The following is a 66,987-nucleotide window of genomic DNA, read 5'->3' as shown; positions in this document are numbered from 1 at the left end:
TGAGTCTTGAATAATTATTAGAATTGGTCTTATCTTTTCTCGTTATTTTTAGTTGTTAGTTATTGAGTTGGGTTTGTGTGTATGCCTATAATATGAAAGTTTGCTTCTTGAATAATATTATCACATTCATAGTGAAATTATTTTTGTTATCACTTGATTACAACAAGTGGTATCACAGAGCGTGTTGTGTGATCCATTCAAGAAGAACACAACAAGATGACTGAAGGAAGTTAATCGCAAAGTTTTGGTATTCCCAAATTTGATGGGGGGTTATGACCATTGGATTACGTTATGGAGAACCTGCTCTGATCCAAAGAATATTGGCCGGCAATTGAGAATGGCTATGTTGAGCTTAATGTTTGGGATAAGATTTCATATGTAAAAAAAAAAAAAAAAAAAAAAAAAAAAAAAAAAAGTTGAATGCTATGATGCTTATCGATTTGAAGGCCCTGAACCATATTTTTTACTCAATCATAAGAATATTCTCACGACGATCTCACAGAAGGATACAACGAAACAATTGTGGGAAGCGATGAAGGTGAAGTATAAGGAGAATATACAAGTAAAGAAGGCACAATTGCAGCAGTTAAGAAGAGATTTTGAGACATTAGAGATGAAGACTGATGAAACCATTATGGAGTGCTTTGGCAAAGTAATAACTGTGTCAAATGAAATGAGCAACTTTGGTGAAAAGATGACTAAGGTCAAGGTAGTAGAAAAGATCTTGAGGACACTTACACCAAACTTCAATATTGTAGTATGTTCAATTGAATAACCTAAGGATATCGACACATTCACCATTGATGAGTTACAGTGCTCATTACTAGTGCATGAGCAGAAGCTTGTCAAGAAAGAAGTAGAAGATCATGTACTAAAGGTTGAATAGTAGAATTATGGTCGTGGCTTCGGTCGAGGAGGATCGGTGAGAGGCAGAGTATGTGGATGAGGTAGAGGACGTGACAATTTTGAAAAGTCAACAATAGAATTTTGCACGTATCATCAGATGAGACACTTTCAATTTGAATGTCAACAAGAGAACAAAGGGGTAAATTATGTAAAATTTGATGAAAATGAGGAATTGGTTCTTATGGCCCACATGTAGAATGAAGATGTTGCAAACAAGGGCTATTGGTTCTTAGACTCTGCATGTTCAAATAATATGACAAGTATGATACATTGGTTTACAAGGTTGGATGAGATCATAAAACACACTATGAAATTAGGCAATGGGTTGCGGCTACAGGTAAAAGGCTCAGGAGATGATCGTTTTCAAATAAATGGCATCACTCAAGTTTTTACAAATGTTTACTATGTTCCTCAGTTAACTTCAAACTTACTTAGTATTGGTCAGATCCAAGAAAAGAAAGTAAATGTATTGTTTATTTTAATATGTAGTATACTACATACATCAACAAACGGCCTGATAATGAAGTCGACAATGACCATAAATCAAATGTTTATTGTATACGGGTATCAAAAGAATGCTACTGGTCATTGCTTGCAAGTAACAGATGATAATACTACTCATTTCTAGCACAAAAGATTTCGACACGTGAATAACAAAGCCATTAGAACTATGCAATATCAAAACATGGTAAAAGAAATACCTCAAGTTTGTGGAAATAAATTGATATGTGAGACTTGCAATGTTAAAAAACAAAGCAAAATAACAATTCCAAAGAAAGCAGCTTGGAGGTCTACTCAGAGGTTAGAGCTTGTGCACACTGATCTCTATGGGCTAATTACACCAATCTCTTTAAGTGGAAAAAGGTATGTGCTTGTCTTTATTGATAATTTCACACACAAGACATGGGTTTACCTTCTCGGAAATAAAAAAAGTTTTGAACACTTTAAAAAATTTAAACCCATGATTGAAACTGAAGTGGGTTCTAAAATTAAAATGTTCGAGAAGTGATAGAGGGGGAAAATTTACTTCACATCAATTTATTGAATTCTGTGAAGTAAATGGAATCAAAAGGCAATTAATAGCTGCTTACACCCCACAAAAAATGGGGTAGTTGAAAGACGAAACCGAACGCTGATGAATATGGCGAGGTGTTTGTTAGTGGAGAAATGGGTGCCCAAGTGCTTATGGCTATAAGCAACTATATGGGCTTGTCACATTATGAATAGGTGTGTGTCACGAGCTCTGAAGGTTCTCGAAGAATTATGGACAAGAGAAAAGCCAAATGTTGATTATTTCCGTGTGTTTGGATGTATTGGATATGTTCGCATTCATTCTCAAGTTAGTTGCAAGAAGTCAGAAGTGTGTGTTGTTTGGTATTAGAATTGGATCTAAGGCTTATAGGCTCTATGATCCAATTCAAAGGGAGATTATCATTAGCAGAGATGTTATTTATGAAAGGGATAAAAAATGGAATTGGGATAAAGAAATCGCAAGGGAGGAAAAACTGATAACAGAACAAGAACCTGATCAATAAGTTGCAGTTGAAAATAATGAAGAAGAAGAAGGTGAGAGTATCGAACTACAAGTTCAAAAGCAGGTTCAAGAAGGTGAGACACTCATTCTTGATGAAAATCTACAAGCCAACATCACAGATCAAAGAAATGTAGCAACTAGATCCTCCACTAGAATTAAAAAACAGCCGGTTTGGATGCAAGATTATGAAACCGATGAGTTACTAGAAAATGAAGATGAGTTTGCTATGTATATACATCACAAAGTGATTCTACTACCTTTGAAGAAACAAGACAATAAACCAAGTGGCTAAAAGCTATGAAAGATGAAATTGAGACAATAGAAAATAATGGAACGTGGGAACTAAGTAGACATGCCTGTTGAAACTGTACCCATTGGTTTGAAATGGGTTTACAAGACAAAGATGAAAGAAGAAGGGAATATAAACAAGTATAAGGCGAGACTTCTAGTTAAAGGTTATTCACAACAAAAAGGGGTGGACTATGAAGAAGTGTTTGCACCAGTAGCTAGATAAGACACCATTCAAACAATTCTAGCTATCTCTGCTCAAAGAAATTGGAGAGTGTTCTAACTTGACGTTAAAAGTGCATTCTTAAATGGTAAACTCAAGTAGACTATGCATGTTGAACAACCTCTCGGGTTTATTAAACAAGGGGAAGAAGCTAAGGTGTACACGTTACAAAAAAGCTCTATATGGATTTAAACAGGCTCCAAGAGCTTGGTTCCAGCGAATAGCGAAGTATTTCAAGAAGGAATGAGTTAAACAAAGTAGATTTGATCACACTTTGTTTATAAAAAGAGTAAAAGAATAATACTTAGGTGGTAAGTCTCTGTGTTGATGATCTCATATATAAAGAAACAAATGTTATGATCTGTGAAGGTTTTAAAAATTCTATGAAAATGGAATTTGAAAGGATCGATCTTGGCATGCAGCTTCATCAATATTACCTACAAAATAAAAGGCCTGTTCAGGAAGACCATCTAATTCTCCGGAAAGGATCAATTGAAACCCTCTAATGGTTTCTGCTAGACCATGAAGTATTTCCTATGTGTGGAGGTAAAACAGTTTGAAGATGGAATTCATATTAGTAAGAAGAAGTACACCAAGGAAATTGTTGAAAGGTTTCAAATGCAAAAAAAGCCACTCAGTTGATAATCCAATTGTGCCAGGTGTTGTTCTTACCAAGGAAAGAGAATACGAGGAAATTGATCCAAAAAGATACAAGAATTTGATAGGAAGTCTTATGTATGTTACTGTTACATGACCAGATTTAATTTATGTAGTGCGCTTGTTAGCAAGATTCATGTCAAAGCCAAAGTTGGAGCATCTGAATGCAACGAAAAGGGTGCTGAAATACTTGAAGGGAACAACTACTTATGGGATACTTTATGGATGGAACTCGAGTGAAAAACTAAAGGTTTTCACTGACAACGATTATGCAAGAGATGTGGAAGATAGAAAGTGTACCTCTGGCTACATATGTTTGTACGGTGGGACTGCTATAAATTGGAGTTCAAGGAAACAAGACATTGTCACTCTCTCATCTACCGAAATAGAGTATGTAGCAGCAACTAACTGTGCTTGGCGATGTCAATGGCTTAAAGTTTTACTTGAAGATTTGGATGAAAAACAAGAAGGTGCAATCGAAGTTATGTGTGATTACACATTAACCATAAAGTTATCAATTAATCCAGTTATGCAGAGGAGGACAAAGCATATCGATGTTAGATACCATTACTTAAGAGATTTGGTTAATCGAGAGGAATTGAAGTTGGTATTTTTGTTGCATTGAGGATTAGTTAGATGATATAATGACGAAGGCAATCAATTTGGAAGATTTTTGCGGGCTGCGGGCATTATTGGATATGAACAAAGTAAATTGAACTAGTCTTAGTTCAGTTTAGAAAGAGGATATTGAAGCTGGTGTACGTGTTTTTTCTTTTTTAAATAATGGTCATATGACTGAATCTTTAGTCTGTTTTGAGTCTTGAATAATTATTAGAGTTGTCCTATCTTTTCTCCTTATTTCTAGATGTTACTTATTGAGTTGGGTTCGTGTGTATACCTATATATGACAACTTGCTTCTTGAATAATATTATCACATTTACAATGAGATTAATGTTGTTATCACTTGGTTACAACAATTATCACTTGTGCGTTATTCATTGCCTCATAATTGATAAGTAGTGTATATTTTATTTTATTATTTAATTACGAGTAATTACTTTTAAAACATTCACTAGGGTTCAATTTGTTAGAAAATTTTTATAATTCGAGAATATCAAATAATTATCGAAAAAATAAAATTCGATATATTTATCTAAATAAATTCGATAATCATAAGAATTTATCAAAATAAATTAAATAGCCAGAAATAATTTATCGAAATAAATTTGAAAATTACAATAATTTTATCGAAATAAATAAGATAATCAATTTATCAAAATAATTTTAATAATCACAATAATTTTATCGAAATAAATTCGATAATCAATTTATCAAAATAATTTTGATAATAACAATAATTTTATCAAACTAAATCCGATAATCACGAATATTTTATCGAAATAAATTCGATAATCAATTTATCGAAATAAATTCAATAATCACATCGATTTGAGGTAGAACCTCTCTCCGTAAAAAGGAATACGCCCCAATAGTGCCTCCGGTTCATGGCGTAACATCCCCAAAGATAAAAAGCGACGTTCATCTCCAGACTAGGTGGCACCCTAATATTTCGGAACTCCGGCGAACTTAAATGAGGTAAACACACACTGTGTTGAAAAGCTAAAGACCAGAAAGTCTCCGAAAAACTTAACCGGAGAACTCGCCGAAAACTTTACCCGATTAGAGAGGATTAGAGAGGGAGAGATGAGAGAAAAATCTCAACATTTTGGTGTATCAAATGGCGTGGTGGAGAGGGCCTTTTACAGGCACCTCCACCATTGGGATTAAATGCCGAGCCGAAACCGTCAGCTCTTAATTCCGATAACGTCCAGTCATAAACACCAAATTCAATTCCAATCATAAACACAATTTAATTCCGGTCATAATTATTTTTGAATTTTTAAAGTTCAAATAATAATTTATTATACATGCATGTAACTATAATTTTTTGGACCCGGGTAGGTGGTACGCGCGCCTATGGCTTACCGGCATTTATATATCTAACCACGCTATTAATAACCACCGTACTACCCGCATGCATTTCAACTCACCGAATAATCGGTTCCGGAAATTATGAATTTAATTTAAATTAAGTTCTATTTGATTAAGTAATTAACCGATTTTTCAACAATTTCCCACATGAGTGGAAATGCCCATTAATTAGGACAACACATACTACAAGAAAATATCAATTTTGTAACGAAGTTTTTTTGTTCATAATCCATTTTTTCCGTTACTAATGATATTAGAAACAAAATTATGGATGAAATACGTTAGCCATGTGAACTTTTAGGAATGAAATTCCGTTACAAATATACTATTTTTTTGTAGTGACACAACTCAGTTCCTTAGATTTCGACATGTCGGGTAGCTTGTGGCTTTTAACCTTAGTCAATATTATTGTATGTACCGGTGGCTAGTTGACACAATGCATTGAACTATTCCACCTTTGTCTACATTTTAATCAATAATATTGACATGCCGCTATCTCAATCTCATTTTGTTCTCACGTTTTGATCTGTTTCGGCCATGGATCACGTTTTTAAATTTGTAAGTGTTTTATTTGAAGCGTCCCTCACTTCACAATTATATAGATAATCATATCTTAAAGTATTCAGCTCTACTTTTAGGATTATTAAGAGTCAGTGACTCAACCTCACCACTTTGCACATTGTAACACTCATAACTTTTCAGGGAATGGTAGTCGAGTGTTCGTGCCGAACTATTACAACTTATTTTTCCCATTGAACCAAAGCTTGGGATCTCCAAATGATTCGGTTGGGCTACCACTGTAATTGTCTCTTAATTAGTAAATTTCATATTCATTCCTTTTTGCAGATTCACAAGGTTTTACATTGACCTATAGTCAATATTCATAACCCCACTAGTGATCAATTGTCATTTTTAACCTTTGCTATTACAGCTTGGCTATCACAATATATTATTAATGGAGGTAAAAAAATTTCCAAAATAGATTGAGCTATACAAGTTTGTTTCGTGGACTTCCATGAAATTGCTCCACCTCCGGTCATCAAGACATATCCGCTTGTAAACAATGAATATTTCACGTCAAATATTTCATGTAATGTATACCAAAAGTTGAGAGTATATTTTTAAATAGCTCAAGACTCTTACTAGCTTTACATGACCTACCGTTTTCTCCACGATTTGCTTGGGAAATGGTAGTTACATTTTAACCAGGCACACCCCCACACATCAAATATTTGTATGAAGGTTTGTTCTCTTTCTATAATTTCTAAGGAATTTTTATCCTTATATTCGAGTGGAATTTTATTCAGAAAATTTGCAGTTAGAATAGCCACCCCCACAATTTTTGGGTAATTCTGAAAAAATCAACAAAGTATTCATGCGTTCCATAACGCCATTCCATTAAGGTGAATATGATTTCGTAGTCTGATGAATTATGCAATATAATTCTTCATACAGAGCTACAAATTTGTCTTCCCAATCACTTCAAATTGTCTTGAAATTACAGCTCATCTGATTCGTTGTCTTATTATTATTTTTCTAAGGCATTATTGCTTATCTCTTTCCCCTTAATGGGTAAAGGGAGCAATATCTCGTGTAATCTTTTATTAAGGCGATTAATTAATTTTTATTTAACAGTATTAGTCATTTTTTTCTCCACCGAAACTTTCCATTTAGTTTGAGTGTCAATACTTAGTAATTAAAATTTCCAGCAACATCCATTATGTTGGCAATTTGATCGAACGACGATAGTCTCGCAATATATCAAAATATATTCACTTTTACGATTGTTGGAAATTTGTTTGCTACGACGGATTAGGGTTTGATGATCGAATAACAAACAGAAAACGTAAAGAAGACACAGATCAACGTGGTTCACCAAAAACAAGTTGGCTACCTCCACGGACAGAAACGGAGAACATATTTTATTGTAGGATTTGAGCCGCATGGCCTGACCGTATGGCTTGGCCTAATGGCTTAACCGTATGGAAACCTGTTAGAATGGGAATACATGCCTATTTATAGCATAAGTCCATGCTAATAATATTGAAATCATATATCTAAATCTATGATATAATATCTAGGGTAAACTTTTTTTTAGTTCCGTAACTGGACCCCCTTATCATTTTAGTCCCGTAAGTAGAGCCTGTCGCAAACTAGTCCCATAAGTGAAAATTTTTTGATATTTTAGTCCTCCGGCGCCTGAGATGCCCACGTGGCTCGCTGGAGGTGACGTGTCCGCCAGGTCAGCGACACGTGGTGGACATATAGATTTTTTTTTTTCATTTTTTAAATTTTTTTTAAAACTTATTTTTAATTTTATTTGCATTTTTTTATTTTTTAAATTTGGTCCAATTTAAAAAAATTAAAAAATAAATAAATCCACGTGTTCGCCAGGTGTCACTGACCTGCCGGGACACCTGGCGGACACGTCACCTCCAGCGAGCCATGCGGGTGTCTCCGGCGCCGGAGAACTAAAACAGCGAAAATTTTTCACTTATGGGACTAGTTTGCGACAGGCTCTACTTACGGGACTAAAATGATAAGGAGGTCCAGTTACGGGATTAAAAAAACAGTTTATCCTTTTTTTTAAATTACTAACTAAATTTTCAAAAATATCTCCAATTACATTTTCACCCTTTTTTTCATTTTTTAAATAAAATATTCATTTTTTTTTTTAATTCTTGTGCTGAGCCAAATAGACTAAACATGGAGGACGGATGGCGTATAAGAATTTTATTAAGTACTCATTTTCATAGTATTAGCATAGAACTTAAAAATTTAATGAAGCACCGGATCTAAATTGAAAATTAAACCCATAATTATGTACTCCTTCTGTCCCGCCACACAGATGACCAATATTTCTTTTTTGTACGTCCTACAAAAAATGACCCATTTTTATTTTTGGTAACTTTATCAATCTTAAACATACTTAACAAATATAAATCAATTTAATTAAACTTATAACATCTTACACATAAAACCCACTCAAAACCCCTTTATTTCTATCTCTCTCCTCAATTTACATAATTTTTTATCTATATTTAAAACTTCTCATTTTTTATACAACTAATTTATGGTAATGATAAATAAATAAAAATATATTTTTATTTATTTATGTTATATAAAATTTTATTATCTACAAAATGATATTCATATTGCATATATTTTTTCGAAATATAATTTTAAAAAATTTTAAAATATCAATAATATTATTCATATTAAAAATAATAAACTAATATCATAACTTATTATTAATAACTTACTAATTTATACAACCTAGAAAACTGTGTCCCTAATAAAAAGATTCATCCCTCATGAAACGGATGAAGTATTTAAGATTTCTGTCTGAATTTCTAGTTGCAGAAATGGCACGATGACAAAGGATATCGCTCAATTGTCATTTCCTTTGGCGGCAAAATCCGCAAAGTCCTTAAAAAGATTCACATAATGTTTATTTTGTAAAATTTTATCCATAATTTTATTGCTCCTTCCGTCCCGGAACAAGAGTGATGTTTACTTTTTGCACATAAATTTATTAATATTAGTATTATAATTGATTGTAGTGAAAATGACGAAAATACCCATATTAGTATTGTGTAATATAAAAGTAATGGCATTTGTGTAATATAGTGTAAATTAGAAGGGTATTTATTATGTTAGGTAAGTAGTACAATTACTAAATTAGGAAATTGTAACCTTGTTTTGGAACGAACGAAAATGAAAAATGGCAACCTTTTAATGGGACGGAGGAAGTATTTTAACTCTTTTTTAAAAAAATATCAAATCAAACATTCAATTTTTATTTATTTTATTACACTAAAATTTAATTAATTTTTAATCTTATTATATATTTAAACCTAAAATTTTTATTTGATAAATCTTATTAGGCCAAGGCACAGCCCACATTTTCAATAGTGCCGGGGCCCCAAAAAAGTTTCAAGTCTAAGTTTGAAGTCCAAATTCATTCTTATTTATCACCGTACTTATTTTTACTAGCTATAACTACTGGCAAGTCATAATTTGGGAATTGGGGGAGAGTTTTTTTAACCATTCAAGTGGTTTCATTAATTTGTCTCAACTAAATAGCGCTGGTAACGAACCGAACCGTTTATAAACTCGGCTATGTCCGGCTCGATTAAAGCTCGTTCGCGAACGTTAACGAGCCGAACCGAACAACATAAAAAAGCTTGTTTGGTTAACAAACAAGCTCGAACTTTGTTCGCGAACATTCGTTTAAATAATATACTTTATTATAAATATTATATATACATATAAAATTATAATTTATAAATAAATAAAATATTAATTTAAAATACATAAATAAAATAATTTTAAATTTTCTTTTTAATTTATATATAAATTAAAAAAAAAAACAAGACAAACGAGCTCGAACGAGTTTAATCAAGCCTAAACAAGCCGAATACGAACACGAGCTCAAACAACAAACATTCTTAATGAGCCGAGTTCGAACACTACGAACGACCTCGAAAGCTTAACGAACGAACACAAGTCTTGTTCACGAACGTTAAAGAACACTTAAAATTTGACTCGGTTCGTTAACAGCTCTATAACTAAATCCCTTAAACATAGTAGTCGTAGAATGATTATGCAAATATCTACACAAGATCTATATATATATATAGGGATGGCAACAGGTTGGGCCCAATTGGACCTAAGACTCAACCTGAATACACATCGTTGAATCCAAATCTGACCCAAACAACATCCAAAAAGACTCGAAAAAAAGCTTATACAATTCTTAAATTTTAATTTAAAATTGGACCAAATCCGGACTCGACATATATTAAAATATATATTATTAAAAAATATTATAGTAAAAAATAATAAATATAATTAAATATAATTCATATCATTAAAAATTATTATATATATAAAATTGATAAGGCCCACCTTTAGACCCAATAAAGATACACAATACCTAACTCATACCTATCTGGATACTCGAATAATTAGACCCAACTCCAAAATAGATGGGTCGGGTCAAGTCCGGATTCAAATCTCAAATCTAGCTGGACCCATTTGCCATCCCTCAACATCCTATTTGTAAAACTTTCAGGTTGCGTTCTTTCGCGAATTTTTCACATTTTTTATATTATACTAAAAAAATCAATTTTTTATATTAAAAAATATAGCATCAATACCTATATCATGTCAAACAATTATTCAAATTAAACTTTTTACTATTCAAAAATTCCAAATCCAAAAATCAAACCCACAAACAAACATACCCTTTATTTAAAGCATCAAAATAGACATAATCCAAACTAAAATTAAAATAGACATAATCCAAACTAAAATTGAATTAGATTTGATTTGATTTGATTGTGTAAAATACAATAGCATAATCCAAAAATCTATTGTACCGACGACCCCTCCAACTCATTTAAATACTTTTAATCCCGAAATCGATACTCCATATTCACTTGTGTTTCCTTTTTTATTACACTAAACAATATTCATCAACCCCAAATATATCTAGAACTTATTTTCAACCCCAAACATTTTACGAATTTCAAAAAAAGAAAATCTAAAATTTCAAATCCAAAAGCTATTCTTTGATTTTTCTTCCTATTCTTTTACTATATTTGAGTAAAAAAATATATTCTCACAAAAACATCACAGTAAAGATCATTTAAATACCAAACTCAAACAAAATCTTACGCAGTTTAACCAAAGAAACACACAAGTCTACTCTCAATACAGCAGCAAACTCAGTGAGCTAACTGCTGATGATTTCCCAGAAAAAAAAAAAAAATATATATATATATATATATATAATAAAATAAAAAAACAAAATGAAGATAAACAAAGCCAAGAACTCGACAAAAACAGGGACCAATATATAAGCAACAAAGCAAATTTGATTCGATTCAATTACGATAAAACATGCGAAAATATGTCCAATCCTATAGCAAGCTAAGCTAGCATTGGTTCAGAATAAAAACTTCCCAGTTCAAAAGTCTGTAAAAATAACACAGATACATCGTACCTCTAGTAGCGGTCCAACGAAGGGGGGCGCCCACCCCTTCTGGGGGGGCGGTCATAGGGACCAGGTCGATCCCTATAGCTTCTTCCCTCATATCGACCCGCGCCTCTACCTCCTCCAAACCTTTCTCCACCACCACCTCGCGGGCCTCCTCCATCTCGGTCATAAGCTCTATCCTTGCCATACCCGTTCTGCGGGTAACGCTCGGGCGGTGCATACCTGTCCACAGGGAAGCGATCTCCGGGCGGGGGGAACCTGACCGAAAGAATTAACGAGAAACAGGAATGTTCATAATCAATACGCTATAATAATCAATATTACTAATTTTTTCATGTTTGAGTGATTTCTAGAAGGCTACCGATCATTAGCATATCGATCTCGCCCTCCATACCGATCATCTCTACCATCATAACGATCTCTTTCACCGTAGCGACCTCGATCATATCGATCATCAATAACACGGTCGCGATCAGCGGCGTAACGATCGACTCGGCCACCGGCTCCACCATACCGCGAGCGTGGAGGTGGAGGCGAGAAGGTACGAGCGCCTCTCCCACCACCGGCTGACGGGCAGTCGCGTGCCCAGTGTCCCGGCCGACCACATTTGAAGCACTCGTCCTGCCCGACGGGCCTATCTCCTCCACCATAGCCGCCTCTTCCACCAGGAGGGTACCCACCCCCGCTGTAGCTATGGGGAAGTTCGTCGGCTCCCTTCGGCTGGGCTTTGTTAACAGAGATGACACGGTCGCCAAACTCCCTGCCGTGCATGTCCCTGATAGCATCCTCCATGGCTCGTCGGTCAGCAAATGTCAGAAATCCGAACCCACGAGGACGACCTGAATCCCTCTCCAACATGATCTACATAACAATCACACTTCAGATTACCGATATAACCAGGAATGCTTTGCAGAGAATGTTCCAAAACACTTGAATTGCAAAGATGAATTGACAAGCTCCGAAATCTTCTGAAATCAGAAAAATTAGTCAACACCGCCAATCTTTGAAGCTGTTTTTTTTCCCCCTGAATATGTGCATAAATATACAAATAGATTTGTACTCAGAGGATGTTATTTATCGCACCTGAAATCACATAATAGTCACGAAGAGTGAATACCGCAACCCCATTAAAGCATTGCTAATAGCATCTAACATGTTTTCAAAAAGCACGGTGCAAGTGGCAGAGAGTTCTTAGTCAGTGGAAGAATCAATGAATTCGAAGATTTCATCATCTGATAGTTTATTTACTCAGATCTCAGATTCCACAGACCTCGGACCAGAGGCAGGACAGGCATAACATCACAAAACAAGAACATTCTACCTCGAGCAAAATCTATTGAGACAGCCACCTGTTCTGGCCTAAACTGATTCTCAAAGAACATGATACGTCCACATCTGGCGCGTCTTTTACTATGAACTTAGTCTTGTATCAGCCCATTCCACTACCTCAAATGCCAGCAAAATCATGAATTGAGCAGCAGCAAATTTCCATAACTTACGGCATGATTTTGTTAATGATTTGATATTTAAAAAGATTCTGCATCTCGTATTTACTTGGGACGTTTAACAAAATAAATCCCATGACACGAGGATGATTCACAAATACTCAACAGCCAATACGCCAAACAATATGTCCTTCTGAGGTAGAAGACCTCAAAAAACTGAAGCACCTAACTCAAATGAAACAGGGAATTGCAGGAGAGAACTATTATCGCAGAAGTTTTCACACCAACTCTTAAAAAACACCACAACATCCACAACCGTGCTTCTTCAGTATCGAACTTCCATCTCAGTGGAATCACATGCTGCCTGATCAAATCGAGTGACAGGGAAAAGACAGAACCTAAATTAAATCTGAAATCTTTTTGTCAAACATCACTGCCTCTGTCAAAACAGAAACAGACAATGATCATAACTGATTTTTTTTTTCAAACAAAGGATGAATCTTCTAATCTGTTAATTCGATTCTGCAGTAAACTATCTCAGAAACGAATGACCTGGATAACTCAGGAACACAACTTTATTAGATTATCGCATGCAGTCTCAGTTTTACTTGGCGAAACGAAAGCAACTGTTTGATGTAGAATATTCAGTCACAAATAACGGCGGGTGAGAGATTCTTCACGATCGGTTAAAGTTGCACGGCAATCAAGATGAAGCAGCATAATGGTTTTGACTTTGTATGTATCATCTTATCCTTGAATGATATAAACTTAGTAAAACAAGTTGAATGGAAAAGGAACGCAATGAAAGGAAAGGTTATCTTGTGCCTTCTACAGTGAACAACCACCGCAAAGAAATCAGCTGCTCGATTATAGCCATTTTGGTTGGTGAATAGACGTAATGATCTGAAAAAAGACTTCAGTGTTGTCGTGACAGTACTGATTTTTCTTGATTAAAACTCTGGAGCCGGGACACTGAGAGTGGAGAGAATGTAACACAAGTGACAAGGGCTCGACATATTAGGGCTAAGGGGTAAGAAAACTTCATGTCCAAGCAGGGCAGATGGTTGCAAAATCCAAAAATATGCGAAGGAAGAAATGTTAGCCTTAGGTTTCACCAAGAAACAAATTCCACAGCACCATTACCACAACAAACCAAAAGGGTCTATAAGATAATCTGTTAGCCTAATCCTTAAGACTCTTCATTGGGCCATCAAAATCTTCTCCCCTACAACAAATGAATCAAGATACCGTCAACTGTCAACGGGTCCCTAACACAAACTTTGTTTTCACAAAACCTAAAACTCATTCCACTTAAGCCTCATGCCCAAATTCTCTTTTAATAGATGTAAATCACGCCTCGTCCGGACTGCACAACCAAAAAGCCCCTTACAAGACTGATTCAAGAACAAAGTAGCTGAATGGAGGTCAGAAACACAAAAGTAAATGTTGATTCAGCAATCCATGACATTCCGTGAGGGAATCAAATGTTCCTCTGAACCAACTTAAGGCACTTCAGAGTCAAAACAACAGAAATATTACAAACAAAACTAAATGATCAATATGAATAATAAGATTAAAGATATAACATAAGTAGGCAAAGGAAAAAAAAAATGAAAAGAATTATCAACTAAAACTCGAAAACTATTCAACTCGCAACTGTTATCTCCTAAACAATTTAACCACAATGTTTCTTCATAGAAATGCACGAAGCAATATATGATCAAAGAACCACTACTTGTTCCTTCTAAATTTTACCTTCCCAGTACCAATTTACACTATATTTTCAATTAGTAAATTTTCTCGACAATTAGCAAATCAAATCCACCAATTTATCTAATGAACACAAAAAAATGTTTCTTCGTAGAAATGCACGAAGCAATATATGATCAAAGAACCACCACTTGTTCCTTCTAAATTTTCCTTCCCAGTGCCAATTTACACTAAATTTTCAATTTAGTAAATGTTCTCGACAATTAGTAAATCAAATCAATCAATTTATCTATTGAACACAAAACAATGTTTCTTCATAGAGATGAACGAAGCAATATATGATCAAAGAACCACCCTTGTTCCTTCTAAATTTACCTTCCCAGTTCCAATGACACTATAAACTTTCAATTTAGTAAATTTTCTCGACAATTAGTAAATCAAATCCACCAATTTATCTAATGAACACAAAATTACTCACCTTGACACAAAAAATTCCAAAAAACAAACCCCCAAAACAGGGATTGATTGAAAAATAAGAGCAAACTATAAGAATCAGCAAAAGCGTTTCAATTGCTCAACATCAAGCTCCAAGTTACCTACCTTCTATCGAACACATAAGCACGAAATAACTATTATTTCCAACAACTAAACAAAAGAGCAAAAAATTCAAACCGCTCAATTCGAACACGAAATTCTTACCTGACAATCCACAACTTTGCCGAAACGGCCAAAAGTACTTTCAAGCTGACGCTCCGTAACGTTCCATGACAAGCCTCCAACAAATATCCTATTATCTTGGTCCTTGTCCGCCATCGGTCACTCTAGAACACACAAGATTGTAAACTGAAAACCAAAAATCAGTGCCCTTAACTCATAAAACAACCAAAATACATAAAACAGAAGAAGTGTGCGATGAAAATTAAGCTCGTTGTTGGTAGAAAGAAGAGGAATAGGATTTACCTGCGGGCTAGGGTTTTGTAAAGTCGCCACAGAGTTTGAGAAACGACGAATGGCCGTAGCTGTTATGGTTTGGGCATTTTGGATGCGATGCCCTAAACCGTCTTTCTTTTTTCTTTTCTTTTTTTAATATTCCCTTTTTTTATAGGAATTAATATTTCTTTTTTTTTTTCTTTTTTTTTTTTTACATTTAACTCACAGGGCATTATATTAAAAATAAATAAATAAAATTACAGCATATCATAGGTTATAAATAAATTATTATATTTTTAAAAAATAGAAATATAACAAATAGATACTCCTCCGTCCATTTTCTAATATCTTATTTGATATTTATACGCATTTTTAAGCAATTAAGATTTTTGTTATAAAATAACAAATTTGTCCTTAATCTTGTGTATAGAAAATGAAAGAATAAATAAAGTAAAGGTAAAAGAGTAAATTTTGTGTATAAAAATAGAAATAGGACAATAATTGTTAGACATTAATAAAAAAGTAGGACGTTAGTTTATGGACGGAGAGAGTATTATTTATGCATTAATTATTTAATTTTTATTATTTTTAAAATTTTAAAAATATATATTTAAATGAAAAATAATACTCCTCCTTCAAAAAATTTAGTCTTATTCCTTTGAAATATATACTTATAATTTGAAGCAACCCAAAAAAGAATTGGGCTTGATCCTTGAATAGTTAAAGATTGTGCTGAACTTGAGGGTGTAAAAATTGGGCCCTAGGCAGGATTTAAAAAAAATAAAAAATATATTTTAAATTTAAATAATTTAAAATATATTAATAAATATATAAATGATTAATAAATCTAATTTTAGAGGTCAATTCAGATCGGTAGCTTCAACTAACTTTAAATTGGGCCTAAAAATTTAAATTGAGTTTCAAATTTTGTTGGGTAGGCTCAATTTAGTTTTATAAGAAATAGTTAATTGTAATTATATGAAAAATAAATTATATGAATTTAAATAAATAAAATTATGATAAAATAATACTTTTATTGATATTAAAATTTTTTGAATTAATTATATAAAAATTAATGATAAATTTTATTATATAGTTAAAAACATATTTAAATTAACTCTTTTTTTTATAGACGGCCCAATTTGAACAAGCCCAGACATGATCTGGTTTTTTAACCATACCGGGCTGGCCCAATCCCAATTTTTTTAGGGCTTAATTTAAAAAAAAAAAAAAAAAAATCAAATATGCATTGTCGTTGTTTTTCTATAAATTTAAAATCTAAAAGAAAAACGTAAAATAAGTATAAATAAAAAAAAAATTAAAAATATATCATATTGAGCCCACTAATTTATAAAAGGAAAAGTTAAGATAAAATTTAAATATATACGAACATTATTTAGATAATATAGATATTCATCAATTGGATCCGATGAAATGAAGATGAAATATAATCCATGTTATCATTACTTTAATATGATAAGTAGATTTTTATAATTTATAACATAAAATAATTATTTTGATAATATATATCTATCTAACGAATGAAATGAAGATAAAATTAAATCCATCGGTTAGGATTGTTTAGATTTTGATAATTTATAATATATAATAATTATTTAGATAATATAGATATCTATCAAAATGATGAAATCAAAACAAACGGTTCGAATTAGTCAAAGTTAGTCGGCTACATTACAAGAATTGTTATGAGTTATTTATTTTAATATGTGTCATTTAATTGTATACGTGGCACAATATTATGATGCCAAGAAATTAAAGGTGATGACTAAGGCTTTGCACATTGTTTATAAATAGTGTATTATATCAAATGAATGATGTGAGTTTGGCATTAGATAAATTTACTCTCTTTTAATCTCTCTATTTCTCTCTAAGCTAAATACATACACGTTTATATATATATTCCTAAGTTTGTAAGCATATATATACATATATATATCTATAATTAGATATAGTATTATTATATATTTTATAACACGTTATCAGCACGAGACATTGCCGAGAAAGTGTACATAAAAGATAGCGTATTTTTTTGTTGTTTTTTTTTTGTTGTATTACTCGAAAGGTTGCGGAATTTCTGATAAGTATTTATTTTCTTTTAACAACGTCTAATATAGCAAAGTTTGAATTTCCCCCACTGGCAATTACTGGAAATAATTATATGCCATGGGTAATGGATGTCGAGATGCACCTCGAATCAATGGGGCTTTCGAAAACAATAATTACTGAAAATGAATGCACAAATCAAGAACGTGCAAAGGCAATGATTTTCTTGCGTCATCGTATTGACAAAGCCCTAAAAATGAAATATTTAATGATGAAATATCTATTTGAACTATGGACAAATTTGAAAGATCGGTTTGGACACTTGAAATTTGTTATATTACCGAAAGCGAAACATGCATGGCAACACTTGCGTTTGCAAGATTTTAAAACAGTTGCTGATTATAATTCCATGATGTTCAAAATCACGTCTCAGTTAAGATTTTGTGAAGAAAATATTTCTGATAAGGATATGTTGGAAAAAACATTTACCACGTTTCATGCCTCTAATATAGTTTTACAGCAACAATATCGAGAAAGGAGTTTTAATAAATATTGTGATCTTATTACTTGTCTACTTGTTGCTGAACAGAATAACGAATTATTGTTAAAAAATCACAAATCGAGGCCAACTGGTGTGAGTCCATTCCCTGAAGTGAATGCGACTCAGTGTTTAAATAATATGCCTAGATTCTACCGCGGACGAGGTCGCGGACAAGGCAGTGGACGTGGATTTAGTCGTGGACGTGGATTTGGTCGTGGACGTGGAATGAGTCGTGGACGTGGAGCCGACCGTGGACGAGGTCGTGGCAGGTTTGTTTATTACCGTCAGGGATATTTTGATGAGCAGGAATCAAATAGGCCTATGAAGCGGTCAGAGTTCAAAGAAAAGCGAGGACAAGTGTTATCGCTGCGGAATGATAGGACATTGGTTCAGAAATTGTCGTTCCAATTCTTATTTCGTTGAGCTGTACCAAAATTCCCTGAAACAGAAAGATAAAGTACCCGAAGAAATTAAAGCACCGAAAAATGTCAATCCCCCAGAAATTAATTTTTCAGAGAATGTTGCCAGTGGAAGTGGGGGTGATAAATGTAATGATAATACGCAGCTAGATGTATCTGATTTTCTAGTACACCCTGAAGGTGGGTACTATGAAAATCCCAGAAATGCGATATAAATGCATGTGTAGATATTTTTGTAACACATGTAGTTTTTGCTCCCTACATTTTGTAATGATATGACAGCTATGTATTTTCTCCAAATTTTTGATATATTTATTCTTATATTTCTCCCAGAAGAAGAGATATGAATGCTGAGCACGTTATAATGAATAATATGGAAGACAATTCATGTCTCATTGATAGTGCATCAACGCACACCATTTTGAAATATAAGAAATATTTCACCAACCTGAAGTTGGGAAAAATTGAGGTGAATACCATAAGTGGTATTCTAATATAATAAAAGTTTATTAAATTTTTTTATCAAAATGTCCATCTGAAGTGATGATTATAGTTGTGATGAAAATGTGTTGTTATACTAATAATGCAAGATCCAATTACCGAAAAGTAACCGTCTAGGGCACTGATGTATATAACCAAACTAAAATTTTTTATTCGGATCTAAGCCATGGACAAAGTTATTTGCAAGTTACTTGCTTGTATCAATAAAATAGAAACGTTAAAACTCAATGGAGGAAGATAAATATTGTAAGTCTTTTCCAAAAGTTATTGTTATATGTATATATATATACATCGTTCTTTTTATAATCTCAAAGTATTGTTTAAATCAAGATACTAAGGAAGATGCAATTTTATTTTATTTTATTTTTTTAAAAAAAATTAATTTGATCATATTTGAAACTTTTTAAAAGATTTTAAAAAATTTAATGATCACAACGAATGTGGAAATTCATATAAAATATCTTTAAAAAAATAGTTTCACTTGTGTATCGTCGTCGTAAGATAATATTGTTTTTAAATCTTATGAAAAATTATCAATTTTTTTTTTTAATTTAGACGACGATGAGAGTGAATTAAATTTAAATTTTAATGTTTGTGGATCTTCGTATGAACGTCTCATGGGGCGAAAAAAACAAAGCAAAAGAAGAAAATTGAAGATAAGAGCAAAATTAAATAGTTCTGAAAATTCTACAAAAATCATCTTTGTACATAAAAGAATTTTGCAACCAGAACGAAAAAAAAAAGCATTTAAGAGAATGGCACGTGAGAGAAAAATTATGAATATGAACTTGTCATTTATGATCCAACCAAGCATGTTTATTACTAGCTCCCAAAAATGTGAAATTTTACGTAGAAAAAACAATAGAATTTCAGGAATCAAATCCATAGTCTTCTTCGAATATTTTTTCTCAATATTTCAGTGAAATTGGTGTTAGAAATTTTGGGGAAAATAATGAAATTTTCTTATTGATCATCAAAATAAGGAGCCTATATATAGGCAATACAAAACAGACTCGATAGAGTCAAATTTAAGTAATCTAATATATGGACAACATCAAATCTAAATATAAATCTACTAAAAATCTAAAACTGAATATCTAAAATATCTTATCATCCCCCCTCAAATTCAAGATGGGGCAGTCGAAACCAACTTGAGTTTGTCCAAGAGTAATCGGAAATGGCTTGGAAGAAGAGATTTGGTGAAGATATATGTTGTCTGATCATCAGAGGATACTGAAATGAGATGAACTACTCCATTGACAACATGTTTTTGAATGAAGTGATAGTCAAGCTCAATATGTTTGGTGTGCTCGTGGAAGGTATCATTATGGGCCATCTTCATAGCACTCTGACTATCATAGTAAAGAGCCGTAGAAGATGGCTGAGAGGCACCAAGATCAATAAGTAGCCGTCGAAGCCATAAAAGTTCCGAAGTAATGTCAGCAATAGCACGATACTCTGACTTGGCACTCGAGCGAGAAACTAAAGTTTGCTTCTTGCTGTGCCAAGAAATGAGAGAATCACCCAGGAAGAAGTAGAAACCAGTGGTCGAGCGACGATCGGTGGGATCACCAGCCCAATCGGCATCAGACTAACCGCTAAAGTCAAGGACGAGTTAGAGGAGAAGTTTAAGCCATGCAGAAGAGTACCTTTCACATAACGAAGAATATGTAAGATAGCAGAGTGGTGAGAGGTCCTCGAAGCTGCCATGAACTGATTCACAATATGGACTGCATTAGCGATATCTAGTCGAGTGACAGTCAAATAGATCAAGCTCCCAACAAGCTGACGGTAAAGTGTAGGATCATCAAGAAGAGAGTCATCATGAGGGGTAAGTCAAACGTCGTAGGCAAGTGGTGTAGATGCTACCTGACAGTCTATGAGACCAACTCGAGCAAGAAGATCAGAGGCATACTTAGCCTGGGACAGAAAGAAACCATCGGGAGAATCAGAGACTTCAAGCCCCAAAAAGTAACAAAGGGGACCGAAGCTCTTCATCTTAAACTGCTGGCTAAGATATGCTTGTAGATCAGAAATACTAGATGCATCATCTCCCGTGATGATCATATCATCAACATAAAGTAAGAGTATAACTATCCCCAATGAAGAATGACGAATAAATAAACCAGAGTCGTAAGCACATAAGTTAAAACCAAAATTCAATAGTCCAGCGCTGAATGTGGCATACCAAGCCCGAGGGGCCTGCTTCAACCCATATAAAGCACGACGTAAGCGACAAACTTTTTCAGAAGACGAGAAACCTGGATGAGGGGTTATATAAACTTCTTCAGAAAGTGTGCCATGTAGGAATGCATTCTTGACATCTAATTGAAGAATGGACCACTGACGAACAGCCGCAACGGCAATATGACAATGAACAGTAGTGAGACGAGCAACGGGAGCAAAGGTCTGCTCATAGTTAATTTCATACTCTTGGGAATAACCTTTGGCCACCAGACGAGCCTTGTAGTGCTCAATGGAACCATCAGAGTGTGTCTTAATTTTAAAAATCCACTTGCACCCAATAAGGGTTTTTCCTGAGGGCAAATCCACTAAATCCCAAGTGTGAGTCTTTTCCAGAGCCTGCAATTCCTCAGTCATAGCTTGCTGCCATAATGGATCAACATTCGCCTCACAAAAGGACCTAGATTCATGTTGAGATAAAATGACAGAGTAACAATGGTAATCATTAAGGTGAGAAGGAGGTTTACTTACACGAGTGGAGTGATGAAAAGTAGGGAGAGGCGTAGGAGTAGACGTCGGCTCAGGAGGCGCAGACGGATCAACTCCAGGAGACGGTGACAAGACAGATTGATCAATGAGTTGTGGTGAAAAAGAAGAAGAGGTGTCTGGGAAGAGATCGGAGAGAGAAGACGAAAAGAATGGAGAATGTTAGTGAAATGGTGTGCTAAACTTAGATAAGGTGGAGAAATAGGTGCGGTCCCCCAAAAGGTGACATGATGAGATATGCGCAACTGATTAGAAATAGGATCCCAACATCTGTAACCCTTGTGTTCGTTGCCATAACCCAAGGAACAACATAAACGAGCTCGAGGTTGAGGCTTTGTCCGCTCATGGGGAGGGATGAGGACAAAACATATACAACCAAATGGATGGAACAAACTATAATCAGGGGACTGACCAAATAGACGCTCGAAGGGACTAACATCATGGAAGACTGACGAGGGTAACTGATTAATGTTGTAAACAGCAGTTAAGACTGCTTCCCTAAAAAAACGATCAGGGCACTTAGCAAAAAGAAGAAGGGCACAAACAGTGTCGAGGATGTGATGATGTTTGCGTTCTGGCCACCCATTCTGTTGGGACGTATAAGGACAAGAACGTTGTACCAAGGTACCCTGACTAGATAAAAACTGCAAAAGTGATGACGTATTGTCCTCACAAGCATTATCATTACGAAGGACTTTAATAAGACGGGAGAATTGAGTGTGAATCCTCTGAGCAAACTGAGCATATATAGAGGACAATTCAGAAAGATTTTTCAAAAAATAAATCCAAGTAAATTGTGAAAAATCATCAATAAATATAACATAATACTGAAAACTACTAGCGGACACAACAGGAGAAGGACCCCAAATGTCAGAATGGACTAAAGAAAAAGGTTCAATAGCAATAGATGAACTTTCTGAAAAAACTGAGAGCAAATTGTTTCCAAGTTTACAGTCGACACAATTAAAAGACTCAAAACGACCTGGACCTAAAAGACATTTAGGATAAAGTGATTGGAGCTTACTGGAAGATGCATGACCTAGGCGAAGATGCCAATGAAGACTAAAGGAATTAAAGGCAAGAGATGCAGAGCGGCATGAGGTATGGAGAGACTCAAGCTCAAATAACCAACCCGTTTTGCATCCCATCCTAAGAAGTTGACCCATCTGAGAATCCTGAAGCTGCACGCCACCAGAAGAGAATGTAACGGTAAGACCTTGTTCAACTAATTGACCAACAAATATAAGATTTAAGGCTAAGTCAGGGATGCAATATGTATCAGGAAAATATAGGGAATAGGAGGACACAAGACCGGTGTGGGTAATATGCATGGTAATACCATTGACATATGTATAGGTAGTAAATGGGAGACAGGAGATATAGAGGTCAAGTTACGAGGGTTAGAGGTCATGTGATGACAACAACCAGAATCAAAATACCAAGGATGTACCTGAAGTGGTAGACATAGCATAATTGGTTTGCATAACCTATTTGATGATGGCTTCTATGTCGTAAGGATTGTAAGACGAATGTTGAGTCTCATCAGTAGTAGCAGTTGTAATCGTAGAAGAAGCAGTCGAAGAAGACCCACTAGGCTCCCGAGGTTTGGGAGCAGAGCTACCAGAATGTCTAGGAGCAGAACTACCTAAACGTTGAGATATGGTGGGACAGACCGGAGCAATATGGCCACGCTGACGACAGAAGTGACACTCAATCTTCGGACAGGTAGACCGAGTGTGATCAGGAGACTTGCAAACTCGACATCCAGTACGAGCAAATCAGGACTGACGAGACACAGCTAAAGCAGAATCTGAATTCGGTGTCTTAGCCAATTGGAGACGGATCTCCTCAAAAGTAATCTCCCGAATGGCAGTATCAAGAGTAGGCAATGGATGTCGATGTATGAATGAGGCACAAACAGCCTCATATTCAGGTTGAAGGGCCATCAAGATCTGAATAACGTCAAGATGGTCCTGACTAATCTTGATTGCCGGAGATGATAACGAATAGGCTGAACATGAGCAAGAAACTTATTAACAGTCTGACCAGGTTGTTGTCGGGTGGAACTCAGTGTGGTCCAAAGCTAATAATAATGAGCAAGACCTGTAGTCTGAAAACGAGCAGCGAGGAAATCCCATATGCCTCATTTGCAGTATCAAAAGGAGTCAATTGTACTTGAATCGCAGGTACAGAAGTATTGCGCATCCAAGTAAGAATTTGATGATTCTTACTATCCCAATCTTCCAATTTGGCAACATAATCTTCATGCTCCCGAGAGGTGAGATCAATATTCACAATAGGAGATACGGAGACAGGTGACCAGATATCGCTAGTGACAATTCGCCATAACTTCCTCCCAATCAAGAAATTTTTCATAGACTGCATCCAAAGATCATAATTATCTCCGGACAAGATATTAGTAATAGGTAAATGAACATCCATACGCTCCATAACCAAAAAAACGTATAAAAATATATGAATCACGAAATCAAAGCCGAAATCAAGAAACTAGATCGAACAATCCAATTGGTAACAGTTGCAAAACGAAATCAACTCCGATGAGAAAATCAACCACAATACGACGTAGGAAACCAAAGCAGGAGGCGGCGACCGAAAAATGACGTCTGGAGAAGGGCGGACGATGGACGGCGAACAGTGGCGGCGGCGACTAGGGTTTTGGTTTTGGAAAACCGTGCTATGATACCATATTAGAAATTTTGGGAGAGATAATGAAATTATCTTATTGATCATCAAAATAAGGAGTCTATATATAGGCAATACAAAACAGACTCTATCAAATATAAGTAATCTAATCTATGGATAATATCAAATCTAAATATAAATCTACTAAATCTAAAACTGAATATTTAAAATATCTCAACAATCGGTAGAAATGAAAATACTGATATTCCTCCTTGTTACATTAGTGTATTTTAATGTTTTATGTAATTTGTATTTTATCAATGTAATTTTATTTTATTTTAACTTTTATGTAATTTGAATTTATCAGTGTATTATTTTATATAATTTTTTTTAATGTAATGAGATTTTGTATTTTAATTTTATTTGCTTAAATAAGTTTATAACATATATTATTTTCAATTTTAAATAAATTTAAACTTAAATACAAAATGTATCTCTAATAATTATACATACATATTATATAATTTTTATGGAAAATATATTACATAATTATTTTTATTAAAAATATACATTATCTTTTACAAAATAAAATTGCACACTACTTTTAAAAAATAAAATTACATATCATTTTTCAAAAAATAAAATTATATATTGTTTAAAAATAGAAAATTAAATTATACAATACACTCAAAAATAATAAAAATACATAAAACACTTCACTTAAAAAAATATATAGTGGAACTATGTGTTACTTTTGCAAACTACAAAAATAAGAGGGAAAGGAAGATTGGGTTGGAATCCAATCCCCATTCTAACACGACCCACTGCATTGGGTTGGAGATGTATTTATAAATCCTACGTCGTTGTTCTTTTTAAGATTTGAATTTTATGTTAAGAATTTGAATATTAAAATTTTTAATTTGAATAGTTTTACAATATACAGGACGACTCTTATGAGCAACTCCTCGGACCCCTAATTGAGAGTCTCCATATTTTAAAGTATTATCTATTAGTGTTATTAAGCTTTAAATTTTAAAATTAAATTTTAATTTTTTGTTTATATATTTTTCTTCTTCTTCTTCGTAATTATCCAATTTAATTTTAAAATTTAAAATTTAAACTCTAATAATATATTTCTATCAGTCTTCATAACTATACATCACTCTATTTTCTTAAATTCAATTATAATCTACACTTCTTTAATTTACATCCTGTCACACTGCGTCCACCCACTCAAACTAAATCCGCCTCACATTCTCTCTTTAACCATCTCTCAGTCCTTGCTCTTTGAACTTTCGGATAGTCCGTCTTTCATCATTTTTTTTTTCTCAAATTGACACTGCCTAGACCGTCACATTCAACCTCTTATCCAATCGACGCCCATCAGTGATATTATTTTGAAAATAAATTTTAATCATGTGTTTATAGGGCCTAATTAATTTTTGCTCAGGCCCCAAAAAAAAGTCCAGCCCCGACAATAGATGTTGATGTTATGATTTAAATGTAAAATTGATTTTTATTATAATATAAAAATAAAATTTGAGTATTTAATTTAATATTTTTGGGAAAATTTTTTTTTATAAGTAATACTCTTTGTGTTCCGTAAATTTAGAATATTTGAGTCTGAATAAAAATTTTAAAAGTTAATATTATATTGAAAAAGTCATAAAAATAAAAATATAGTTTGAGTTATTTTTGAAAATTTAGCTAAAAATTAAAGAAAATGATGAGATAAAAGATAATAAAGATAGTAACGTTTGTTGTAAATAAGTATTGAATGAAAAAAAATAATTAAATATTAATTTGTTGACTTTGTCAAAATTAATAATAAGATAAATTTAACAAACAAATTAAAAACTAAAGCGATAGTACTTTTGACGGACCAAAAAAAAAAAAAAAAAAAAATTTGTTTGGGTTAAAACTCTAAAAAAAATCCTATCAATCTTTGCTGACAGTTGTACATAAAGCTTAGAAAATTGTACATTCTAGAATATTGTAGTGGAATTATTAGCCCATAAAAAGAACCTCCACCCTTTCACTTGTATTTCACTAAATTTTTATTTACCACCCAAGCCCTCAAATTTCTCTCCATATTTTTAGAGTTTTTGTAGGTGTTTAGAGCATATACAATACTCTTTTCAAGAACTTCTATGCCTGTATGGAAGCCTTTTCATTTATGCCAAATAAAAATAGTCCAAATATTTAAGTTAAAAAATGGATATAGTATGAAAAGACTGCCGTGCAGTTCAAGCTCTATTGATGTTTTTTTCTCTTTATTTTTGTTCTCTTATTTGAAAATACAAAATCAACGGTCCAAAACATTTTTGTCTCTAAATCTATGAATATCCTTCCCTCTGCATCCGGGCAAGCGAAATTAAAGAAACAAATCCAATGGCCTAATTTTAAAAGTGAATATATAGAGGCCAATGTGTCAGATTTGGGGCCGTTTGGATTGACTTAAAAAATAAGCAAAGCAGAAACAGAAGTCAGAAACAATTCAATTTTGTGTTTGGATGAATTATTATAAAAACAACTTTTCATAACGAACTGTTTTAATGTAAATAGAGTTGAAAGTGCTTCTAAACCGTTAAACTTACTCAAAAGAACATGTTGTTGATATAATTGTATTTTTCTGTAAAGTTATATATTTTTAATTATATTCAAATATTTTAAATAAAAGTATAGAAAATATATTTTTAAAATTTAATTATTTATATTTTAAAATTTAAATTTAAAGAAAATATATAAATTAAAAATAAATTTACAATATAATAGGAGTATTAAATTATTCATATTTTTTAATTTATTTTAAAATTTTATAACTTCAACTCTTTCATTCATATTTATTAAGAAACAGAACATGTACTTATATGCATACATACGCAGAAATATACAAAGACTGTTATTTAACAAACTAAATAAAAACTGTGCAACAAACTTTGACACATAACAAATTATTGTTATGATCTTGAGCTCCTGGAGTCACCAAAAGAAAATGAAGGCCATGGACGTATTAGATTCTCACGTCTGCATGTCTTTGTCTCTGCATGAATTTAATCCATGACAGTCCCCCTAAAAATGTTCAGCAGTGCTTGGGATGAACATTGTGGACAGTAGGTTATGTAAGATCGGTCCAGAGAGACCTTTTGCGAGGATGTCTGCAAGTTGGGACTTGGTGGGTATGTATTCGATTTCGAACAACTTGGCTTGCACCTTTTCCCGAACAAAATGAACATCCAAATCGAGATGCTTTGTCCGATCACGATGCATATTACCACAGTGAAGACAAGTAAGATCTCGACGTCCAGAGATTTTCGAATATTTCCAATAGTCATGGTTGTTGCATCGATCCATGATGGAGGAACTAAACGACGCATTGAAAGCTTCATCCAGGGTTGGGATTGGTCTTTGATTCAATAGCCGAGATCTAATGGATGCATATTGTTCCTGCAAGCCATTAAGAAAACTGATAAAGTAAATCTTCTTCTTGTTGGATCATGTAAGCTTGGAAACACTCTCCATTACACATCCCACACGGGCAGTGTGGCGGTGGTCGATAGTGTCGCACCTCTTCCCAAATGGGCCATAATCTTGGTATAATATGTGTCCACCTGTGTCTATTCCTTGCACCAGTTTGCACAGTTCTCCATGAAGACGACAAATGCGATTGTCCTCGGCAGCTGAGAATCCCGCGTGCAAAATTTTCCAAATGTCTTGCGCCTTAGGGATGTAGAAGACTGTAACCCAAGCTCCTCGATTCGGACTCGTGACCTCAGGCTCCTTGATCTTACCATCAAGAAAACCAATTTTTTTTCTGATAGATAAAGCGAGAAGAAATGGTATGCTCCATGTTGGATAATTCGATCCCGTCAACACCGGCTGGATGTTAACTGTGTTGTCTGTGTCATTGGAGGCGATGTAGAATGGGGATCCGGACGTTTCATCCAAGACAACGTCGGTTTCTTACTCTGATACCATGACAAAAGAGAAAGGAAATCTTGAAAAAATGAAGAAGATGAAAGATTTTGTAGTCACAGAAGGAGAACTTCTCCTCTTTTATTCACATTTATTAAGAAACAAAACAGGTATTTACATGCAGATATATATATACAAAGACGTCTAACAAACTAAATAAAAATCGTACAACAAACTCTGACACATAACAAATTATTGTTATAATCTTGAGCTGGTGGAGTCACCAAAATAAAATGAAGGCCATGGAAGAACATCTGATTGCATATTAGATTCTCACGTTTGCATGTCTTTGTCTCTCTATAAATTTAATTCTTGATGCTTCTATTTAAATTTGGTATTCAATTATAATCTTTAATTTTATTCAAGTATAATATATATATTAAAAATAATAATATAATTATATATTTTTTTAGTTTTTTTAAAATGTAATATATAAATTAATTATTTTTATAATAGATTATAGTATTATATTTATTATTATTATTATTAAAAATAAAATATTAATTTTAACTTAAAAATGTTTTTACTTGTTTCAAAAGCTACTTTCACAATAGAAAGAAACACTTTTTTTCAATGTAATAAGATAAAATAACAAATGGGCCATGGCCATGGAAGGAATTGTGGCTTTTTTAGGCCAAAAATCAGAGATGGATAAATTTACCGAATATATCAGGGATGGATAAATTTACCGAATAAAATCGAAATATCGACTTATCGTACCGTATCGTGTCGAAAATACTGAAAATTTCGGTACGGTATAGATATCGTACTGAAGTTTTCGGTACGGTATCGGTATAAATTTTTGGAAAATTCGGTATTTCGGTATGATATCGTACCGATATTATTTTTATTAAATCATTTAATTATTAATATAAATAATAATTATTAATATTTTTTTAAAATTATAACAAAAAATACGTAAACTATTGAAAATTTATTGGTTTTTTTCATAATATTTTCGTGGTGGAGAATAGTGATATTTATTAATTTTTTTAATTATTTTGAAATTTAAAATTATATTTTCGGTATAATCGATATATACCGGTATCTACCGAAATCAAAATTTTCGGTATAAGCTGTATATACCAGTATCCTACCGAAATTGAAATTTTTGGTATAAACGATATATACCGGTATCTACCGAAATCAAAATTTTCGGTATAAGCTGTATATACCAGTATCCTACCGAAATTGAAATTTTTGGTATAAACGATATATACCGGTACAGTACCGAAAATTTCGATATATCGAATTAATTCTGTATATTGAAACTTTTGGTACGATACCGATATGTATTTTAGTCATACCAAAAACTTCGATACGGTATCGGTATCGCTATCGACCGGTATTTTCAGTACGGTACGGTATGCCATCCCTAGGCAGAATTGCTAAAAGACACAAGGCTAGATCGGATTGAAATTAACTCGTACAAGTTTATGTATTTTTCTACCTATTAAATTCAATTATCTCAATTTCTCCACATAAAAATAATAATGATACAAAATAGAGAACTAAAATGAAATTTTCAATCTCAAAATCATAAATCCAAACAAATTTAAGAAAAAATATATTTATTTCCCCATTTTCCCGTTCCGAGCACCTCTCTTCCACACATCACACAACAGTAACGCAGCAAAGCTACAAAAAAATGTTGTAAGAAAACAAAAACTTCAACTGTGATAGAAAGAAGCAGACATGCCATTTTATTTCATCATGTTTCCCTTAAATGATACAAAGGCTCCAAATTCACCATACCAAACATACACACACAATGCATTCTTATACCTGAATCAATCAGAGAGTAGAGCCCTGCTGAGTTACATCGCCATCGTCGTCTTTTCTCGAACTGCCCAGCCATTGCTCGAGTTTCGCTTCCCGATCAGCCTTAAACTCTTCGTAATTCTCATACAAGGACACCAGTTCTTGCTGCGACAAGCTTTTACCAATAGGCGATTCTTCCTCGAGTTCGCTTTCATTTCTGCTCGACAATGGCAGATCTTCTACCTCCGAATCGAGCTTTGCTGCAGAAGAACTATTTCCTGAATTTTCGACCTTGGAATGACTCGATTCTGCAGACTCAGTTTGAACCCACTTGAAGTCGTTGGCCCGTTGCTTCGCCGACTTCAATACGCTCGAAAGGTATCCGCCGCTTGATCCATCGTCGAACTTTGGATTACGGCCCCATGTGGTGGACGGGGTCCATGACCGAGTTCTTGCAAGAAAACTTGGGCTGGAGGCTTGGATCAAACCCCGTTTCGGTTTTTTTAAGGACATGATGGATAAGGATTTTTTTATTTCTTCGATCATCCCATCAGCTATCGGAAAACCACATTCCTTCATTGATCTTACCATAAGGATCGAATCCTCGAGATCTTCTGTATGCAAAGATGTCTCGTGGGATTTTTCAGCGACGTTGTTCTTGAGATTGATGAGGTTGGGAGCTGCGTTTTGGGTGTGCTGTTGGACGTAGAATAGCCCCACGGAGGGTTCGTTAGCCACAAATTTGATCATGTCTGCTAGATCTTCGGTTACTTCCACAAAACCTTCGCCACTGGAAAAATCACGCATTTTTGGAAGGCAATCGGCTCCTCATCACTGGTACACGATATAAAGATTTTAAACTAGAGATCAAACAAAGAAGACGATAAAGAAACAACTGTAATTGAAATAAATTGCATATTACATCATTATGCAAATTGAAACACAATAATTTTTCGAAGAAATAAATAGAAGAAACAACAGCAAATGATGGGCGAAAAAAGAATATGTCGATCCAGGGGTTTAATAGACTTAATTGTGGAATTGTACCCGTCAATAGAAACATTTGATTACTGTAATTTTTTCCAAGTGTACGGAATATAAAGTAATATTCGATAAATTTTTTACCAAAGGGATAGAAGCATTGAGCCAAGTTTAATTGACCCACCCTTGTGCTTTGTAGAAACTATTTAATTAAAAACAAAGTCAAAATTTCTTATAATTCACATGTAGTTGAAAAGTCTTCACCGGTGTTTTAAAAAATATTGCACAGAATCCCTTATTTAAGGGAATTCTATGCAATGTTCTAGAAAACACATTTAGAGTGTGTTTGTTTGGGGGATTGGATTTTAAATATACTATTCATCCCATTTTTTTCCCCAAAAACATCAAATCAAACACCTATTTTTTATTTTTTATATTATACTAAAAATCAATTTTACATTCAAAATATCACATAAACACTTATTTATATTACATCATACAAATATTCAAATTCAAAATTTTTACTATTCAAATCCCAACTCAAAATCCAAACCCCCAAACAAACACACCATTAAGGGATTTTGTGCGATCATGCAATATTTTCTAAAACACAAAGGAGCCTTAGTCAGTATCTAAATTACGAAGGAGAGTTGTGCAAAATTTTCAAACCACAAATGAGTTATAAGCAAAAATTTACCAAAAAGGAGAAAGGAAAAAGGCCACAACAGGAAGTAAATTGGACTATTAAAAAGAAAAATCACAGGGTATTTCAGTGGGCTTCACTACAGGTTTTTATAACATTTTGTCACAAGAAGTTGATTTAAATTCAATTAAGAAATGGATGGATTTCAAAAAATTCCCTGCATAGAGCTATTCTAATGAAAATGCCAAGATCGTGTTTGTTTCTAGGTCAGTTGTTTCCCTACAATAAATGCAAATGTTATGACTCATTTCTTTATTTGTAAAACTAGAAAAAGACAAGCTGTCAAAAGAACTTAAAGACAGCTTTTACACTAAATGTACATTGTCGTCAAATATATTATGCAATGATATTTCACATAACTAATTACAAGCAGACAAAAAAGGTAATCAGATTACGAGGGAATCCATAAACAGGAAACTTGTCGATCCAGAGCCGTATAAGTTCCACTCTCAATGATGAATTGATTTATAAATAGAATAGAAATAAATAAAGGGCTAGACAAATGATTGGTAACTGAATTTGCTCGGGGCGTTATTCTATATCCAAATGCACTTAAAAGCTGTCAACCAAACTGAATTAAGTTGAGTTTAGAAAGTTTGAACTCGACTTGAGAAGAGCTTAATTACTTGTTTAAGTGAATGGTTTAAAATGTTCTTGAAAAAACTTGACAAAAAGCTTTTAGCTCAGTCTTCTTCCAAGAACCGTGCAATACGTCCGGTTGGATTAAAAGATTAGAAGAATATACAAAATCGGATTGTCCCACACAACCGAAACTACCACAAAACCTTTACCACATATAAATTTTCTAACTGTTTGTCGTCTTAATCCATGAATTTATTTAATTCTCAAAGAAATGAAAAATGTTCGAATTTTCATTCCAAACACAAGTTCTCCATCATGAAAATATGAGTAAAAATATGTGTGTTGGTCGGGGTTTTCCCCAAGACTTCCACGTCAATACCTTTTATATCACATTAAACAACTATTCAAATTAAAAAATTTGACTATACAAAATCGAAACCCAAATTCAAACTCCCAACGGAACACACCCCAAGCAGATATGCTTTATAGTTAGCATCAACTGTTATACAAACTTTTACCTCTACCATAAGATGGAGATCAAGATTCTTTACAAGGTCCCTATAGATTACTTGAAAATATTTTAGACCACACTTTCTTGGATTTAACATATTCTTACGAAAATCTAGCAATCCGAAGTACACGCAAAACATATTTTAGTCATAACACTGCAATATTCAAATTTTTAGCTTCAAATAAAGAAAAGTAAATGATATAGGTGTACCGAGGATAATTTTTCCAGATTTCAGCTTCACTATAAGTTGCTCAAATTTAGTATAAGAACCTAATGCAAGATAAGTTCCATTGAGATCATAAAAGGATTCAATTTCAAATTTGGAGAGAACAAAAACATAAATGTAAACCAACAAGTACACAAAATCACAGCATCTACCAAATAAACATTAGTTAACCAGCAAGATTCCCCATACATATCAACATATTACACTTCTTAAACAGCAATGGAAATATGATCAAAGATCAATACTTAGAAGTCCTGGTAAGAACAAGCACACATCCAAATCCTTGTCCAAATCATGGTCATCTATTCAATCAATTGATGACAGCATCGAATTACAATTGAGCAAACTTAAACGCCACGAAACGCACAAATTAATAGAATCGCATACAAACAAAATCGCAGAAAAGGAAAATTAGAAAAAAACTCACCGATTTCTATTGCGAAATGGGAAGCCCGTCAACAATTGACATTTCAAAACAGCTCAATCCCCAAGCTTTGTACACAAAATCACAACCTGCCCAAAATCAGAACTCAATTCTTGAAATGTTGATAAATTAGTACTTAGCTACATGCAAGTCTGGAAGTCAATTTAAAGAATGGAAAGGAAGACATGGTTACTGGAGGATCTGTCAAATTGCTGGTTGAAGAAAAGGGATCGGATAATTATTCAAATCCGGAATCGGATGATGATTTTTCCCTCTTGACCTTTATTTGATGAATGGGAAAGCGGTGGATCAATTATCAGAGTTGAAAATTTAGGGTTTATTTGTGAGGCCATGAACGTCGATTTCAGGTACCTTACGCTTCTTTTGTTGTACCTTCAATTCCAGTGTTGTACCTTCTGCATTGTTGGTTTTTCGCCTTTTTCTAGATTTTTATTTAATTTCATGGACAGCAGTAATTTGTATATACGGCTATATAAATACAATTGTAGAAGATAAAAGAGGTCTGGCTATGGCTTCTTCACTTGTTTCCCACCAAAATGTCTTCTTTCAATTCCATCCTTTTCTTCCTTCCCTTCCCATACAGTCAAACTCTCTCAACAAATTTAATCCAACCCTGATTAATTCATCACTGCGCTGTGCTAACAGCGTGAAGCTCAAGCTTAAATGCCAAATTTCAAGGGCTTCTTCTGAAGGTATTTTCCAGTTACCCTTACTATTAATTACTTCTCATTCTTCCAGTCGATTGCTGCTCGAATTTTACATTCGAAATTTTTGGTTGCATTGAACCATTTTGCACCCCTTGATAATGAGTTGCTAGCTGTTAATGGAAAGCTGATTGTCTAATTGACCGGTTCATTTGCTGTGTTGAGCTTTTTAGAGGAGTTAGCTGTTTAGCAGTGCCGTTTATGTCATCTAGTTTGTGTTTGTATGCTTGGAGTTAGAGCTCATGTTATGAGATATATGTATTAGATTACAGTTTTCAATGGATCAGGATTGTGCCAGTACCGTGTGGTTTTTGGTATAGAATTTTTTGACATTTAGGTAGTATTCAGTTCAGGAGTTTCTTCTTCTTCATTCACTCAGAATACATACAGTGAACTGGTATTATGTCATCTAATTGCAAGTAATCAGGTCAACAAGGAGTGTAAGTCAGGTTCGAATTGGTATGCATTGCAGAGTCAAGTCGCAGCAGAAAATTTCACTATTATTCTATATATGTAGAGCTGTTATCTAGTCGAAATGAGCGAGTTTTTCATGTTTGAGTTTAGCTCGTGTTTGTTAGTTAAGAGATGCAAGCAGAAATTATGATTTGAGCTCACCTCGTTAAATAATCTTTTTGTTAACTCAGACTCGACTCATTAATAAGATTTTTTATTTATTTCATTTGAATTTAAATTCAATTAAATTTATTGATAAATTTATATAAAAATTTAGAATTAAGTATAATTTTATATAGATATATTATTAAATATAAAAATGAATTTAATTGTTCTAATAATACTAACTTGAAGGAGCTCGAGCTCATTTGTAAATAATTTATTTATTTTAGCGAACGAGCTTTTAACAAACACAAACAAGCTGAATCGAGCTGAGCTAGCATATAATTCATTTGTTATACAACTCTATATATATGACCGCACTCAACCTCGAAGTATGGTGGAACGTGATTGTGATTCCGAAATGTTCTTGGCTGGATTAGGCGTGATACCCCCATGGAAGCTCAACTTTGAATAAGTTATGACTTATGTTAATTAACCGTCTCACCTAACAGCTTAATCTTGAAGAGATACACATTATTTATTTATATACAAAAGAATAAACCAACACTTTAGATGCCCACTTATCTCCCATGACCACATTCCTAGAAATGGAAAAAATCTGGCTAACTTCCTTGCAAAATGTGGAGCTGTGAATGAAGATGACTTTAACTCAAGGCTATTACCTACTGTAAATCTAATCCAGCCCATATGTTTGGATCTTTCGGGCATGCTTCAGTTTTTGGTTTTCATTTTTCGCTTTCTAAATTTATTTAGCTATATCTCTAATAAAATCTCCCTACCGAGAAAAAGTAATTTCTATGTCCAGTAATAGCACAAGAACACATAAGGCACTTAATTTTAATACTATGGATTCCATCAACGTTTGTAGGGCTAATCTTGAAGGTAGGTTATATATAGGAGGAAAATATTCTCTATTTTCACAAATGTGTCAAGTAGATCCAAGTCTACCCCGGCCCACTCTTTTACATTAGCTACAATCTTTGTGTAAGAAGTGGAAAAGACTACTATACCGATCCTCTCTATTTCCTAAAGAATTCATCCTTGGAAAAAGTACAGTCTTCTTTGTCATTTCTCACCTCCATTCCCAAATCTAAGTATGTACAGAATGTATGACATAATTTTATAATCTGGTATCTCACATTAATGCAGCATATGCACAAAATCACGTCTAAAGTGCAGTCATAGTATCTATTTTCAACTATATGCTGGGTGTGCTTGTATATTGAAACATAGATTTGAGAATGTAAGAAGTTTCTTAGACGTTCTCCTTGTCCCTATCTGCCTACATGCTTTTATATTCTACATATTCCCGAAATGTATTTCTTGCTACACATTCTACAGAACTTCCAGCTGAGTTGATTGAGGATTCCAAGTTTGTCCCCTTGAATTCTGAGGATCCGAAATATGGACCACCTGTAAGTTCTGGTCAGTCCTACGCCATTTGTTCTTTATATTGTTGTCTTGACATTCTATATTTTAGAAGAAATGAATCAACTGATTCAAACACACTTATGGATGACTTCAACGAGTCATGGGATACAAGAATTGAGTTTCACAGGTCTTTAATTTTTTCAGGCATTGTTGTTACTGGGGTTTCAAGTGGAAGAGGCAGCAGAGGTAATGTTACATATGAAGCATGTCTACAATTATGGGTGGTGTAATAATCCCATCCCATGAGTTATTTTAAAAGGATGGGTCATTTTTCAAGGACTTTTATCCCTTTCTAATCACTTAAAGTAAATACAGCCATGACGTGCAAACTTTCTTATCATGCAAATGTGAGGTTGAATATGCAGTGTTGATTTTCATCCATAATTATTTCATTTCTCATTTCTTCTTCTCCATCAAAGTAAATCTTCCTTACTGCTTGTATTATTTCTAGTACAAAAACTCTGGCATTCTAGAGATACCTCAACTGTGTACTGAACTATAACTCTCAGTCGATCAGGCCACATTTAAATGTGCATCTTTGGAGTTAATGAAGTACTATCCTATCTTGTGAAATGATTTTTTGGCAGATACAACAGCTTCTGAAGGAGTTGGATGGTGAATTTCTCAAGGTATTTATTAATATTCATTTCACGATTTCACCAGTGCTACGTTATTAGCGGTTCCCTTCTGTTATTAATCAGGCAATGCAGATTTTGAATGTAATTCTTCATTGTTTTTATATCACTAATTTTGTAATATTTAGAAAATAGCCTATGCAAAATAATGTCTCTACCCAAAAACTTAAGCTTTTAAAATATCAATTATTAAACTATTCTTACAGGATACTAGAACTAAATGATTGTGATTTCAAAATCCAACCTTGTGTATATACAACAGGATTACATATTCCGTATTTTACTACATTAGTAATACATAGTATCTTGAAAGTGAACATTTTAAAAGAAGGTGGTTCTCCTTGTGGATATTTGGTTTTGATATTGTTCTGAAGCAACTTTTTATTATGCATTTTGATGCTATATATATCACAATGGTGCATATAAACGTGTAGTCATATTATCGAACTCTACTACCTTGTTCACTGGCTCATATTATAATGAGGCAGTACACCAAGTTTTCATTTATTCTTTTCATATTTCGTGTGTTAGTTTGTCCTTGAACTGCTCCGTGCATTCTATTAGTATCTGTTTCCAGTGAGGGATCCGTACAGTTTAGATAGTTATGATCTTTTACGTGTCGAGTGGCGATTTTTATTGGCCAATCTTTTTAAACACAGGTTATATTTTGTACGGAAGACATGATTGACCGTTCGCTCTGGGAAGCAGTGACTGCTGAACAATCAAATCTTGATGTATCAAAGGTTAGTTTATCAACGCCCAAAAGCTACATTTTACAGAGACATAACTCAAAATGAAATTAGGATAAATGAATCCTACCTTCATTTAGACAGCTTGATAGCAGAATTAGCACTTGATACATATATGTGTGTGTGTGGATGTAAATATTTTTATGTCAATGATAGCTGCCTCATCTAATGACCTTTGGTAGTTCTAGGTTGGATTTCTAATTCAGTGCTTATCCACTTCAAGTTATGTTTCAACCCATAAAAATCAATACCCAATGTTCTAAATACAGTGCTTTTAGTTCTGTTGTCAATCTTAATATTAGTATCAGTTATAACTTTTTGAACCCACCAAAAAAGTTATACACATGCTGAACATGTGAGATAATATCTTCATTAGACATCTGAGGGTTGTTCCTTATGTTATATACAATGTTAAACATGTTGCGATGACGCTTTGACATGTGGATAATTCCTCATTGGTGCTAATTTCAAATTAACTTCCTATTAAATGCAATAGACAAAATTATCCATATCTCTCATGTGGTTTCGAAACTCATAGTAAATTCTCCTTTTACTTTAAAAATTACGTGCCCTCCCTTATACTTTTAAAAATGTTACATGAAATTCCTTTGTAATTTCGAAACTCAATGTAAATCTTCACTTTATTTTAAAAATTGCATGGCGTCCCTTATACTTTAAAAAAAATTGCATGACATCCTCCGTCGTGCAAAAAATATAGATAGGAATTTATCTTTAGGTAACGTGGATTGGCTAGGGTCTTCTTTGGCTAATGAGACCTCGATCCTGAAGCCTTCGGAGTATCTTCTTGATAGGCGCTGCAAACAAGAATTCATAGGTACATACCACAGGAGAATTCACTCAGCATCAACAGGTTTCATGGCGGTGGGTTTTCATGCAATATTTTTGAAAGTATAAGAGGTGTTATGCAATTCTTAAAGTATAGAGAAATTTTACGCTAAATTTCGAAATCACATGGGAGATATGAGTAATTTTACCGATGCAATATGTACATAAAACCATGAACAAAAAAAAAATAGGAGTAAAGACTAACCTTTTGCTTTTTCAAAATTGTTGGGAGTTTCTACAAACAACAAGGGGATTTTGGGTGATATATATATATATATATATATCCACACACATAAGTGTAATTTGCAATTTATGGTTAATATTACTCTCTGTCATTCTCTTGTACTTCATCTTGTTCTGTACGGTTTGAGATGCACCTAAGATTTAACAACCAGATGTAATGATTTGAGCTATTCTGCCATCACAGGTTGCAACATGGCTCCCACGAATTTGTTTCTTGTCTGGTCTTAATGGGGAGGAGATGATGATGTTCATCGATGCCTTTGAGGAAACTGGTAATAAATATTCAATCTGAATCTGGCATTAAATCAAAGTTCTTAGTACACTAGACATAAAATCAAAGTTCTTATTATGATTTGACATTTGATAATAGTGATGCAAGCTTGAGAATCCAGTCTATATATACTTGATTGATCTTTCAATTTGGTATATAGGAATATATTGTTTCAAACAATCCTTGCTAAATCTCATGGGTTCAATCTATGTAGGTCTGGAGCAGCCAGTGTTTGCTGCCCTGGTCCCGAATAGTGCTGAAAAACCTTTATCGGAGCTGATAGAAGAGATTATGGGCGACCATGAGATGCTGGTAAGTCCACATTTGATTTGATCGGAGTTTACCAATATAGTATTACCTAGTAGCTTCTCTGCATTTACAACTTCTCTTTGATCATGTCTATAGTCTTCAAAGAAAAACGAGTGAAGTAGAGAAGACACTAATCGAATTGATCAGGGACTGCCCGGAGTTGTTCTTTCATTTCGACAAAAGTTGTTCTACTTGTCCATTTTGCACAGGTGCGATTTCCTCTGCATATAATGTCGTTAGGCTATTTCTAAAAGTGCAATTGCTACGGTATTTTTATTCTAACCAAGAATTATATTTTTTACTCTAAAAAAATACTATTCAAATATTCTATATATTGTCCGGTCAGATGACCGCTTTGGTTAGGATGCGGTACTTTAGATTAATAAGTTATGATATTATTTTACTATTTTTTATATGGATAGTATTGTTGTATTTTTAATATATTTTTAGCATTATATCTCAATAAAATATGTGTAAAATCTGAAAATAAATGTGAATTTTCCACATGTAAACCAAAATATGCATGTCATATACAAATATGGTAATTTACCACTGCTTATATAATAATATGTGGTGAACGGCTTTGACATGCACATGCACCTTTTGAGACAGTTGGACAATTTTTCCATTCACAGTCATACCTGAAAAACCACGATATTTGCTAATATGAAATAGCTTCATAATATCATTAGCATTTGGTGATTTAAGATATTGCTCAAAAAAAACTTAAACCACAGCACGACAAAATCTTTTTACTTTCTCAATGACCGTTTATTCGTCTATTTTAACATATTAGTCAGCTGCATATGTTGTTGTACCAAATGCTAACATGTGAAATACAATCGTTGCTTTATGAAAATGCGGCAATCTACGACAATTAAGTCCATCGTATTGTTGTTAAAATATGTATCTTATTGTTTAATTGCATCAATAATAGGAAGAATGAAACTTCGAGACATTCGATAACGTCGGGGAAAGGTTCCTTCGTCAAATACTGGGTTAGGTGCAAACTAATTATTAAATAAATTACGATTAACAACTCTATGACCTAGAATATACCTACGATGAGTTGGTGGTTGTGTATTGAGAAGACGATCGAGATAAATACTACTTTGCTCGATAACTGAGGTGACTATCTTCGTACAATCGTGGGTACATGCTAGAATGTGTTGGCCGATTGTTTCCGACGAAGATGTCGATAAAGAATAACTTTGAGCTACCGCATTCGAAGGCCCTCCAATTTTATAACTTATTTCTACCATAGATCAAATATTTTGATATTGAATTGAAGTATATAATATATGCAACAAATGTAACAATTTATAGACGAACATGATAGGTAGATCCAACGGCTATAAGTTGTTGAGATTGTTTAGGGATTTATTTGGATCTATAAATAAAAGGTTTTGTTTTATATCCTTTTATATCACATTTGTGTAAATTTTTTTTTTTTTTTTATTTAAAAAAAAGATCTTCTAAACTTGTTGATTTATCAATGTTGAAATTCAATCGCATATTGAGAAACTTTTTGAAATTTTTTAAAACTTAATTACATGTACTAACCAAACATCTGTAGTGTGACTGAAGGCCGCAGACGAAAAAATTGAGTTGCACGTAATTTTCAATTTGTTCAGACTTAGATGGGTAAACTACATGAAGAAGTCAAACAATTTCTTACATGTGTGAATAAAGTCAATAATTTGTATTGCATTGGTGCGTTGAAATTGAATATAGTAATTATTTTTTTTACTTTTATTATTTTCATAAATTTATTATACTAACTATAATTTTTTTTTTTTTTTTCAAATAAGAGACACTAGACAAATATTTGTAAAAAAAAAATAAAAAAAGTTTTAAAGGTACTTATCTTTATGATCAACTAAAAGAGATCACAATTAATGTTTTCCCCGTAGAAAAATATTTTGAAAATGTAATGCAACACATGTCTCGTCATCATCGGAACATCCAACTTCCGATTCTCCCACACTGACTTTATTTTCTATTCATTTAAATGAATGCTAAAGGATTCTTGTTCAATTTTATAGATAATATTTTGGTAATTCTACGGAAACATGCATGTCCTACGGAAATTAAAAAAAAAGGTCTAAATTGAAAACAAAATCGATGAAACCTTGCATTTTGATGTTGAACCATATTAAGCAACACATCACAAGTTATTGAAACTGTAAACAAATCATATGAACAAATTAACAACTACAATAAGCTTGAAAAACAAAATTTAGAATATAAAGTACTTAAAACGTGAGAATAAAATTATGTCAATAGATCTTAATATTGTTCCAAACACAATCATCATAGTTATATTATAATCAACACCAAGAGATCATAAGAAAAAAAAAAAAAAAAAAAACAATACCAACTTAATTCAACTAGTTTGTACTCGTATTTTTTTGATGACATTGATGAAAGTGGTAGTAACGTAGATCCATACTAAATAATTTATGTTTTATTTTTAATGATTATTTTCATTTAGTATTCATATTAACTGTGGATGTAATGTATTTTTTTTAATCAAATTAAAGTCAGTTGTATATCTATGTAATATGTTATTTTTAATTAAATCAAAACCTTAAATTTTATATTTATATTGGTTAATTAAATTTTATTTTAAATTTTATTTTATGTAATTAAATATTTACTTATCTATATTTCATTTATTTAAAAATATAAAATATTACTGTATGACAAATTGGTAAAAGAATACATAAAATTTTGGTATAAAAATTATTTCGAATTTAATTAAAAAATATTGTAATTATTTACTATAATATGTAAATACATTAAAAACATAAATTAAATGATAAGACATTTAAAAATTATAAATTTTAGTCACTCATAAATAATAAAGTATTAATATATAATTAAAATATAAAATTACATATTAGTCTTTACATAATTATAACAATGATCCATATATAAATTTAAAAGCTAAAAAAAAATAACACGTGCGAACACGTATAATACAATAGTAATTATTTTTTAATTAGATTATGTTTTTATAAAATATTTTAAATATAAAATGGACATTATTATGGTTTGTTTGTTTGGGGATTTAAATTTTAAGTTTGAATTTAAATAGTAAAAATTTTGAATTGAAATTGTGATATAACGTGATATAAATAGATATTGATGTGATATTAAAATGTAATATGATTTTTACTATGATATAAAAAAAAAAAAAAAAGGTATTTGATTTGATATATTTGTTTTTTTAGAGAAAAAAATTTGATGAATAATTAAAATTTGGAAAAGTCTTCCAAAAAACACACATGTTTACAAGAGAAAAAAATGATGAATCTATACAAACAAATGTGTATTTGATTCCAGTGTTTGAGTTTTTTAACAGTAAAAGTTTAAACTTAATAATTGTTTAATGTGCTATAAATATATGTTGACGTAATATTTTAAATTTAAAATTAATTTTTAATATAATATAAAAAATAAAAAATAAATATAATATCCGATAATTTTTTTTTTTTTTAAAAAAACACTGAATAGTAAAAATCTCGTAAAAAAACGAAAAAAGAAGGCTTGGATTCTATAAAACAAATGAATGAATTATTGATGTGTTTGTTTGGAGTTTGAATTTTTTATTTGAAAAAACCCAAATGTGTTATAGTTTAAATTCATTCTCACACTACCAAACCACCTTTGGGACTGTCTTGCTTATATATATATTGTTGTTTGTATATAAAAAAATTCAAATCATTAATTTTTAATTTTTTAATATAATAAATAAGAATAAATCAATTTTATTATTATTATTATTATTATTATTATTATTAAATATAAATCAATAAAATAACTATCTACACAACAAATAAAACACAAAAACATCTAATAAAATTAAAGACAGTAGATTATTCCTCTTTCTTTTTATACAAATCAGATCAAAAATGCAACTTTTAAAGTTGAAAAAAATAAAAAACACTACCATTTTCTTACATGTTTTTCTTCACTTACTTCTTCGTCTTTTCTGTTCCAATATTAAACAAACATAATCTAAAATATTATTGATAAGATTTTCTATATTAAAAAAATATTAAATCTTTTCAAAACCTAAAAAAATCTGAAAATTACAGTAATTTTTTTTATATATATATATAAAAAAAACATTATTTTTTAAAAAGACTCGTTACAAAAAAATCTATCATTCTTTTGTATGTATAATAACAAAAGATATCAAAACTATTTTATACATCTCTATTAATAAATAAAATATTATTTTTAATCTATTATAAAAAATAAAATAATAATACATTTACTTGGGACAAAAATATTACTACCCGTGGCGGATCTAGGATTTTGAATTTGGTAGGTCGATAAATTAATATAATTAAATTAAAATAAAAATAAATAAATATATTAACAAAAATTTATATTAGAAAAATAAAAAATTTGAAATTAACAATCACTTATACATCAAAATAGTTATAAATGTTCACGACGACATCTTATATTTTGGTATCAGCCGACAATAGCATCTATACTAACTTTCGTAAACACATCTCTTTATAAAAAAGTAACAAAACAATCATTTAATAATTACTCTTTCATACTATTCCGTAATTTTTTCGTGATGATAGTTATAGTTGAAAATAATCTTTCCACGTTTGCGGTTGCTATTTTTCCTTGTTTTAACAAATTCCATAGAACGTTCATTTCAAATTTTCAAATCTCAAAATATTTCATCGCATTAAACATCAATAAGGAAATTACCTAATAATGATTCGAAAATCATTAATTTTGCTTCTGACAATTCTGTAAAATATAATTATGCAAGTAGTTGTAATATCTTTTCATTAAAAGAAGAATGATATATTTTTAATTTAGTGATAATTATTATTATTTTTTAATTCTTTTTGGTGGGTCAATTGACCTTGCCTAATACTTCATCCGCTCTTGTTACTACCTCCATCCCATAAGAAAAGTACCATCACGATAGATATTTGAATATTAATTATTATATCAATACGTAATACAAATTAAGAGAAAATAACAAAAATATCTCTATTAGTCTTTATAATACAAATACAATGATATTTGTGGAGTAAATTATACAGATATAAAAATATTTTTAAAATGTTAATACAATGACATAAAAATAAATGGTGCTGATTTTATGAGACGGATGTAATATTTTAAAAATTACAAAAATTTGTGGTTATAGGAATTGAAATAATAAATCATACTCTTCTCAAAATTTTGGTATATAAATAATACATATATATATATAATATTTCTTCCATCCCACTATTGTGTTCATCTTGCTATTTTTATCCGACTTATATCTCATGTTACTATTTTTCCAAAAACAAATATTACATATTTTAATTTAATTTTAAAATTTTTAATTTATAATTTTTTAAATTTTGATTAATTAATTATTTTAATCTATAATTATTTATATTATAAAATAATTATTTTTAATAATATATTATTCATTATACTTTTTTAAATTTTTATATCTTCAATTATATTTAATTATTTTCTATTTTAGAAATTTCGCTAATTGCAGTACTTAGATGGAGTTGGTACATTGTAACTAACTTATAACCAAACTAACAGCACATTATTAAACATTATAATCAAACTTCACACCACACCCAAAACCCTTAAAAAACCCATCGATTCTTGAAAGTTTTGATGAAAGAGAAATCCAGAAAATCAAATTCTTGAAAGTTGAATCAATCCCATCATCATCATCATCCCTCAAGAAATCTAATTAAATAAAACAGATAATAAAAAAGGAAATCTGCATCTGCTAGAAACTTGATAAATCTGAAGAATTCCAATTATTCAGAATCAGAAACTAAAGCAAGTCCAAATTCAAGAAGCACGAACAGATGCAGCAGATCGTAGTAAAGCCAGTCAGTTACTTGAACAGTCATCTCAGAATCTCAGCCGTCAGAAAGGCATCTTCAATCTTAGCCGTCAGATCAAACAAAGCTACATACGCACGCAGAGAAAGAGAAAGAGAAAGAAACAATACTCACCTGAACATCCATGGCCGGCGAATCTCACGGAACGCCCACGGATAGTTTTCCCTATTCCTCTGATCCTCCTCGAGAGTAAAACCGACGGCGACGGTGACGCCGAAACCTGCCCTAATTTGATCGATGCTGAGAGATCCAAACCGCTGGGTGAGCAACGAGCAGAGATGCTCGTACAAATCTTCGATATCCAGGAGATACGCAGCGTAGGCGACATGGTAGATGAGGAACAAGTCGTCGGATTCGCGGAGGAACTTGCGGTTGTGAGTCATCTGTTCTTCGCCGGAGGTCTGCGCTTGTATTTCTAAGTAGTTGGCGATTGTGGACATGGCGGTGATTTCGATGTCTTTTATGCGGGGGTCGATGTATTTGCAGCCGTCTCTTACGTATTGGAAGAGCACCGGAGCGCATTTGATGGCGCGGTAGCTGATTGTGACCGAGCCGCCGGAAATTTTGACAACGATGAGTTGATCGTCTGTGTACCTCATTTTTTAGAGAGAGAGAGAGAGAGAGAGAGATTGACTGGGGGAGGAGACAAAGTACGGGTTCGCTTATCGATAACTATCAATTACTTACCTTCCGCCATTTATATTTAATTTTTTATTTTATTAATTTTTTATTTTAAAAATAAATATGGCGGGAAGGTGATTGATCGAAAGAACACAATACATTGGGTAGGATAACTGTATCTATCCGTTGTGTGTATTTAAATTTTTATTTTAATAATTTGTTATTTTAAAAATACATATGACGGGAGCGGATTAGCTAATACAAAAAAGACACAATACATTGAAATAGAGTAACTGAATTCATTCGCAATGTGTATTTAAATTTTTATTTTATTAATTTTTTTATTTTAAAAATATATATGGAGGAAGATTATTAATCGGTATAAAAAGTACACACTATATTGGAATAGGGTAATTCAATTCATTCCTATGTATATTAAAAATTTTAATTTATTAATTTTTTTTTTTTAAAAATGCATATGGTGAGGGTGATTTGTCGGTATAAAAGAGACACTATCTTTGGGGTAGGATAACTGAATCCATTTGCTATGTGTATTTAAATTTTTATTTTATTAAATTTTTATTTTCAAAATACATATCACGGAAGGTGATTGATTGGTATGAAAGGACACGGTACGTTGGGGTAGGATAACTGTTTTTTTCCATCCGCCATGTGTATTTTAAATTTTTATTTTATTAATTTTTTATTTTAAAAATACATGTGATTGTTTGGTAGAGAAAAGACACAATACATTGAGATAAGCTAATTGAATCCATCTGCCATGTGTATTTAAATTTTTATTTTATTAATCTTTTATTATAAAAGTACATATGGTGGGAGGTGATTGATTGATATAGAAAGGACACTATATATTGGGGTAGAATAACTGAATCCATCAGCCATGTGTATTTAAATTTTTATTTTATTAATTTTTTATTTGAAAAATATATATGACAGAAAGTGATTGGTTGGTATAGAAAAGACACGGTACATTGAGATATGGTAACTGAATCCAGTAAAGCACGGCATGATGGAAAATTCCATATAAAATTTTTATTCTTTTTATGTCTGTTGTCGGTCCACGTAATTTATTACTCTTTCTCTTTTCGTCCCGAATTAAAGGGGTCTTTTGGGTTATGTTATAAATTAAGAAAGAATAGTACTCCCTCTGTTCCATTTAAAAGTTATCATTTTTCATTTTCGTCAGTCCCAAAACAAAGTTACTATTTCCTAATTTAGTAATTGTACTACCTACTTCACATAATAAATACCCTTTCAACTTACAATATATTACACAAATGTCATTACTTTTATATTACACTATACTAATAGGGTATTTTTGTCTTTTTTACTACAATTTAATATAATACAAATATTCAAAAATCTACGTGCAAAAAACAAACACCACCCTTGTTGCGGGACGGAGGGAGTAGTATTTTATTTGTTAGTAAAAGTGTGTAACTTTTTTTTTTGACACTTTGCCCTTTGATTTTATGTATAAAATAATTGTATATAGGGGAGTCAAAATTAAACCTGACCCGAAAAAAGCAAATCTGTTCGACCTGAAATTTTACAGATTCGGATTTGGGTATTTCAGGTTTGCAAAAAATCGGGTCGACCCAAACTCGAAATGAAAAAAATTCATGTCGTGTTCGGATCGTGTTTCGGGTTGACTTGAAATTATTTATTATTATTATTATTTATAATATTTATATTATTTTATATTTAAAATAAAAAATTAAAAATAAAAATGAAGTTTGTTAAGGGTAATTTAACTTTTTTTAAGTTTTCGGGTATGTTTCGTATTGGGTTCGTATTGAATTTGTTCGAGTTTCGAGTAATCTGAAACTAATTCAGGTCAACTTAAATCCGATCCGAAAAAAATTTGTGTCGTGTTCGGGTCGTGTTTCGGGTTGATCTAAAATTATATATTATTATTTATATTATTTTATATTTAAAAAAATAAAAAAAATAAAAATAAAAATGATTTTTTTTAAGGTTAATTTAATTTTTGTAAGTTTTCGAGTTTGTTTCGTATTGGGTTCGAATCGAATTTGTTCGAGTTTCGGGTAACCTGAAACTAATTCAGGTTAACTTAAACCCGACTTGAAAAAATTTCGTGTCGTGTTCGAATTGTGTTTCAGGTTTACCTGAAATTATTTATTACTATTATTATTTATAATATTTATATTATTTTATGTTTAAAATAATAAAAAAATAAAAATAAAAATGAATTTATTTAAGATTAATTTAATTTTTTAAGTTTTCGGTTTATTTTGTGTCGGATTTGTGGAGAGCAAATCAGATCTTTGAGTTAATACATGATGACATTTTTGGGCCAATCAATCCTGCCTTAAATAGTAATAAAAGGTATTTGAACACTTTTATTGATGATTTTTATTCGAAAAGTGTGGGTATGTTTCTTGCCTGAAAAGTTAGAAGCATTTACTACTTTTAAGCATCAAATGTTAAAGGCCTTCATACTGATCGTGGAGGGGAGTTTATGTAACAAATATGATATTAAGAAGTCCGGTAAAGAATGACCTGGTGGTGTAGACTTTATGATTCAATTCGAGTCCAATTTTTCTATAGTTCATCAAAATCCTATTTTGTTTTTCATTATCTTAGTTTTTAGGTTGTTATTTATCATTTAAAAAAAAAAAAAATCATCTTTTTAATTTTATTATTTTCTATTTTTTTAATGTGTATTTTTCTTTATTTTTTTGCAACGGAATATTAAACCATATTATTATGCTTTCCAATACTTTATCAATAACTTTTCCATCATCTTACTTTTTTATTATGTTATTTTGTAGTTTTTTTTTTACTCATTTATTTATTTATTTTATTTACTACAACATAATTTATATTATCTAATTATTTAAGTTTATATTGCAAGATAATAGATAATTCAAGTATAATAGAATTAGTCATTCAAGAAGATAGTATTCGAGAGAAGGGGAATGATCTTTGTGGAGGTGATATTTCATTAAATAACCGCGATGGAGCTAAACACATGAAAAATATAAATACCGATGAAGAAAAGGATAATAAAAAAGAAGATAATAAAAAAAAATTATAAAGAAGTTGAGTGCGAGTAAAAGAAATGTCATTTTGAAAAGAAAAAGAGAAAGAGATGTTCAAAAGCTTATGCATATTTATTGAAGTAGCTTTCGATGATGAAGTACAAAATTTCAGTGTATACATTGCAAGACTTCTATGGCTAAATCAGCATCGGGTATAATATCTCATGTTTGGAATCATTTGAAGAAGTGCTTGCAAAAGAAGTTTTATATAAAAAAAACAAAAGACTTTGCAACTTCAGCTCGTCCAATCCAAAATTAAATTAAGATTAAAATTTTGTCGGATGGTAGATATGATCATTTGAAGTAAAGAGAAATCGATGAATGAGCAACCATTTAGTGTTATGAAAAACTATGATTTTACTTATATGCTAAGTACAAACCAACTAACAAAAAAATTAGAAGCTTTTTCATGCTACCAAAAAAAAAAAAAGAAAAAAGGATATTATTAATATTTATGAAATAAAGAATAAAAAGTTGCATTTATGTTGAAAGATGTCAACAAGATTTCCTTAACTACAAGCATTTCGAAGTCAAAAGTGTAAAATATTTCTTATATGTGTGTTATCGGCCACTTTGTCGATTCACATTGGCAACTCCAAAAGTAACTTATTAGTTTTTTTGCCTCTCCCTCCTCCACATACAAGTAATGTAATAATTTTTTTAAATACATATATATTTATCATAGTTAGTAACAATAATTATATGTTTATTGACAATTTTAGGTGTTGATAATTATGATAGACTTATAAAGAGTAGGGGGTTGGTTCGGTACGGCATACCGAAATTTATACCGTATACTGTACCGAAAATTTTGGTATGGTAATTCATTATACCGTTACCGAACCGAGAAATCGGTACCGAAATTCGGTATGATTTATATTTTATACCGTACCGATTATTGGTATACCGAACTATGTGAACGTTATTGGTATATACCGATTTATACCGAAATACCAAAATTTAAACGGTATCGATTTATACCGTATTATATCGAAATATCAAAATTTAAACAGCAGATATATACCGTATTATATCAAAATACCAAAATTTAAATGGTATTGACATATACATTATTATACTGAAATACCGGAATTTAAACAATATCGATATATATCGCATTATACCAAAATACAAAAATACCAAATTAGTATGTTTTATTTACTATTTATAATTATTAATAATATATTACCATATATTATATAAAAAATAAATAATTTCGGTGTTTCGGTAAATACAGAAAATATCGAAATATAAAAAATAATTCGGTATGTTGGTGTTTTTGGTATATACCAAAAATACAGAAGAATTCGAAAGTGCATACCATTACCGTACCAAAATTTATACCGAAATTTTGGTACTTTCGGTACGATATATGCGGTATTTCGGTATATTTTTCCATCCCTAATAAATAGTAAGAAAAAATGGGGAATAGAACATAAAGTCTTCGGTATGACTGTGGACAATGCTTTCAACAATGATTTGGCAATTCGAACTTCTAAAGAAATATTTTCTAAACGTTGTAAGTTGTCGTTGAAAGGCCAGTTGTTTTATGTTCGATGCACTGAACATTTGATGAATATTTTTGTTTAAGATGGTCTTTCTAAAATTATACAGCTCATTGAAACAGAAATAATGTGTGATTTATATATCATTTTGAGTCTAGGTTGAGAAAAGTTTCTGATACCGTGCATCATTTGAAAATATTGAATAAAAAATTGATAATTGACTGTCCAATTTGTTGAAATTCTACATAAGAGATGTTAGTTGAAGATTTAGAGTTAAGGATGCATTCCCTATATTTTCACAAAGAAAGTCTTCGTAAGGATGCATAGTTAACTTTAAATGTCTCAACCAACATCTCATATATGTAGAATTCCAACAAATTGGATAATCAATTATCAATCTTTTAATTGATATTCCCAAATGATGCACGGCATCAAAAATTTTCTCAACATAGACTCCGACTGACATATAAATCGCTTACTATTTCTAACATCTTCAATGATATGTTTAATCTCAGAAAGATCATCTTGAACAATATGATAACATGAAACAACTGACATTCTAACGGCAACGTATGATTTTTGAAAAATGTTTCTTTAGTAATTCAAATAGTCAAATCATTGTTGGAAGCATTGTGAAGACTTTATGTTCTATTCTTCATTTCTTCGTGCTCTTTATAAGTCCATCGTAGATATTTAAGTAACTAAAAAATGTCAATAAACATATAATTATTGTTAGTAACTATGATATATATGTATGTATTAAAGTAAATAATAATATTACATGTACGTGGATGAAGGATAGGCAAAAACCTAAGAAATCGATTTTGGAGTTGCCAATTTGAATCAACAAAGCGACCGGTAATACACATATAAACAATCTTTTGCACTTTTGACTTCCAAATGTTTATAGTCAATGAAATCTTGTTGACATTTTTCAACATCAAATGCAACTTTTTTTTATTCTCTATTTCATAAACATTACTAACATTTTTTTTCCGTAACACGAGAAATCTTCTGAAATTGTGGTTGACTTATACTTAGCATATAAGTAAAATCATAACTCTTCACAACACTAAATGACTGCTCATTAACCAAAATCAAAATCAAAAGGGCAACGATTTTTCTTTACTTCGAATGATCATATCTACCATTTGACCAAGAATTCATTTCAAATTTGGATTAGGTGAGCTGAACTTGCAAAGTCTTTTGTTTTTTTGTTTTTTTTTTTTTTATCATTAAACTTCTTTTGCAAGCACTTTTTCAAGTGATTCCAAACATGAGATGTTATACCCGATGTTGATTTAGCCAGAAAAGTCTTCCATCATCGAAAGCTACTTCAATGAAATATGCATAAGCTTTTGAACACCTTTTTCTCTTTCTCTTTTCAAAATGATATTTTTTTCCACGCAATCATCTTTTTTTTTTTTTTTTATCATTATTTCTATCATCTTCCTTTTCATTATCCTTATTTTCATCAGTATTTATATGTTCCACGTGTTTGACTTCATCGTTGTCATTTAATGAAATATCACATCTACAAAGATCATCATCTCTTCTCGAATACTATCTTCTTGAATGACTAATTGTATAATATTTGAATTATATTCTGCGATATAAACTTAAATAATTAGATAATATAAATTATGTTGTAATAAATAGAAAAATAAACAAATAACTAAAAAAACTACAAAATAACATAATAAGATAATCAAATAAAAAAATAGAAAAATGCTAACCTAAAAACCAAGAGAATGGGAAAGCTATTGATAAACTATTGGAAAACATAATGATTTGTTTAATATTTTATTGCAAAAACAAGAAGAAAAATACATATTAAAAAACCTACAAAATAATAATAATAATAATAATAATAATAATAATAATAATAATAATAATAATAATAAATAGATAACAACCTAAAAACAAAGATAATGAAAAAAATAGGATTGTGATGAACATCCCGTTGTTGAAGAATTAAAGAGAATGTAGAAAAGTAAAATAAAAAATTATAGGACGAGATGTTTAAAAATTATATTATATATTTATTTGTGTAGAATTTAAATTGTAATATTAAATATATTGAATTAAATATATTACTTTACAATTTATATGAAATTATTTATGTGAATATATTATTTTATAAATTTATTTTTTATTCATATTAGTTATACATATTTTTAAAATAATATTATAAATAATGTTTTTTTAATTTAATTAGTCTACAATAGTAATATAAATATGAATAATACACATAATTGAAAATATATATCATTTATGATCGAACAATACAGAAATATATATTTTTTTCCTAAAAAAACAATCTAAAATAATAATGCTAAAAATATATATAATATACATAATTAAAAATATATATTATTTATTATCGAATCAAATATTTACGAATATCAAATCGAATAATAAAAAATTAATATTTGTATTTGAATAATATTTGAATCGAATCAAATATTGTATTCAAATTCAAATCATAAATTTTCGAATACGAATATCAAAATTTCGAATCGAATATTGCAGCTATAGAGAAGAACAATACATGGGAATTGACAAGTCTTTCTGTCTGAGCAAAGAAAGTCAGTGTTAAATGGATATACAAGATAAAACTCAATGAACTGGACAAGTAGAAAAGTATAAAGTGCAGTTGGTCGCAAAGGGTTATACTTAGTTTAATGAAATTGAATACATAGATGTCTTTAAATGAATTTGGAATTCAAAGGAATTTTGAATCTGAAAAAATTTAGCTACCAATCACCATTCATTTAAATACAAAAAAAAAAATAATGGCCAAAAAAAAAAAGAAAAAATATTGTTTGCAATAAAGATGAGTGTGAGTGGCCAAAAAAAAATTACCTCAAGAATTATCTACAGGATTGAATGCAAAGTTATTGATAAATTATGTGGGTTTGTTTGAGAATATGGATTTTGGATTTAAATAATAAAAATTTTAAACTAAAATAGTGGTACGATGTGATATAAATATATATTAATGTGATATTTTAAATATAAAATTAATTTTTATATAATATAGAAAATAAAAAATAGATGGTTTTTAGGAGAAAATTTAATGAATAGTAAAAAGTTCGGTAAAATTTGATAAAAAACAAAAAGAAAAATTGCGGTTGATTTTGTGTAAAATTACAATAGGTCATTGATTCTAATAATGTTGGGGGTTTGAGTATATTTACAATTTTCTTCTACCGCCACTCACCCTACTTTAGTGTAAGATGTCTAGAAGCCGACACGTCATGCGTCAGGCTTCGCCCGTTCAGAGGTCCAGATCAGCCGTCTCTTGTGTACGACAAGTCCGGATATATTATATAGTATGATAAATTTATGCAAAATACATAAGCAATCAATCCACCATACAAGGACAAAGGGGTTCGAATATATGGGATGAATTATGGCCGAGAACCTGGGTCGAACTGTCAACACGTGACATTAGGCTATCTCGCTATTTTTTTTATGACCACCACACTTTATGTCTTAAATATATACATATATATATATATATATGATAACATGAAAATCCACAGCCGTTACTCTTCGAGTACGCTTTAAGGTAAATCCCTGGCCGAACCTCGTAGCCTGCAAACTAAGTATGAAAATTAGGCATTTACAAGGACTTTTTGTTTTTTGTTGGTTGATAGTCAATTGTTTTCCGAACCATCCTCGCATATTATCGTAATCATCGACTTGATCACGTATCTTTTTTTTGCATCAACGATCATTTTATCAAAAACATCATTAAAAATAGCTCGTGTCTTACAAGCACATGCATAATCACTCATCTTGAGATCAAAATTCTTGGAATGATTAAAAAATAATGCATCCTATACAACTCGACTTCCATCTGATCCTCTCATATGCTATCGATAATATGCATAACTTCTCTCAACAAAGTTGGTTTGTTTTCCAAATATTCTTTAATTTTCTTTTTAGCTTCATTTATCGGTACAACAAGCTCTGACATTGTTGGCTTCTTATCTCCGTCAACTATCCTCAAAACCATTAGAAGTGAATGCAATGATTTTATGTAATACTCCTCGTCAGTCCAAAAGGGAGAATAAAATATTGTGTTTGTCATTAATTTCTCGGAATTTGTATTTGCCAATTTCGAAGTAGTCTAATCTTTGCTAAAAAAAAAAACTAGCTCCTCAAAGCATCCATATGCTTGTATAAGCTCTGCAAAATAAAAATAAAGTAATAAACCAGGTAGGCTCAGGGCTTACAAGATCTTTGGTATTGTCTTCTCCCAGGACACACAATTTCTCGATGTTTCCCCATATAAGATCAATGATCAATGCAATAAACTGCACAAAGAGTCCAATGTAAAGTGGCAATATGTTGCTCCAATAATTAACACGTTGTCTTGAAATTAGGACAATTATCGGTTACTACTTGAACCACGTATTCTTTGTCAATTTCTTCAATTTTTTACTAAAGTAAATCCACAAATAATGATGCAACTTGACGCATCAATCGAATCCAAAAAATGTACCTTATGGGCTATTGATGAGAAAATTAATCAAATGTCGCCATCTTTTATCTATCCACCCGTCAGCCATAAGGGAACAACCGTATTGCTTCCGAATAATAACATATTTTTCCTTTCGTGTTTGTATCTATTTCACCGCCTTATCCAAAAAAAGAACCCATAATACATGATAACTTAGAGATTTTGCCGCATTAAATGGTATGCCATTTTAACACACACAAAAAAAAATGGACAATGTGTTCATGAAATTTTTCGATCTCCTCTTTGTTTCTCGTACACGCTTCTAACGTTCTTTAAGTGTCACTACTCTCTTTGTTGTGTATTTCCTCAATAACTTCTCTCTGGCTTTTTTCTAAGCATCGAGGCAACTGACTTGCATTTTTTCCCACCTTGTTGGAAAATTTAGGACATGTTGCGAACGCTTCCTCTTGCTCAAGGATCCCAAACTGGGATAAAGAACAAATTTGTACGATATCATTGCCTTGTTTCTTGCACATTCACATCACAACCAATGTCATCATCAACGTTGTCGTCATTTAATGCAACATGACTTTGTTGTTTCCTTACCGTTTTTTTCTTTAAGAATTCTTACATTTTATTCTGGATTTTTTCAATGTTCTTCGAACATTTTTCTACATCCCCATAATTGCTTAGAAAATGTTATTTCAGTCGTTTTATTCTCGATTGTACTTGCTTGTGACAGAGCGAACATTCTACCAAATCTCTATTTCCAAAATCCGGCCAACAAGCATATTTCCATTCAAGATCATTTTATTTGACTTTGCTTTTGGGATCCTGGTTGAAAATATGTTCTTTGGCCGGATTTGGAAAATAGAGATTTTGTAGAATGCTCGCTCTACCATAAGCAAGTACGATCGGGAATAAAACGACTGAACAACACTTGCTAGGCAATTCTAGAGATGTACAAAAATGTCCGAAGACTAACGAATAAATATGGAATAAGATGCAAGAGTTCTTAAAAAAAAAAATGGTAGAAAAACAGCCCAGTCATGTTGCATTAGATGACAACGACTTTGACAATGACATTGGTTGTGATGTAAATGTGAAATGAACAAGACAATGAGTATCATACAAACATGTTTCTCATCCCAGTTTGGGGACCTTGAACAAAAGGAAACGTTTGCAATCATCCTAAATTTTCCACCAGCCATCACAAAGTGGGAAAAAAAAACAAGTCCGTTGTCTCAATGTTTAGAAAAACCCCGAAAGAAATTATTGAGGAAAAGTCCCAACAAAGAGAGTAGTGACACTCAAAGAACGTTGGAAGCGTGTACAAAGAGCAAAGAGGAGATCAAAAAATTTCATGAACACATTGCCGAATTTTCTTTTTGTGAAAATGACATACCATTTAATGCGGCAAAATCTTGAATTTTTGAGTTAATGATTGAGTCGGTGTGACAGATGAGACCTGGTGTAAAAGGTGTGTGTTTGCTTGTGGGTTTGGATTTTTGTTTGAAATTTTTAATAGTAAAAAATTGAATTTAAATAGTTGTTTGATGTGGTATAAATAAATGTTCATGTAATATTTTGAAGGTAAAATAGATTTGTAATATAATGTATAAAAAAAAATAATTGTTTGATTTGATATATTTTTCAGAGAAAAAAAATCTGAATACTAAAAATCTTTGGTAAAATCCACTAAAGAACACAACATTGTTATCATGAATTACGAGTTCATCTTTTAAAGAAGACAGTGAAAAAAGACACAAACACTGAAGGAAAAACATGTTATTGCTTGGAAGCAATACAGTTGTTCCCTTGTAACTAACGGGTGGACAGATAAAACAGGGTAACATTTGATTAATTTTCTTGTCAATAGCCTAGAAGGTACTTTTTTTTTTGAGTCGGTTGATGTATCAAATCAGGCTCAAGTTGCATCATTACTGGCCGATTTACTTCACACATAGATTAAATAGATTGGCAAAGAATACATGGTGCAGGTAGTAACCGACAATAGGGATAATTTCAAGGCAGCGTGGGAACAGCGTATATCGACTTTATATTGGACTCCTTATGCAGCTCATTGTCTTGATCTTATATTGGAAAACATCGGAAAATTGCCAGTCTTTCGAGCAAAGATTGACAATGCAAAAAGAGTTACTTGTACATTTATAAACACGTGAGACTTCTTAATACGACGAGGGATAAGACAAGTGGCAGAGATCTTGTGAGGTATGGGTCTATCCGGTTTGCTACTACATTTTTAACTTTGCGGAGCTTATATAAGCATAGAGATGCTTTGAGGAGCTTATTTTTTAGCGAATGTTGGACTACTTAAAAATTGGCAAATACAAATGCCGGGAGATTAGTAGCAACAACGGTATTGTCTTCTCTTTTTTTGATTGACATGGAGTACGGTATAAAAACATTGTATCAATTTCTAATTTTTTAGGATAGTTGATGGGGATGAGAAGCCAGCAATGTCGGAGCTTGTCGTAGCGATGAATGAAGCTAAAAGAAAAATAAAGAAGATTTGGAGAAAAATGCAACTTTGTTTACTGAAGTTAATTATCGATAGCCGATGGAAAGATCAAATGGAAGTTGATTTATATAGGTCTGCATTGTTTTTTAATCCTTCCAAGTGCTTTGGTCTCAAGGTGAGTAATAATTCAAATGTTCGCAAGGAACAAACTATGTTTAATGATGTTCTTGAGAAAATGATCACGGATGATGATTTGAAAACATAGATATGTGATCAAGTCGATAATTACGATAATATGCGAGGATGCTTCGGAAAACAGTTGGTTGTGAGGCAACAAAATACAAAAAGTTCTCGTAAGTGCTAGTTGATTGGCGGAATGCTTTTGGAGGCTTTCATATCTAGCTCCAATCATTTGCATTTCGCATAATTAATCTTTGTTGTTCATCTTCTGAATGTGAAAGCACTTGGAGCTCATTCAAATTTGTAAGTACTTACATAAATATATTAAAATTCACATGGTAATATATTATCATCTAGTTTTTTTAGATCCACATAAAAATAAATAAATAAATAAATTGATTGGAGCGTAAGAAATTGAACGATCTAGTCTTCGTTCGATACAACCGGAAAATTGCGAATAGATTGCAAAGAAGGCGCGAGGAATGAAAGAATTTTAATCATTTGTTGTTGGATGAATTTGAATGGGTTCTCCACACAAATGAGGTGGTTCATCCGGGAGCTCTTGCATAGAGTCATGAGTCAATCTTGAACCTGCAATATTCCTAAAAATGGAAATATCAACGACACATGGTTCATCAATACAACTATACTCTAGACGCCCCAAAAAAACCTCAACTTCGGTATTGATGGAGCAAGAACTAGATGATAAAAATGTATCATTAGATGATGATATTAATGATGATGATGATGATGATTTAGATAATTTTCCTAGTTGTAGTGGTGGACTTGAAATTTTTATGATTGAGACTTAAGACGATACATTTTGGTGTGTGTTTGTTTGGGGGTTTGAATTTTGAGTTGAGATTTAAATAGTAAAAATTTTGAATTTGAATAGTTGTATGATGTGATATAAATAGGTGTTGATTTGATGTTTTGAATGTAAAATTGATTTTTAGTATAATATAAAAAAATGAAAAATAGATGTTTGATTTGATGTTTTTGGGGGAGGGGAGGGGGGAAAAAAATTGGATGAACAGTGTAAATCCAATCCAATCCCCCAAACAAACATAATTTGGAGATTTTTATTGATAGTATTTTGTTTTGTTTGATGATTGGACTTATATTTTTTATGGTATTATATTTTATGTAATGATTTAAGGCATATGAAACTATGAAGATTAATAAAAAATTTATAACGTAAGAAATTGTAAGATCTATAATATATAATTTCATATATAGTGCACCGTGCTCGCCATTTTGTTGTCATGGCGGTACGGCGGTCCCCCGCGCGGCACCGCAAAAGGGCGCCATAACAACCTTGAATAAGCCTAACAAACCAATAGTCACAAGTTCAAGGTGAATTGACTCCCCAAATTGAATTGGAGGTTCACTTACCTCATCTTAACCGTATCTTCGACTAGATAGATCTATGTGATCTATACTATGTTAGTTATGTCTAAATCGATTAATCCTATCAGCATATCCATGAATTAGATGTTTCCATTGTTCCACAATATCCTATTAGCTCTCGGGCGTTAAATGTACATGTGAATTAGATGTTTCCACTATTCCACAATATCCAACTCTTTCGATGTCAAAACATAACCCGTATTTGCTCAATAAGATATGCAAAGCACATTTAGATACCGCACCTAGTGAACATTTTGAAATCCATTTATAGATCCTTTCAGTATCATTTTAATGGCATATCCAAATAATATCTCGGACTTTCATGTTAAGTTGTCCGTTAGCAAAATAATAATAATCATCAGACAAGAGTTTTTTGATAAATCGAAGAGTTTATACAGTGCACAATGCAAAAGTAACCCTCTTTAAAATCATCACTAGCATTACATCTAAAACAAACATGTTTGAACCAAATTAGTCACCGATAATGTTCTAGTAATCTCAATCTAAATTTTGCTCACAGTGCAATTTTTCACTATAAATATGGGATGCCATCGATTAGAGAATGAAAAGTATTACACTAACAAAAGGGCTTCCTTAATGCATTGTTGCTACTGAAGAATATTAAAGAACGTGATAATTAACATAATTTGCGATAGATGTAAACTGAATCAAGTCTTTGTATGTAAATAGGATTAACAGACTCGATTGGATTATAGTTGTTACTAGAAAAGTTATTTGTTGGCCTAACCCTATTTCCTTTGGAGTTAAAAAGATCTTAAGCTAATATCCAAACAAGCTACTCTAATCTGATTTGATAAGCTTGATTCAATTTGTTCTAAACAATCAACTACAGCTAAGGATTCACCATTGTATTTTAAAATAAATACATAAATTATGCATGCTTCAGCTCAATTCAGAGCTTTGGAAAAATAAACATTGTATTGCTACAATTCCCAAAATAAGAATAATAGTAATAACAACCAAACATAAAAAAAAAAATGTAGCAAATTTATGGTATTGTTTTATCGTAAAATTAATAGAATTTACGAGTTCAACAATGCAATCAAACGTCAAAATTAAATGCTACGCGTGTAAACATCATACTTTTAATTGCAAATAAAATTAGAACTAAGACTACCTAACTTTTTTAGCACAGATACAGGTTTATTTAAATTGCAGGACTCAAATTTATACATACATACATGCATACATGTATTTTTAGTGTGACAATTTTGCCTATTGCAAAAACTTCTAGCATAAAGTGGTGATAAACTTTAGCAATCCACAATTCCACATAGTTTATGATTTAATCCTACATAGTAAACAAAGCCCAAAATACTATTTTGCGGATTGCAAAAATAGTAGCAGAGTGATGATAAACTTGGCATCCACAAAAATAGGTTATTAAGCAAAACATCTACAAAAATCTGACAATATTACTAAACACTATTCTTATTGAATCATGAAAGCTGTTGTACAATTCAAACAGCATTTGGACAAGTTCATAATACATAATTATTTTTGTATTAGAGTAGTAGCTTCTCTTCTACCATGCTAGACCTTTGTATATTATTATGCAGTTTGTTAAGATGTGACAATATTCACCGAGATAAGTTATGTTCATGATCGAGGACTATGACTATATCGTGTATTTCAGAAGATAGGCATTCGAACTTACATCAATAAGAGTAATTAGTCAAAAAGCCCCTCATCATGCCAGATATCAACCAAAAAATCAACCATCTCCTGCAAATACATAGAATGCGAACTTCCCTGAGTATAGGACAGATGAATAACTAAGAATGTCATAAATAGATGAAAATAATAATAATAAAAATAAAATAAAATAATAAAATAATAAAAATTTGAAAACAACAAAAATAACTTACAGGTAAAGGAATTTTCTGAGAGAATGGATCATTTGTTGATAGCAGATCTTCGTATGTCGTGGACCAGCTGCAAGTTCAATAATTAAGCATCAAAGAATAATACATTGATTAAAAAAATGTCAAGCAATCAAATCATGCATTAGCATTAAGCCAAGTTCTTGCAGTATATGTAAACATAATGTCTCATTGTAACACCCCGGCTGGCTCAAACCGGAGTGTCACCGCCACACCACACCGGAAGGCTCGTTCATCAACCAACGAGCTCTACATTGTGGCGCTAAGGCTAAAATAATGAATACAAACAACTAAATAGGGATTTAAAATTAAAGCGCACTGGCTTATCAATTAAATGAGTAAAATTCGAGTAAAAAAAACATAAATTGGAAATAGTTCAAAAGGCATTGGTCCTTAAACATAATTATTGAATTTCAAAAGCATTTTAGAAGATAAAGTAGTTATAGTTTCCTCGATGGATCATATAAGTGGATGTATCATTTCAGTATAACAGAAGCACCGTCACTTACAAGAAGGTTGTAGGAAAATGGTCAACACAACGGTTGGGTAAGCGCAATTAATCGAAAATAAATTAATACGATATAAGTCATGATTCACATGTAAATGCCACAAAATCATTTGAAGAAAATAATTTAAATAAAATATCACATAAGGATTGCTCACGCACACAAGTGTTTTAACGCCTACCTTATATCTCTTTTTTATTCTCAAGTAATTGTGATGAAAGAAAACTCCACTAGGCCTTAATTAGGACCGGCTCGACCCGTTTTTCCAACCTTATTACTTCGTTTGACACATCACATAATTACACATAACAAATACTGGGTCACAGCCCTCAAGAAAAGCTCTACAATGTGTAACTAGGGGTTCAAAGCCCAAAGTACACGTAAGTTGATTTATTTATTAATTTGCGATAGGCGCCAAACGACCCACAACCCCCTAGTCTTCCTAATTAATTTTTTTTATTCCTTTTGGGCCCAATCTTTGGCCCAAACATCCAAATACTTCTAATACTTTTAATTTTGATCCAATTATATCATTTTTCGCACCAAAAGCCCAAACAACTAAAGCCCCAAATAATATTGTCTGACTCCGGCATCGGACCCCGGAAAGCTCCGGCGAACTTCCGGAAAAAATTTTACGGAGTATTACATTCATTATTATGATGAGTTGCAATTTTGCAAAGTAATTATTTATTGATTAGGGGAAAATGAACCTCTTGTCGCATGCCCATTGCTTTGATACAATAAAGGAAAGTTTAAAGTGTTCAAGATACTACAACTATGTTGATAATAAGCGCATTGAACATTTTTTACAGAAAATAAGGAGATTAGTTTTGATACCTAATAACTGGATCTTTAGGTGTTCTTTGCAGCTTCTGAGATGACTCCCCCATCCATTTTCTTCGGCTTTCATCCCATGAAATAGCAGCTACATATCATAGATAGGTAAGTTATCGACATAATGCAGGCCTTTTGCAGCTACATATTTTATGCCATTCATAATTCATCAGATGGAATTGAAGCCCCGAATGATTATTTAATAACTAACTAGGTCCCGTTTGGATTGACTTATAAGGGCTACTTTCGGCTTTTGAAGAACTATATATACATTTCGATAAAAATAAAATAATTGGCTGAATTGGCTTTGCTTAAAAGCCAAAGTAAAACCAGTTTCTTTCAGAAGCACAGAAGCAGGTGAATAATAAAATCCCTGAAATCCAATTATATTAGCTTCTAATTTTATTTCATAAAAGATAGATAAACAAAAGTAAAATTAATAACAACAACAATAATAATAATAATAAAGCAAGTTATAGATATATAAATCTAAATATAAAATTTCAATAAACTAATATAGATAATAATATATATTAATTTTCATATAATTAATAATAGTATTCATATATTTGAAATTTATATAAGTACTTATATAAGCTTTAAAAATAACATATATTGTAATTCATATATGTCAACTATGGTCATTTACAATAATAAAATAAATCCTTTTGCGGGCCCTTTTAAGGCTTCTTCAATGGGAAAACCAAACCAAACACTGTTTGGCTTCTTTTTTAACTTTTCTCCTTTCTATAATCAAAAAATAAAAATCCAATCAAAATGGTTCCTTAGTCTCAAGGATACAATCAGGTTATATAATAAACTTTATAGTTCATTTATACTGTTCTTATCTATGACCGATGCTTCAAAGTTCAGAAACTAAACACATTGACGATATAATGACAAAATGCTAAAATATATTTTCACAACAAAGGAAAAGTATAACATGTGTGTGTACTGTGTACAGAACACATTCATGTTTATGAGGCACACCATTTCTGTATATTTATGAGAATCAGCAAAAGAAAATGTTTACGTAACCTACCTATATTTGCCTAAGTTTGAATGCCTTGATAATTTTATAATTCACATGTCAAATAGAAGGATGTAAGCAACACCTACCGCAATTGACGAACACTGAAGTTCCCTTGCTCTTACCCTCTACAGGCTCATTCTGCATATTGGAAGATATGCAACTCGCCAAATGACCGTTTTCCTTGGAATGGGATGTTCTACTGTTAACTTCTGTCATGTCTTGACTTAAAGGTCATTCCTTCAGTTGTATCGTTTTGGCAGTTTGTACGTTATAACTGCCCTTTGAAGCTAGCATCGAAAGTATAGTCAAACAAGATCAGGCTTTGCTGGATTTAAATTTTAAATCTGTGTATGCTACGCTACACAAGATTTTCTACATGATGTGCAATCAAATGAAACATGTCAACCCTTTGCAACTCTTTCAGTGAAATGGAATTTTACATGGAGAAATTCATACTGAAACCGGGTTTTTTTTTCCTTTTTATAATCCAACTGCTAAAAACCAGGATGCATATATTTAGTTCACATAAATCTAAAAAAACCAATGAAAATGTTGGGTTCTCCAACGCAACAAGTGAAACTTATAATATCACAGGCACAAGGACTTGTCATTAATTAGGTATATTGAACCAGAAAAAAGAATTCAAGAATCAAAAGCTTCTATTATCACATTGGAGCAATTTTTCACAAACACAAGAATAGGGAGAATCAAAGTACGTATTCAAAATACAGTAGACATCACAAATGTTTAAAGAGGAGACAAGATTATCAATGCTTTCCATCTTCACTCTCAATTCTTTAATTGCTCCATACACAAATGAGCTTTCACTTAAAGCACTCACCCAGCTATTAGACGTCACAGCATTAACGTATTAAGAATTTAATACCTTATATAACAACAATTCAGAGGTTTGGTCATGCTCAATGTCACCAACTACATTTATAAGAGTGAGCTTAAATAGCATATTATTTTACATATCTTCCATGGAAACCAAACAAGTTAAGCAATCCTCATTCAATAGCAACAATAGCATTTCCTTTTCTTTTTTCTTTTATCCGAACAAGGGTTTACAATTGCTACACTGCCAGCCACATTGATCCAGGCTTTTATGCAGAAAGCTTACTATTTTACCTTTCTTTAGATTCAAAGCCCCTGAACTTTTTCATTACCATTTACATTTAAATTCAAATCTTAAATTTCCTAAAAAGAAGCCATTGGAATTTACCAAATCTCTAATTCTATCTAATATCAAATAATAACAAAACCCTAGCTGTAAAACTATTCCATATGTAACTTCTGATCACGGTAGTCAAATCGATAAAAGATCACAAGTCACAAATTTGAGAGCATAGTCAGTGTTCCATACAGTTCTACACAAATTTTCTCATGCCAAGACAACAAAACACATCTCAGTAGCCGAAACACTAGCAACCAAATACCTCAATAATTCATATTTTCCTTTGAAATTTTGTGTGTTTGGTTTGTGTTTCAAACACAAATAACACTATTTAGCACATACGATTTTCTAATAAAAATACTCTATTTCTTATCACGAAAGATCATGTTAAAATACTATTCAAACCAAAACCAAACAAACCTTCATCATTACCTCACTCAAATTTCCTTGAAAATCATAACATCCCTCAACAATAAATAACCAAATCACAATGCTTTATATTTTATACACAAAACCTTAATCTTCCACCAAAAGAACAAATTGCATCATTACAACTCTGCCCTAAGTCCAACTCAAAAAATTTCGTGTATATAAGAAATATAATGAAAACTTGTAAGCCAAAACTTTGAAACAAATACAATCAGACACAGTAATTGATAAAATGACAACAAAAACTAAGCTAAAAAGCAAATAAAAGAAAATCAGTACCTTCAGTGAGGGCCTTTGCACTGCAGAAAAACGGAAACGAAGAAGACAATAATCAACAAGGGGGAGAAAATGGCAGCAATATATAACTCGACAAAAACAAATATTATTGGTAAATAAACCATGTGGGGCTGAAGGATATACAGCGTCGTTTTCTGTGTTTGGTGGCATCTTCTTAGCGATTTCCCAAGACTCCTGATTCGCTTTCTTTTTCTGTCATCTGTCGTTCTCAACGCAGCCTACATGGAATTGGAATTTGGAAATTGGAACTTGGTATTGGATAGAGCTTCGCTTCCTATGACAATGATACCCCTGCTGTCCCTCCTTCCACTTGCATAGATGGCTTGTACCTGGAGGGTATTTTGGTCTTTTCGTGTTCTGTGAGGAAATGCAGCGCACGCTTGTACCGAAAACGTTTTATTTTATTTTATTTTGTTTTATTATTTTTTTTTGTGTGTCTTTGCATTTCAACCAGAAAAATATATATTTTAATAATAAAAATAATAACCATAAATTATTATTATAATATCCACAGCCACAATATATATGGATGGTCTTAACATTATTTTAGAGCGTGTTTGGTTGTGTTTAGTGGTTTTTTTTTTCAATTTTCTTCTCAAATTTTATTATTTAAATTTACAAAAAAAAAATATAAACTCCCTTCTCTCATTTCGAAGTCTTTTTTTGGTTTTTTGTAATATACTAAAAAATACTCCAATACTCAATTTTACATCTTTTAAATTTATAATTTTTTATTTAATTAAATTAATAAATTAGTTTAATTGACAAGATCCGAAGGATTGGAGAGAGAATCCGATCAATATCAACTATTTTAAGCTTTTTTTAGAAATAAATTGTTATATTAAAATTTTCACAATTTTTATTTGTATAGTATAATATAAGATCAACTGTATTGATAGATGTATAATTCTTAAAAATTTATATCAATCTTGGTTTGTTCACATAGAGTTTTTTAATGGAACGGTACTATTTTAAAAATAAAATATACATATATTATTACAATATATATTATTAATTCACAAAAGGTTAACAATTCAACATAAATATTATTTTCTTATATTACCAGCACAATCTCCATACTTAATATTATATATACATATATAAAAGAAACATTCATCCAATAATGCGAAATGAACAAGCCCTTAGTCATTTTATGCGATTGTTTGTCTGAAAAATAATTTTGGGCTTAAAACTTTTCGTTGGGAGAATCAGTGAGTTCATGGCTGACTTAATGCGAATTCCCGATTGTATGTAATAAGTTTAAGATAAATAACACAAAAATAATAATAATAATAATAATTAAAAAAAAAAAAAAGACAGCGCAAACTAGTTGTATTGATTTAGCATTATTCAACAAAATAAAAAAGAAGAAAAATTGCAATAGATAAGAAATAAAATGATAAAATTTGTAGACGAAGGTGTGGTTTTTTCCCTCTTGCACAACTTGCTTTCTTATTTTTTTTGCCAAATGTCTTTATTCAATTTGCATTGAATAATGACCAATTAATTTATCGATCAATCATTGAGCTCCATGAATTATCGATTGGGTTGGACCATGATTTCTTGCACTTGTGTACCTTAGCCTTTAACCAAGTTGATTGATCCAATCGATA

The 66,987-nt window shown here is 31.8% G+C and overlaps 5 protein-coding genes across 14 annotated transcripts; 1 reads left to right on the top strand and 4 right to left on the bottom strand.

The window, feature by feature from the left end:
- Positions 1 to 11,441: 11,441 nt before the first annotated feature.
- LOC127251253 (glycine-rich RNA-binding protein RZ1C-like) lies at positions 11,442 to 15,832 on the bottom strand. Of its 3 annotated transcripts, XM_051274867.1 has the most exons (4): positions 15,721 to 15,832; positions 15,460 to 15,603; positions 11,967 to 12,466; positions 11,442 to 11,863 (listed from the first exon to the last, which is right to left on the bottom strand). In XM_051274867.1, the coding sequence occupies exons 2-4, from the start codon at positions 15,571 to 15,573 to the stop codon at positions 11,614 to 11,616; spliced, it is 864 nt and encodes a 287-aa protein (XP_051130824.1). In that variant the 5' UTR covers positions 15,574 to 15,603; positions 15,721 to 15,832; the 3' UTR covers positions 11,442 to 11,613. The 3 variants fall into 3 exon arrangements, with proteins under 3 accessions (XP_051130824.1, XP_051130826.1, XP_051130825.1); XM_051274869.1 differs by lacking the exons at positions 15,460 to 15,603; positions 15,721 to 15,832 and adding an exon at positions 12,689 to 13,414 and having other exon boundaries at positions 11,967 to 12,573; XM_051274868.1 differs by lacking the exons at positions 15,460 to 15,603; positions 15,721 to 15,832 and adding an exon at positions 12,689 to 13,414.
- A 14,408-nt stretch (positions 15,833 to 30,240) lies between these two features.
- Positions 30,241 to 34,088, bottom strand: LOC127251254 (uncharacterized). The gene is made up of 3 exons (XM_051274870.1): positions 33,945 to 34,088; positions 33,755 to 33,840; positions 30,241 to 31,158 (listed from the first exon to the last, which is right to left on the bottom strand). Exon 3 carries the CDS (start codon positions 31,129 to 31,131, stop codon positions 30,358 to 30,360), a length of 774 nt encoding a protein of 257 aa, XP_051130827.1. The 5' UTR covers positions 31,132 to 31,158; positions 33,755 to 33,840; positions 33,945 to 34,088; the 3' UTR covers positions 30,241 to 30,357.
- A 167-nt stretch (positions 34,089 to 34,255) lies between these two features.
- On the top strand, positions 34,256 to 39,898 carry LOC127251256 (uncharacterized). Its single transcript, XM_051274871.1, has 8 exons — positions 34,256 to 34,464; positions 36,394 to 36,467; positions 36,628 to 36,669; positions 37,071 to 37,112; positions 37,778 to 37,861; positions 39,141 to 39,228; positions 39,442 to 39,539; positions 39,633 to 39,898. The coding sequence occupies exons 1-8, from the start codon at positions 34,281 to 34,283 to the stop codon at positions 39,651 to 39,653; spliced, it is 633 nt and encodes a 210-aa protein (XP_051130828.1). The 5' UTR covers positions 34,256 to 34,280; the 3' UTR covers positions 39,654 to 39,898.
- LOC127251257 (uncharacterized) lies at positions 39,186 to 46,100 on the bottom strand. Of its 2 annotated transcripts, XM_051274872.1 has the most exons (3): positions 45,554 to 46,100; positions 40,087 to 40,177; positions 39,232 to 39,250 (listed from the first exon to the last, which is right to left on the bottom strand). In XM_051274872.1, the coding sequence occupies exons 1-2, from the start codon at positions 46,036 to 46,038 to the stop codon at positions 40,093 to 40,095; spliced, it is 570 nt and encodes a 189-aa protein (XP_051130829.1). In that variant the 5' UTR covers positions 46,039 to 46,100; the 3' UTR covers positions 39,232 to 39,250; positions 40,087 to 40,092. The 2 variants fall into 2 exon arrangements, with proteins under 2 accessions (XP_051130830.1, XP_051130829.1); XM_051274873.1 differs by lacking the exon at positions 40,087 to 40,177 and having other exon boundaries at positions 39,186 to 39,250.
- A 12,014-nt stretch (positions 46,101 to 58,114) lies between these two features.
- LOC127251293 (uncharacterized) lies at positions 58,115 to 65,593 on the bottom strand. Of its 7 annotated transcripts, none has more exons than XM_051274936.1 (6): positions 65,357 to 65,376; positions 63,558 to 63,758; positions 62,442 to 62,529; positions 61,084 to 61,150; positions 60,873 to 60,967; positions 58,115 to 58,386 (listed from the first exon to the last, which is right to left on the bottom strand). In XM_051274936.1, the coding sequence occupies exons 2-5, from the start codon at positions 63,685 to 63,687 to the stop codon at positions 60,887 to 60,889; spliced, it is 366 nt and encodes a 121-aa protein (XP_051130893.1). In that variant the 5' UTR covers positions 63,688 to 63,758; positions 65,357 to 65,376; the 3' UTR covers positions 58,115 to 58,386; positions 60,873 to 60,886. The 7 variants fall into 7 exon arrangements, with proteins under 7 accessions (XP_051130893.1, XP_051130894.1, XP_051130896.1 ...); XM_051274937.1 differs by having other exon boundaries at positions 58,115 to 58,375; XM_051274939.1 differs by having other exon boundaries at positions 58,123 to 58,386; positions 60,873 to 60,940.
- Positions 65,594 to 66,987: the final 1,394 nt, after the last annotated feature.

The sequence above is a fragment of the Andrographis paniculata genome, unplaced genomic scaffold, assembly GCF_009805555.1.
Source record: "Andrographis paniculata isolate CXL003 unplaced genomic scaffold, ASM980555v1 Contig43END, whole genome shotgun sequence".
NCBI classification, from domain to species: Eukaryota; Viridiplantae; Streptophyta; class Magnoliopsida; order Lamiales; family Acanthaceae; genus Andrographis; species Andrographis paniculata.
This window is presented reverse-complemented; position numbering and strand designations above follow the sequence as displayed.

Excerpts from the sequence above, each read along its gene's own strand:
- LOC127251253 (XM_051274867.1), bottom strand. The coding sequence starts at position 15,573 with ATGGCGGACAAGGACCAAGATAATAGGATATTTGTTGGAGGCTTGTCA. Across the intron at positions 12,467-15,459 it reads GCAAAGTTGTGGATTGTCAG|ATCATGTTGGAGAGGGATTC; the intron begins GTAAGAATTTCG and ends ATTGTTATGTAG. Across the intron at positions 11,864-11,966 it reads GATCGATATGCTAATGATCG|GTTCCCCCCGCCCGGAGATC; the intron begins GTAGCCTTCTAG and ends TCTTTCGGTCAG.
- LOC127251254 (XM_051274870.1), bottom strand. The coding sequence starts at position 31,131 with ATGCGTGATTTTTCCAGTGGCGAAGGTTTTGTGGAAGTAACCGAAGAT.
- LOC127251256 (XM_051274871.1), top strand. The coding sequence starts at position 34,281 with ATGGCTTCTTCACTTGTTTCCCACCAAAATGTCTTCTTTCAATTCCAT. Across the intron at positions 36,670-37,070 it reads AAGTGGAAGAGGCAGCAGAG|ATACAACAGCTTCTGAAGGA; the intron begins GTAATGTTACAT and ends ATTTTTTGGCAG. Across the intron at positions 39,540-39,632 it reads TGGGCGACCATGAGATGCTG|TCTTCAAAGAAAAACGAGTG; the intron begins GTAAGTCCACAT and ends TCATGTCTATAG.
- LOC127251257 (XM_051274872.1), bottom strand. The coding sequence starts at position 46,038 with ATGAGGTACACAGACGATCAACTCATCGTTGTCAAAATTTCCGGCGGC. Across the intron at positions 40,178-45,553 it reads CGCCGGCCATGGATGTTCAG|GTATGACTGTGAATGGAAAA; the intron begins GTGAGTATTGTT and ends GTGGTTTTTCAG.
- LOC127251293 (XM_051274934.1), bottom strand. The coding sequence starts at position 63,687 with ATGACAGAAGTTAACAGTAGAACATCCCATTCCAAGGAAAACGGTCAT. Across the intron at positions 62,530-63,557 it reads TTCAGTGTTCGTCAATTGCG|CTGCTATTTCATGGGATGAA; the intron begins GTAGGTGTTGCT and ends TATGATATGTAG. Across the intron at positions 60,968-61,083 it reads CTCAGAAAATTCCTTTACCT|GGAAGTTCGCATTCTATGTA; the intron begins GTAAGTTATTTT and ends TCCTATACTCAG.